Below are 72,089 nucleotides of genomic sequence, written 5' to 3'. Positions count from 1 at the left end.
GGGGGATCTACACAATATCAGGCAGGTGGTTTTAATGTTGTGGCTGATGGGTGTATATTCTCCTGAGAGCTGTTGAATACAGCAGTTTTCTCCTGACGAGCACAGATTCAAAAAACAAACATGGTTTTTGGCCTCAAACAACTCCCTCGCAGTCGCACGAATCAAATATAAAATAAAATATTTAAAAATAAATGTTTGACAAACTGGGTAATCCGACCTTACAAAAACAATCCTTTTTTTTGTTGTTGTAAATACAAAGTTACTTTTTGAAAGTCTCAAAGGGTATCACGGTTTCATTTTTTGGGAAATGAAAGCGGAAGCCCGCCAGCATTATCTGTGTGTGTGCATCCTCTTGACCTTCGACTGGGGATCTTCCTGGGTTATGAACATTCACGGCATGCGTGGCTGACTAGATTTGTGCTAAATTACTTGCCGAGAAGCAGTCAGACACCGAAAGGCACATTCACTCAGTGCACGGAGGTTTAATTTTCAGGTGAGTGTGCGTGGAGCTTAGACGGATCACTGCTGTATACATACATTATGAGAAGTCTGATGTCAGCAGCCACAACACTCTTTGCTGTTTTACAAGAAGTTTGCTGTTTTAGTGTTTGTTCAGGACGTGACATCTGCTTACTTATCCATCCTCTGTGTATAAAATGCAAGTGCTTACAGCAGGGAAGGGATAGATGTGTAGATACCTCGGGTAAGTCAAAGTCAGAAATATGAAAATTATGTGTATAACTCAAGTGATACTAGTTGTTTTTAAAAGGATATGATTAAAATATACAGCTCTCAATGTCTTAGTAATAATAATGATGCCGATTTAACATTCGCAAATGACGTGTTAAACCTGTCGCCACACAAAAACTGTATATGCGTATTTGTGCAAACACATTATTTCATGTATGAAGGTTGTGATCATCCCACTGATGCCTAAAATATGCCTCAATAATGTACATATTTTGAGGGGGGGGGGGGTCTGTCTGTCTGTCTATGAAATAACATGAAAGTATTTCACTTCCTGGTATGTTGTGTTTACAGTTGCAGAGTCCCCTACCATATGTGGCTACTGCTCCAGTATTTAAAGATCGGTGAGTCCGGCCCTCCTCTCCACCTCCTGGAACATCTGGCCAAAAAGCAGCTGTGTGTGGATCACCTGGAGGGGAAGGAAAGAGGACGAGAGATTAAGAAGGTCAAAGAAGGGATTCAGTTAAGACCATAAACAGTAACAGTTCTGCATGTGCAAACAAAGCATGTTCACAGTATTCGGATTTCATCAAGCTGTTATCTTTTGCATTAGAGTAAATATGAAGAAGCTACCAAGCCAATGAAAAGCGCATGCTTCACGACGAGCACCGCCTGGCTTCTTTTTTTTTTAGCAGCACACTGCTTTCATGTTGAAAGTGGTCAATTGTTTTATAAGGCCACACTCAAGCTTTGAATCGAAGCCAGCACCTGATTGGGTCTGACCCCATGCCAAAGCTACAGACCCGACTGGACTCCATCTTGTTTTAAATGCCTCAGGCTTTTAGTTAAGATTCATGTTATTCTCTTTTTTTCCTAAATGAGAACACATGACACCTTGCAAAAACATTACGTGGACTGGACTAACCAGTGCTATGGGCAACATCTACAAGACTGTCAGCTTGCAGTGACTTCACATGAGTGTAGCTAAAACAGCTAAATGTTTAGACATGCAGTGAATAGACCAGAAGAATTTCTGTTATCATAAAATAAGGACATTTCTGAATAATGGACCAATGTTTATATTAATCAATGACAAAATATGGTTGAGTTTTAATGTTGTTACTGGGAGGAAAACTGTACCCATCAAATTATTGATATTTTAGCAACATTATACAAGACTTGATGATGTTTTGGATTTTGAATATCGTCATATGGCATTCATGTTTTTCTTTGGTTTAAAGGCTCCATTAGTCAAGTGACCTAATTTTTTGAACTTAGTAAACGGCTCTATTATTAGCCTTTCCCCATTTAGTCATTTTCTCCACAATATTGATTATTTATGAAAACTCTAATTGTGTAAATATCATCTGAAAGCACCAACAGTCATCCCAATGATATTGTTTCAACATAGATGTCAAGTCATTTGGTCAAAAATATCGTGTTATTTGAGTTTGTCCTTATCGCCCAGCCTCTATACAGCCCTTTGACTACATTAATGCCAGCAGAACCAAGACAGCTAGAGTAAAAATAGTAATCAAAACACTGGAAAATAAAACAAAAAGAAGTGATGGGTGGCACCCATAGACATCCTTTTATGTTATGATGAGCAGCTCGTCTTTAACGGGCTTTAAAAAGAAACAAGAGACATGCTGTCTGTCAAAACGTGAGTTTCAGATCTTATGTAATTGTCTCGTCTGTTAAGGCATCAAGTCTGAACTGCGGGTTGAGTAATGCACCGAGATTCCTTCACAGCTTTCACCTCATTTGTCCCCCGAAGGGCTGCGCAATCAAGCTAACCAACCAGTTTACGCAATTATATTCCTTTAATCACACAATTGACTACTAACTGTAAAAGTGTTGTCAACTCGGTGCCTAAAATCCTACCTGGCATGCACGGTATCATGACCTTCAGAAAGACAATGCAGAGCTGTGAAGTATCATCTGAGAGAGGCTCAGCGCCTGGGGCCTTATTTCTTAGTCATGAGAGGGTCGTTTTTAAGTTATACCTTCAACAGCAGAGTGCAAAAAGTATATTCAAAATTCACAGTCCAGCACAGCAGCATACATATATTCTGGATTTTATGGTTCACAGGAGACTACTGTACGGTGCTCTCACCTCATATTTCAACTCTAATAGAAGAATCTTTTCTTCCAAAAGTACACGAGGAAAAGAAGAGCGACACATTCATGTCTGCGTACAATTAAAGCTCCCCGACTGCTGTTAATTTTTTATGTACATCCGGATGGAGATAATAATGTTTAACAGAGTATGAGATCTGACTGTTTTTGTACTTAACTACATTTGTGTGTGTGTGTGTGTGTGTGTGTGTGTGTGTGTATGTGTGTGTTACCGGAGGCAAGGCAGCAACAGCTGTGTTTGATGCTGACCGAGCTGCAGAGGCTGATCGGCTGGTGGGGGATCACAGGAAGGTTTGGTCTGGCCTGGGTTAGTCCACTTTAGTCTGGGCAGGCATGACGTTTAAGGCCAAAGCAGAACTGAAGTCTGACCCGAGTTTAACTTACTTGGCCTCCTTTGGCCTTTTGAACAGCAAACCGTCAACACATTCCTCTCTCTGAACGAGGCAGAAATCACACTCCCTTACTGTGAATATAAAGTGTGGTGATGCCACAATGTTCTTTTCAAGTTAACATGGAAGAGATTCATCATCTGCTGGTGTGAAAAGACTTCCTGACTGCATCATACTGACCTACCTCTCTGCTTATTCATAATTTTAACAGTTTACAAGAAACAGTCTCCGTGTGTAGTAGGCAGGCGAGACAGAGACAAGGAGAACAAAAGGAAGTAGATGGAAGGAAACAGAGTGCATGAACATCCAGTAGTTTTAAGTTAGCGCAAGTTCATCCTGATGTTGATCAGTTTTGGTTCAGGTGCAGGTTGCAGTGCCACAGTTTGGATGTTTTGGATTTATCTGGGTTTACAACAGGAGAAATATTCTGTTCAGTGAGATAAAAGTACAAAAGCTCAATGTTAAGATTGATAGGCACATTTTAAAGTTTGGTAGAAGCAGTGTTGGCAATGTCATTCCTTTACTTTTATCTTACTACTTTTATTTTATGATCTTCATTTCCTAGTTTTGAACCGGTTTTAAGTCTTTCATCACACAGAACAAAGTCCAAATATTAAACACTGGTTTATCCTGCGCTTTTTCTTGCGTCTTTGACTCATGACAGGCAGATACTTCGTCTAACCAACTTGTTAGAATTGAGAAGGCAACGTCTGACCTGTAGTTAGTGTTAAACGGCACCAAAACCAATCCGAGGAGAAACCTGTTAGGAGAAACCTGTTGATTTGAATGGATTTTCACCATAAAAACACCAATGAACTTATTCAAAGTAAGGAGAAAAAACAATATTTATATGCAGCGCATATTTCAGCCAATACTAAAAAAAAAAAAGGCTGTTAAAAAAGTAAAAACAGATGTACAACATGGCAGCTTTTTCAATGTATTTGTGACCATATTTTATTAGCTTTGCCTTTGGGCAGACTTGTAATGTTCCACACACACATAAAATATCGCCCATAATTAGCCATTCTTTGCGACATCGATATGCATATGACATGTTCTGGTCAAAAGTTCAGGATGCCATTCTGCCTGTGGCTACGGAATTGTTAATTTTCCAAAGAGCACAATAGTTCACATCTTGCCATAGCAAGTGGTCTTTGGATATATTTTACTTTATACTTTTAATCTTGTTCTAAACATCTGTGAATCATAATATATTAGAAATATGTATTTGTTGGATAGCTGCAGAATGGTGTTTTGTATTTGGAAACAACACTGTTTGTTAGTGAATTGTGGGGGTTTTGTAAAACCTGTTTGGTTTGTTACGTTTTGGCAGGAAAATGGTGCCACAGTTCTGGAGCCGAGTTTCTTTACCTGAATACAGAATAAAGCACAATTTAAGAGTTTTGCTGATTATACCCAATGAATGAAGAATGGGAAGGTTTATGAACAGATGACCAACACCTGCCCATTTACCAGATGGACCAATGTACATTTACTTCTGATGTAAGGCTAAAATAAATACACCTGCTGTTTAGTCTTGGCAGTTTAAATAAACATCTGGCCGTTCTGTCTAAATTTCTTTTATTAAGTTGGATGGATATTGTTGTTGGATGGATATTGTTGCTGATTTACAGTTTGCTTTATGTTTTCTGCTGTCTGACAAAAAAAATAAATACAAAATAAAATAAAAAATGAGTTATGGGTCTCAGAATGCTAAAAGTGAAAAGAAAGGGCAAAAGAATGCAGTCACCTCAGTTCATGCCACCAACAGTAGTGTTCCTACACTACTGTTGGTGGCATGAGGAACAGGTTGGGGGAGGCACTTTAAGAAGCATCTTAATGTCAATGGACCAGGAGCAGGTTTTGCCCTCAGGTGCAGCTTCACAGTGACTATACTGTGCTTTTCCTTAATATTACTGTAAACTCTCCACCTCCCCCTCTGTGGTGAAGGATTTTGAATGGACAAGCGTAAAAAGCTAAGTTGTGGTGTCGAGGTAATAAAGATGTAGGATGGAGCTAGAAAAACGTGCCGCTGCAAACAAAATAGCAAACGAAGAGAGTATGAGTGTTGAGGATGAAAATACAGAAAGTGAAGGAGCGAGACAATGGAAAAGAGTCTTTACTCAAGAGAGTGGTGTTTATATCTATGGGTGAATACATAAAGTTGGTTGAGCGTGAGAAAGAGGCTCGCACTGAACGCAGCGCACACTGGGAAGCTGAGACAGACCTCGGGGCTCTCAGAAAGCTCAGAAATCAACGGAGGGTGGATAATCTATACACCCAAACTATTGTGGGAAAAGTGCCTTCGCTCTCAGTGTATTAAAGTGATAGAATGGGCACTTCTCTATGGTCCATTTATGGGAGGAAAATGGACTGTGATGCAGGTGGGCTGTGGCGAACTACAGAGATAGTTGGCACTCTACAATTCATAGCCAAGGTAACAGTAAATACAATACAGGAAGGGACAGAGAGGGAGAGACAGAGAGAGAGGGCGTAAACAATACAAGTGTGAAGGCCTCTCTGCCCCTAACCCTAACCCTCTCTGGTCCCTATACACTGTACATGCACATGAAAAACGCAGATACACGATTAGCCGAAAAGTGGAAATGGTTAAATACATCAAAGTCACACACACACACACACATTTAAACACACAAATATGTAGAGAAGCGGAAAGGGTGTATTGATTTGACTAATTTCAGTGTGCTGACTGGCTATGAAACACCTGCCCCAGACACAAGCGCAGCTGTTTGTCTTGGCAACAACAGCACAACCCTGTAACCTCCGATGACCCCAATCCATCATCCACGTTGCACATAAAACACACACGCGCACACACACGCACGCACACGCACAGCCAGCCGACCCCTTTTCCAAAGACCTTTAATGAAGTGTCAGATGAGCAGGGATAGGACAGGGGTGAGCACGGGTCCTCGGAGTGTCAGGTCGTGGTGCAAGGCGACGCTCTGGAAAGGCACGGAGACACACACACACACACACACACACACACACACACACATACAAGCCTATGAATAAATACATGCATAGACACAAATCTACACATGCATGTCACTCAGGCAACTCATCCATCTTTGATCATGTTATTCGGATAGGAAGTCAAATGGCGTGCTGTCTGAATGACAATGAAGGGGCGTTCCAATGAGAGACCAAAGACCCCGACGCAGATAAATTACACGTGCACACAAACACATAAAAGGATGGCACGGCGAGCTCATTTATCTGGAGGACACATGCTAACTACGCATTTGATGTAAAATTTATGGACACGCGTGTCTTGTGGACAGGCAGTCTAGACGCAACACTAATTTGCTGCACTTTGGTTTTCAAGCAATGGACAGCAGCCATTAGTCCGTATGGCGGGTCTTTAGACGTAAACAGTTCAGTGCTGTTTGTTTCTGTGCTCCATGGGTATGTATGCGTGCGTGTGTGTCACTCAGTGCTGCTGGAATTTGTCTAATTTGTTATTTGACAGACATTGTTTACATTTTGAATCCTGGTATGTTTTCCTCCTTCTCGGTGCTTTTAACTCATAAAAAATACATATGCAGACTTGCCCGTTTTTGGCCTGCCAGATCTATATTTGCCGATTTAATCTTTATTATATTAAAACAAAAAATATGAAATAGTTTTTAAAACTGTGGCATAAAAAACAAACCCATAACTGTCTACGACAGCGGTTAGCTTAACGTGGATGGTCTCCACTCATGTTGTCGGATGTTTTCCCACACGTGACAAGGAAGAAAGACGATTCTTGTCCTGCCCGACTGTGCACGCCGACTCATTACGAACTGAAAAATGGCAAAAAAGATGACAAAACACCCTTGTCTGGATGCGTGCGCGTGAACTAGCATAACAGAGGAGATATTTTATCTTGGCTCATGGGGGCAAGGCACCGACTCTGAGGGAAGAAACAAGACAGATTCCCAGCCATGGCACATTTATCTCGATTACTTCCAGCAACACCAGGCATCTAAATTCTACTGATGACAGCGCAGGGATTTTATACCAGTTATCAGCATGATCCGCTCATATCGAATGTTTAATACTCTCCTTGCTCAAAGTTTGTTATTATTTTCCACAGAATAAACAGAAAGCAGGAGTTTGTCTTTCAACCGGCTCTTTAGAAATTGCAGACTAGACAGCCTTATTTACTCCTCAATTTGGGAGTGATGTGTGTTCAGGTCTCTTGGCATCACTCCTGCTTGTGTTTGGCATTCTCAGTGTCTCAACACCTCAAAGGCAACAACTCAAAACCAAGTGCATGACAAGACAGAGGTTTTCAACTTGGCGTCGCTAAATCCCGCTGAAGCTTCCGTTTAGTCTACGAGTGTGACCTTTTGAAGGACAGATATACCTCTGGCTTTGTTACATTACAGAAATTACTCTTAAATTTGTATTTAAACAAATCTCGACACACATTCAGTCACTTCCGCCCAACCTTAACTTTGACATTGATACCATCAGTGTTGTCGTTGATATCGTTTCTAGTTTCAGTAAGTTTTTCCCAAGTTTCTAAGATTTGAAAAATATCATGACTAAAGTGTGATTGGTAAAATGTACATATGACTTCATACCCATGAGTTCATATTCTGGACCTTAGAAGAAACTGTGTTGTAGTTCTGGTTATTCCAGTATATATCAAAACTGAACAAGAATATAGTGCATGACTGTAATTAGCTGTTTTCTTTATGCCTTTACCATCAACTGTGGATTGTTTATATATATATATATTAGTGTTAAATAACAGTACATGCTAGTGTGGTTTTCAATGGTCCAAAATAGGGACATTGTTTGCTGTAATTGCATCACATCTTTTGATTCTTGAGAGTTTTTAATGCAGATTTAGTTATTAATGGTACATGCAGCTGTTTAAGCTTCTGTTCAAGCATGTGTTTTAAAATGGGATTTATAAATATGTGAAGACAATGCCGTTTAACAGCCAACTTTGTGAAGGCGATATAAGTCAGTTCAGTGCAGGTTTTTTTTTTCTTTTTATCTTAAATTATTCCTGTTCTATTCCCCAGCATTACAAGAGAAAATCTCAGAGGAGCAGAGTGAAGTATTCTCGAGCAGTGAGGTTGCATATTGCAACCAAGTGAACACCTCTCCCTTCACCTTCTTCTATGGTGGCTGTGAAAAAAGTAAAAATTCCTATTTAGAGCCAGTTTTTGGTTTGTCCCTTCTGAGCTGCTGTAGAAACATGGCACACTTCATGGAAGGGGATCTGCTCAGTATGTCGATGTGAAGACCTCATTTTAACAAAACACGCACAACAATTCTTAGTTTGAGGCAATTATACATTAATGAAAACATAATTAGGAAGATTTCAGTCTTTTTCGGCCAGAAGATGCTCCGATATCACACTGAGCGCCTTTAATACAGAAAAGTAGTGGTGTCCCGTGCTAGTCTAAAGCCTGGAGTATGTACACTGTTTTAAAGATCTTTGTTTAAATTTAATAACACCTAACTACACTGCATTCATTTTCCATACTATACGAGCTCTGACATACCAGCCTAATATTCCTACTGAAACTCACAAGGCCAAGACGGTTACTGGAGCCCATATGTGAGAAAACAAAAAACAGGAAAATGGTGTCATTGGGCCTCATTCACTAATATCTTACGATTTTTCTTAAATTTGTTCTTAAGAAATATGTTGAGAAAAGTCTCTGTCAGATTCGTGACATGTTCTTAAACCCCGGATTTGTTGGCACCTTTGTTCTTATCTCGATGAATACCACGGTCCTCGTAAGTTGAAAGGGCGTGCCAGTCATCTCTAATTAGCATAAGTAAACGCCCTGCCAATGCCCATAAAAGGGCATGACACTGCAGTACCGTGTGCACACGGAGTCACAGCAAGTGAAGGAGAGAGAAGATGAGAGAAACGTAGATGCTAACAGACGTTGGAGCAGCAGAGTCCAAGAGGAAGAACAACTTCAGCAGTTCTGAAGAAGAAGTGCTGCTGTAGGAAGTGAACAGAAAAAGCGCCGTCATATTTAATAGCGCAGCCGAAGTACTGGATGTATAATAACAAAAACAAAAAAAGATGCATGTGATTATTGCTCGTTCAGTGAACGCTGTATCAGGAGAACGATGCAAAACCGATTAATGTTAAAAGAACAGACTGCTCGACTGTACCCTCCTGCAGCGGCACCTCCAGACCTGCATCCAGATCCTGTATAGTGATTATTCAAAACAATGATGCTTTGTAAAGAAAAAAAATAAAATATATATATCACTGTAGATTAAATGCTATAATATGATAAAATGCAAATACCAATTATTTGGCACGAACATGTCAACACTTAGAGGTGCGTAAGTGTGCTCTTGAGTGTGCATAGATTTTGTTCTTACCCAAGAAAAATTCCCAAATAAGAAAACAATGGTGAACGTCAGAATCTTTGTAAAATCTGTGTAAATGTGTTTCAAGAAGAAACCTCTTCTTAAGAACGGTCGATGAACGAGGCCCGATGTCCTTTAAAAGATAACTAGCGCTACCTGTTGTAGTCATTGTACCAGGTGGTGTTTTGACGTCCAGGTTGCCTGTGCCAACAAAGTGCAGAATCTGTGGACAGTGGTGGAAGTTGCTACATACCTCCAAGCAGGTAAAGCGTGACCTTCGACCCCTGGCTCCCACCGAAGAGCAACAGGGCCCTCGGCTGACCCTCATCGCCACGGCCAAGCTGCTACCAGCAGTCGCGTGGCGGAGAAAAATGATATCCCACATGACAAAGCTGTTAGAGAAACGGGTTAAGATAAGGACAAGAATGACAAAGATGTTGAGTAGCAACACTGCTCTGCATGACATAATGTCGGATAATCTATGTAAAATAGCTGCAGGTGGATCAAAGAAATGAAGCAGGAGGAAGAATATATATTAAAAAAAAGAAAGGCAGAGGAGAATAGATGTGGAGGGGGGGAAAAAAACAGTGTGTGTGTGTGTGTGTGTGTGTGTGTGTGTGTGTGTGTGTGTGTGTGTGTGTGTGTGTGTGTGTGTGTGTTATGCATGCATGTTCTAAGAACTGCGAAGGTCTGAAGACTAAATATATTCAAGGTCACATCCCTAGATTTGTAAAGGACGAGATCAGCATTCGAGGATATCTTCAGCCAAAGTCCACAGACATGCTCGGTCAACAACAGCAGTGACGGAGAGGAGAGATGTGAAACGTACGAGTGGAATGGGAAAACAAAACGTAAAAAAAAAAGCACGCAAAGGTGAGGCTAATTTGTGAGGGCAGAGCTGAATGACAAGCCTGCAATTAATTTAATCATTTCTCTGAGGGTAATGGCTGCAAACCAACGTACAGTACTCTGACATCTCATTCATATCATGAGTAGGTTTTTACTCGTGAGAAATGCCGTCGCTGATGTAGCGCATTCACGGGGTGGTGTCCGAATTAGGAAGGAAAAAGTTAACGTCGTTTCTAGTTTACGCAGCGGCGAGAGCCGAAGAAGAAGACGGCAGGGCGGCAATGTCATGAATACAAAGGGACAGGAGGAGGACAAACAAAAACAGACAATGCATTCCCACAGGAGAGATGACAGATATCTACGGTCTATGTGACAAAAAGGTACGGGCACGGGTAAACTGTGGAGGAGACAAGAGGGAAGCAGCGAGGAATTCAGACGCCGTTTCAGATCCATTCAAGAATATGACACGACTGCCAGAAGCCGTGTGAAAACACGAGATGAAGTGGATGGCACTGAATACATCCGACATCCATTTCAACAGCACGAGCCTGCAGAGTTGAGAGAGTGGACGACAACGCTGTGTGCACACGTGTTATGTATCTATATATATATATATATATGTGTGCGTGTTCTTGTGTGAGAGAGCAATTCACCTCAAGCAGGACTGAGAAGCTTTGAATGAAAGCATCAACCAGAACAAAAACGCTGGTTCGGTTCAGGGAACCAGACTTTTGGAAAATACCTGATAGAAACACGGATGATAGAGAGGCAGAGGCAAAGATACAGAGTAAGAAATAACGAGACTGTTACACTGACAGGGACATAGACAACACAAATGAATAGAGAGTGAAGGGAAAAGAGCACCAAACATCACGCTGTCTTTCAAACAGATGAGCACCTCAGCATTTTAGAGCCAGGTCTCCCAGCCGTCACAAAATGCATGACAAACAAAACGCAGTCTGTCACAGTGGCAAACCGCCACCCATACAGGCGGAGGGATAAAGGTCAGAAAATGATCCGTCATTGTCATAATTGCATCCGCTGGTTGTGTATCAGTGGCCTAGCGATTCTCAGATTGCTTTTCACACTTCATTCATCCGTTGATGGAAAGGTAATCCTGAAGACACGAAAGTTTATAGTCGCTGCTCACGGTGGAAATGGGAAGCCGAGCGAGAGGGAGGGATGGACTTCAGGTGAACCCAGGGTGACATCAACAAGGTGGCTTTACGAAAAGGGAAACCGGAGGCAGAATTAACCAAATAAAAATAATAGAAATATTCCTTTATACCCGTCATGCAACAGCAATTTTCCACGACAAAACACAAAACAAAATAACCCTTCTCAGATCAAGAAGGAAGAAACAAAAGAATAAAAACAGCACTGACAGTAGTGCTGTGTTCCAAATGGCGTACTTGCGCACTAACACTCACAGTACAGAAACACGCAGTGCACTAAGAGTACCAGGATGATGCACTCCCAACGGTCCAAAAAGAAGTGTGAAACGCCAGACACTTTCCTGCCTAAACGGTGGCCATTTTGGTAACGGAAGAAGGAGCGGGACCACTGATGTGAAGAATTTCCAAATTAAGGCATCTGAGGAAGCTGCTGCTGTTCCTGAACACCTCACAAAACCGTTTCTTTTTCACGACTGCTGCTGCTGCTGCTGCTGCAGTGTATGATTTGAAACAACAAAATTCCTGCGCTACACAAGTAAGAGTCCTAACACGCAAGAGCACTGTTTGTTCGGGTACTTAGGGAAGCATGTCATTTGGAACGCGGCATAAGACCAGTACAAGCAAAGTGGTCTCTGGATGTGGAAAAAGTAAGACTTATTAAGCTCTTTCAACGTTAAACATCCTGGTACAACTTAAGCCTGGTGCTACTTCTCTATGGAAAATAATTAGGAACCTTGAATCCAGAGCTTTGTTAAAATTCCTTCACATATCTCCGAGACCAAAATGTATCCCATCAGTCTCCTCGGGGTCCCTTTTAGCTGCCCAGTATTGTCCTGACACGCCGCTATTCTGCTCGTCCGTCCATATCGCACTTCCACCTCTCTTCCCACCTCCTGACCTGCTGCGGCCGTGTGACTAAGGTTCACCTCTTTGCGCCTCGTCTGCGGTGCTGACATTCCCCTCTTGTCATCCTCCATTTACTCTATTGAGACCACGATTGTTGCCATGGTCACCGTCCTCATCGTTATTGTTGTGATCTTTTCCACTACCCTCCTCCATTGTGGGGAGGGACCACAGTCCTGCAGCTGCTGCTCCGTCTGTTTTCTCACTGCTCTGCTCTCTGTCACCCCTGATTTGGCTTTCTTTCATGTGATTGCACAGGTAAGTCTAATGATTTCAAAGACAAGAAAAGAAACGAGGAAAACTGGCGTGCATGCACAAAGGAAATCAAGTAAAGAGTGATTGGCTACAAAATCTGACCCTGCATGTTCCTTAATACATGATTGTTTAATACAAAATTACCACAACCTGGCGCGCAGCAAATTCAGTTTAGGAGTTTAGGAAATAAAGTTTAGGAGCACGGGTTTGTTTCCGAGTCTATAGATGACATGTATATTGTGTAATAAAAAGGTTTACAGACTGTTCATGTTGCACAAGAACGAAGCCCAGATGCAAATGGAGATGAGTAAATTTGCCAAATTAAGTTGCTTTATCGTCAACAATTTTTTTTTGTCAAACTCAGGAAATGGGCAACAGTGACCCTTAAAATGCTTCAAAAAGCCTGCAGCACTGAAGCAGTGAACCAGGCGAAGGTGTTCAAAGTGGCATTCGCGTTTCAAGAGGAGCAGAACGTCTCTGTCCGAGATCAAAGAGGGAACGTCGGGTCAGAAGCAACCAGGTGGGTTTCCTTTGACATTTGAGGGGTCGTGCTCTGTGAATTTGTCACTCAGTCTCAAATCCGAGTTCTACTGCGATGTTCTGAGGCAAAACATTGAACATAAACCACCTGCGCTGCGGCGCAATGGCAATTAGGTTCTCCTACACGAGCTTAACTCAGTCAAAGATTGTGACTTCCTGGGAGCGTTCCAAACGAGGCAGGATTGCTGCGAGCAGTGTATCTGCACTTTGAAGGGAATGGTGGCCAGATTTAAATCAGGTATGATTTGTAGTTGCTACAGGTGCAATCCCCAAACTTTTTGATCACTCGTACTGTAATATATGCAGTGCATACACGAGAGAAAATACACACAAAAGGAGCGCTGCGCACACATTTAAGGTCAGTCTATGAGGGATGGGGTCTTACATTCATTTAAGTCACATGAAAGAATACATGTGATGTTTGGAAAATGTGCAGGAGAGAAGAAAAGACGGGGAGAGGGTCCACATCTGCGACTCTCCGTCTCCTGCTGCAGATGAAAGGAAGTCGTTTGAAGTTGAGGTGGTGCTGTTTCTCCAATGACTCAGATTAAACACTGATGCCCGCTCCGAGCAGCACATTCATCACTTCAATGATACTTTTAGTGGCCGTTCCCCTGCTCAGGCGGAAATTAACAGCACTCTGGTGCCCTGTGTGCATAAAACGTGCTCACACACACACACACACACACACACACACACACACACACACGCATGCACGCACACACACGCACGCACGCACACACACACTACTGCCCAGTTCACAGTTCACCTCACATACAGAGACATGTGCAGGTGTGTTGAATATGTAAAGGCTGTTTTTTTTTTGGTGTTTTTTTTTGTTCCTTCAACAGCTATTTTCCATTCACGGAACATAAGATGATGTTGTTGTTTTTTTAACTGCAGTCACGCCTCAGGTTCATCAAACTCATTTACCGGAGGAGTTCGAGACTCTTAAATTATGCCATTAAAATATGATGATGACTCATTTATTTACCAGGTTGATTTTCATTTAAATGACAGATGATGCCTGCGATAAATGTTAATGTTGACATAATGAGAGAAAATGATAGTATGTATGCAAGAGGAAGACTGTCTCATAATATCATCACTAAACTGCAAAAGAAAAAAAGAAAAAAAGAACCACAGTTTATGGAAAAATGGAGTGTTTTAAAATGTGCGTAGATTCAATGACTGTAACCCATTTTACAACAGTGCAATGCTCTGATTACAGCAACATACAGCAGGTCAGTTTTAGTGTGGCGTGTTTGGGTGCAGAAAGAAGCCTGGCCTCTCGGGGTCTCTGGTGGGGTTTTAATGCCTTTACTGTTGTTTAGGAATCCAAAACACATATTTCCATTTCTACCAAATGATAGGTTGGTGTGGGGTTTTGGGTTTCAGCATTCATGTAGTGCATGTGTGTGCACTATAAATTTGCCCATGAATACAGAACATTCAGTACTTAGCAGAGCAGTTTGCTGTGCAGCTAAGTCTGAATCAGTGTAATTTGATCAGTGTGGTCCGAACCTCACGGGATAAATACCCAATAAAAGACGTTTTGGCATCTGGATAAGCATAAATCCATCCAATTTGAGGCCTAATTAAGTAGGACTTACATAGCACCCTGGGACGGTCTGTTATAAGGGACATAAAAATGACCGGAGGCATCAACGTCTGCGCCGTCTCAGGAGAGCAGTAGATCCAATAAGGATGGAAATAAGAGAGGGGTCACTGTGGCTTACTTTAGTTTGGAAGCACATCGTCAGAACAGACTGACACGTGAACACACACAGAGAGAGAGAGAGAGAGAGAGAGAGAGACAGAGAGAGAGCCTCTATCACAAAGACGGACATTGTGCAGATATTCCAGTGAATCAAAGATGCAGGATCAAAACTGCACCAAGTACACACAGTTTGTCCGTCTGGGCAGTGTGCTGTCTGATACGGTGGTCAGTGGTACTGGAGTTCCACAGGGAACTGTTCTGTCTCCCTTCCTGTTCACCTTATACACCACTGACTTCCAGTACAACTCAGAGTCCTGCCATCTGCAGAAGTTCTCTGATGACTCTGCAGTGGTCGGGTGTATAAGGGATGGATGGGAGGACGAGTACAGGGCAGTAGTGGAGGACTTTGTGGGCGGGAAGAAATCACCTGCTCCTGAACGTGGCCAAGACCAGAGCGATGGTGGTCGACTTCAGGAGGAAGACGACGGCTCCACAACCGCTGAGAGTTCTGGGAGAGGAGGTGGACATGGTGGAGGAGTACAAGTACCTGGGTGTGTCCATCGACAACAGACTGAACTGGAAGACCAACATCAACGCTGTCTACAAAAAGGGGATGAGTCGACTCTTTTTCTTGAGGAAACTTCGATCCTTCAATGTGTGCAGCAAGATGTTGGAGATGTTCTACCAGTCTGCTGTGGCCAGTGCTTTGTACTTCGCTGTAGTCTGCTGGGGGAGCAGCATTGGAGCCGGCGACACCAACAGACTTAACAAACTGGTTAAGAAGGCCGGCTCCATCATTGGCTACAATCTGGATAGTCTAGAAAAGGTGGTGGAGAGGAGGACGCTGAACAAACTATTATCCATATTGGATAATCCTGACCACCCTCTCCACCACCTGCTGCAGGGACAGCGGAGCACTTTGTCCAAAAGACTCCTCCAGCTCCGCTGTCACAAGGACAGATACAGGAGATCATTCCTGCTGACCGCAATTAGACTATACAATAACTCACCTCTGGCAAAATAATACTGTTGACTGTGTTTTTTGGTTGTTTGTATATAATATATATCGATATATACTGTACTGTATACACTGTATATACTGTGCATTTTATATTTTATATTTATATTTTATAATTTTACTGCTATTTTATTGTTCTATTATTATCTTGTTGCTTCTGTATGCTGCTGTAGCGAAAAAAATTTCCCCTCGGGGATTAATAAAGTAACTACCTAACCTAATGTTTTTTGTTTTTACCACTACGAGGCTGTCCACATGTGGCTTTAACATACGTCCTGGGTGATCAAAAGTGGACAGCTCAAAGTACAGATCAGTGAACGCACTCGGGACACATTGAGATCAGATCTACTAAGACCACATCGGGAGGTGGTCTGGGACGGATATGACCACATTCACACAGATTAAGGGTCTAAAAGTCTTTACGCAGCGTAGGCGCGACAAATAAACAACACAAAAAAGCAAAACACTTGCCTGCGAATATTAAAACTCTTCACACCAGCAGTGACGCAACAGTTTTTCCCCAAAAAAGTTCAAATAGATTTGCATCAGCTCATTTATTTTTTTTTATTTTTTTTAAGTTTTTTTTTATAGAGGGTTCAGGGTGTAAATTACAAACTTAAGTGTTCAGACATTTTCAGATGTAATATTCATTATGAATTTATAATTGATGACATGTTAAAATGAGGCCCGAGTGTCTAAGGATGTTATTTTGTTAACAGCCTGTGGATTTGTGTTTCTATCCACGTTCACGTGTTTATTTACTTGATGTAGGCGTTCATTCGCATTTCGAGCGGGAAGGTGAGAGATCCCATCACTGGTGGACGGCAGGGACACACGTGGAGATGCATGATAATGGCAGGTGCGAACAGCCGTACTTACGTCTGTGATCCAATCACACAGGACGCGTGTTAATGTCAGTTATGAACAGGACCTACGTGACCTTGCCCACAGGCATCACAATGACTGGGTGACTGTTAACCCTGAGCAGAGGGTGAAATAATAATGTACGGGACATGATTCAGAAACTATATATATTCCTTTATATTGAGGAACAAACGATTGTTTTATTTTATATCCTTCCATGAAAAGCTGCAGTGGCTATTAAACTGACTTTAATACAACATTTGTCATGAGCACAGTGTGTTGCTTCCACTATAAACAACTGAGGTTCCACACGACCATAAAATACCACGATAAGCGCTATCTTGTAATGATAAAAGGGTTGCGGCGAAAAACATGGCTGCCTCTGTGCAGACAAAGATATACACGAGTCGCGTCATGCCACAAAACAAATTAGTCTCTGTCAAAATCCCTTCAGATGCCTTCCTGTGCATATCCAGATTTCATAGGCAGTGCAACAGAAAAAATAAAGGCCTTCTGTGATAGATAGACACAGAGCCATATCAGGAGGTCATCTGTGCTTCAAAAGGGAGATATATTAAATTCATTCATCTCAGTCAGTGGGAGTGCCAGCACTGTGGCTTCCGTGTGATGAGGGATAGAGAGATCTACCCCTCTCATTCGGCCTGCCTGGCTCGCTACCTCAGGAGACATTGTCCGGGAAAAATAACTGAGCCAATGATTAAATAAAGGCGGAGAGGTGTGTGTGCGCACGGCCGTATTTTCTTACGCGTCTTGCACGGATGCACAATGCACAGTGAATGGCCAGCGTTTAAAAGGGAAAAGAGAGGAAGAGGGTGATGAGGAAGGTTGAAAATGAGGGAGTCTGTCGTGGGTGTGTGGGGGGGGGGGGGGGGAGGGGGCAGGAGGGGCAGAGAGGAGGGAGGGCAGAGTGTGGCCAACCTCACATTTATCATGTGTCACCACGCCATGCTCATACAACACTTCCATTCACACAGCAGCTAACATCTAGTATCTCGCACACACACGTACAGTGTGTGCAGTGAAGGACCGCGTCAACATGCGCCCTCGACTTATTTCAACTAAGCAAACTGTTGAGTGTGCGGTTGGACGCACACATACTGCGCGGTTAAAAATGGAACGATCCACTGTATGTTCTCGCAATAAAAAGGAGACGTCGGGAGAGAGCAGCGAGGATAAGTGTGATTCGTGGCTGTTTTCGCGGTGACGTCTCAACTTTGATCGATCGATCCGCGAGTGTGTTTTTGCGCTGCCGTGTCTCCTCGAGTCGTTAAATTGGCTGATGAGTGAGAGGCAGAGAGCGGGGAGGTGCGAAGGTGCAGGAGACGAGGGAGGGGAGAGGGGAGGAGGCGAAGGGGAAGGCAAAAAAGAAAAGGAGAGTGAGGCCCAGTGGCGATTGGAGAGGAGAAATAGTTGGAGCCAGATGGAGGGCTCAACACCTGGTTTTATTACCTTATGAAGGCGAGGCGCTGTGTGATGAGGCTGAGAGCTGTTGTCACTGCAGCTCCGACGGCAGGCACCGGGTTGAAAGTAGAAATCATCTGTGCGGCTCTCGGTGGTCCTAATGGTTCAAAGAAATAACAAAGATGCATATATTAAGAGTCCATTTGGTCAAAGTTATTTCAAATTGTATCTGTGATTACGCAGCAGGATTTCTTAACTGCTTTGTTAAGCTCGGAGACAAGTGACTAAAGTGAGTTAAAAATGTCAGTTCCTTAGAAATGGGCATTCATACATCAAAAAAGATTTACTTAACTGCAATTACAGCCTGTTTCTGCTGTGTTAATGTGTCCCAGAATCCACTTTATTGCACTTAATACTGCGTGGGAGTGACCAATTTATCACCGCGGAAACATGCTTCAAGAGCAAGGAAGGTGAGAGGGACGCAAAATGCGACAGTCTGGCTACTTGTGGCGCTGGTGACAAGCTGCCAGTCCACTTTCTTTCAATTCATGACTTTATTCTGCGGCTCGTTCCATTTGCCACAGAGGAGGCTGCAGTCGCTGGCTTACACCCAATCCTGTGACAAATTCAGAAACGCCGCAATCCTTTTTTGGGGGGAAGGGGGGGGGGGGTGGCTAATAAATGGGTTTCCAAGCTGCCAGTATGGTTGTGTTGACATCGCATCACACAGCACTTCACCAATTTCCCCGGATCGTGCTTTTTTCCACGGCTAGCGAGTATCGTACAGGTTTGCCGGTGTCAGAAGCGAGTGAGCCGTCTTCGAGTAAAAGTCCTCTTCGGCTGACTCACACTGCCTCCCTTTGATGCCCATCTCCTAAAGGCTATCCAGCTCTGCTCCGCTCGTCCTCATCTCTTCAACACAATTTTCTCCTCATGCTCTTCTGTTTTCAAGGCATTATTACTTGCTCCCCCCCTCACTTGGCAGCTCAGTGGCGTCGTCTCGATTTATCTATTCTTGCGTGTATCTACAAGACAACATTAAAGGCCAGCGAAGGGAAAGCTGCGAGAAGGGGGCTGAAACACACACGACACTGTAATGCACACATCGGGCGCCCTGTTGCTCGGAGCCACTGGGACACACCAGAGTCGCCCATTTTTACCCTCGTTTACTTCTGCCTTCTCCCTCGTTTCTCTTCCTCCCTCCCTTCTGTTTTCCTCTCCCTGCCCTGTGACTGAACCCAGTGTGTGGACTGACTGTGATATTGGCTGTGTGGGTGACAGGCTCGCTGGTGTGATATCTGAAGGGGAGAAAAACAGATCGGCGTCTCTTCACTTAACACCATCCCTCCTTCACCAGCCGCTGATGAGGGAAGGACTTGACTGGAGATAGCAAGGAATGTTATTCATTTATTTTTCAAAAGGCTGGCTATCTTTCCTGAAGAGCGTTTTTGAGTTCAAGGTCTCTTCAAAATTCCATAAATAAAGAAAACTGACGCAAAAAGGACATTTTTAATGTTTTGGAAGTTGTGATTCTTTCAGACTTATGCATCCCTAATGCAGAGTGTCTGTAAACTGTGAACCAGTACGATCATGTGCTCTCTGCATTCCTCTGAAAGTGAGCACAATATAAAATTAACCTTTGGGTCAATCTTCCTGAGTAATGTTGCATGACTCGGACACCTTGTGATAATATTGCCTAGACATCATTAAGGCCTGTTGCATTGCATGTTGATTCACTAAGTATTGCAGTAAGAGAATTCATTATTAAGAGGATTCCTTGCAACAAAGTGACGCTGAAATCCTTCTGATTTTAAGCGAATCCCACAAGAAAGAGCACTCGATGCATTTGGCGCATTACGCGCGATCTTATGGGGAGGAGCTTTACGTAGTGGCACCAAATAAAAGCTGTTTATCAGGTCATGGAGTGGATCTCCCCAAACAGTCCCCCCCCCCCTCTCCCTCTAACCGCTGTCCTCATCCAGCCCCACCCCAACCTCAGCCATCAATCAGGAACTAAGCGCCGTCTTTAATTGGTTGGATGAGGTCGATTGCCCGTGCAGACAGTGAGAGGCCCGAAGGGGTATTGGAGAGTGAGGAGAGTGTGTGTGTGTGTGTGTGTGTGTGTGTGTGTGGGTGTGTGTGTCAGTGTGTGTGTGTGTGTGTGTGTGTGTGTGTGTGTGTGTGTGTGTGTGTGTGTGTGAGCCAGTGAAAACAAGGGGAGCCCTTCAGACTCTCTCTTACGGCAATCATAGTAATGAAGTGAAAATCTGCAGTTCAGAAAACCACTGACCCTCTGATTAACTGACAAGTGAAGGAAACTAATAACTGGAGGCACGCTTTCTTGGTCGTCCTCTCCCACTGATCTGGTAAAAGAACACTCTATATATTTTTTTTTATTATTTTTTTTTTTGAGTTTTTCTGTTGGGAGTATCAGAAGTTTGATATACAATTGTGCACTTCATTACTGGAAAAGACTGAGACCACGTAAATTCATGCAAAGACAGTGAGGAAAGTTACTAGCTGAAAAGAAAAGCAGATGTTTGCAGTAACCTGTAGTCACTTGCAATGGATTTGATATTATTTAGAAGTATATTGACATATTTTCACTGTACACTTTCACTGTAAGTGAAAAGATTGGGTCATTATTATTAACAGCATCAGAGGCAGAGGTAGTATAACTTGATGATTACATGATTGATGTATTTAACGGTTTCACAACAAAACAAGTAATTACAGACTTGTGCATGTTTAGAACTAGATAAATTAAATTAAAACAATAAAGTTATTGTAGCGCTGCAATATTCCTCATAATTTTAAAAAGGTCAATGAAATTATTAAAAGGTGTCTGACACCACACGGGCCACCGCTCAAAACAATGTACATGTGGGCGAGCTTGTTCTACAGCTGTAACCTCAAGCTTTTCTTTCCCTTTTCATCTTTTATCTGCTGTAACCCGGGTTCCTAATCTTAACTTCCACTTAACACTTTGCCTTGCATTTTCTACAGCGTAGGAAAAGTTCTGCATGTGGTCTGAGCTGATCTGACTTGTGGATGAGATGTACGTGTTAAGCTCAGCATGATCATCTGAAAATGAAGTGCAGCTGGGAACAAGCTAAACTATTTAAAATCCCACTGGAACCCAAATTTGGCTATTATGATTTTCTAGATTATAGCGTCTGTCCTGATCTGCACTAAATAGGGCCAAGGACAGTCAGCACATATTAACTCTGACTGGAGATTCAAATACAAATCTCTTACCTCCTGAATGAGGCTCAGGGCCAAACACCTCCCCAAGCGCCCCCTTCCCACACAGTTTAGTAAAAGGTTTTTGAAGCACTGTAGAGGTCTGTGTTATCAACAGAAATACTGACTTCCAGTTGTATAAATGTTATAAATCCACACCTTGTGTTTTAAAATCTCAATGACGTCACCATGGCGTCAAAGAGGCTTCTCTGCCTAAACTATATTTAATTTTGAAGTTGTGTACAATTTTAGTTCAATTAAAAGATAAATTAGAGCAACATGGTCAAAAATTATAGTAAAAAAAAAAACAACAACTTTGAATTCCTCCATTTAATACTACTGATCTGTATGGCTTTAAATTGATGTAATTTAATTTACAGCCTTTAAAACTACCCTGTGTGTCTTGCATGCCATTATGATATGTTTCTTACCTGTGCTAAAACTGTGAAGCAGCGCAAGTCAATTCTGGAATGGCAACACTGGATGGCATCACTGCGGTTTTGCCTGCTGGAGATCACACAGCCCTTAAAGATCTTGTCCAGGGAGATGCTTTGAAGCACAGGCGAATGATCTCATTACTCATCTGCAACACAGCAGAAAACAAACACTGTCTCACACACTTGTCACAAATAATGAGCTTCGGGGGACCAAGTTACAGACACCGAGATTTACATTTATTACACGCTCAAGTGCTGAGCTATAATAACAAGTCACTGTAATACAAAACCCCGGATACGCGGAAGTCTTACAGTACAAAGTCATTAGCTGTAAAAAGGGGACAAACAGCAAGCAAAACCAAGGTATTAGCTTCTTCATTACTCGCTCCAGAGCACACATTTTGGGTTTTATAAAGCTCAGCTGAAGAGAAAGTAGCATTTTACAGGTCGGACTGGACCGGCTCAGGGTGAATTCTAGGTCTGGGTCGAGTAGGGTTCACTGTTAGTTAGTGAGTAGGGTTCCTACCGCTTTGCTAAAATGACTAAAGCTAACACAAAGTCCACATAAAAATTACGTGGCGTACCAGAACCTTTACAGTTTAATTGTTTTTGATCGTTTCCGGTGATGCTGGTATCCAGGAAAGGTTAGAGGAGAATTGTCACAAAGTCACATCAACCAAAACAAACAAATATTATAATGGTCAAAGGGAGGTTATTGTCTATTACCATGAGCCACAAAATGACACTAGAGCTCCAGACAGGCTACACTGATGACAAAAACATTACAAATAAATTCTACTCCCTTTACCAAATTTACAAAATAGACTTAAACAAGGAAAACTAACATGCAAAGCTGAAATGGAAAACCCACATTAAACCAAAGTAAAATAAATGTGGAACACTGTGATAGGCTCCATTAAAGGTCCCATCCAATATAAATTCAGATTTTTACAATGAGAGAAAATATAAATACTCTCAAAACACTTGAAATGCACGCAGCTGTTTGAACCAACTGTTTGGACTTCTGCGAGTTTGTGATGACACAAACTCACGCTCACGCCCGCCCTCATCACGGAAGAAAACGGAGTCGGCCAATCAGAGGAGAGGGTCAACAATGTAAGAGTAGTTTAAAGACACAGGCACAAAATAGCCAGTTCTTGGTAGAGCTCCAGAGAAATAAAATATCTTGTTATTGATATTAAGACTGCAAATTAAACATTGAAAAAGTATCAAATAATTTAGTACCGCAGCCACCCTCATCATGCGTGTTTGAGAAGTGTCATAATGTCGGTTGAATCCAGCCTCTGGCCCCTCTTTATTCCAGTGGAAATAGAAATTCCACAATATAAGTCATAAAAAAATGAAAGGGATCACACTATGACAGCTTGGATCTGGTACCTCTTGACTCTCACAGCAAAGGTCACATATGGCACTGGCTTAAATTGACAGACCTTAAACTTACTTTACACTTGAGGCCTTGCTGTGTAACACTTTGCCTGAACTGAATATTTGATCGCATTCATAAGCTTAAAGGCCCAGATTGAAGTAGTTAGCTGCACATATCCCCTGCAGGTTCAGTCTAACCGCCAGATGTGGCTGAGCCGGGCTCGCCACATCTGTATCGATTCAAATGGGGACGCTCGCAAATGCGTGCTAATGTTGGTACACGCGCGCACACACACATCATACAAATACACACATCTCAGACACACACATATACAGGTGTGGCTTTTTACCACAGAGGGAAAAAGGGTAAGGCTTAAAGTGAGTGTAATTCAAGCAGGCGCACATTTCATAAAAGCCCCTATTTGATGTGCTGGGTGTCAGTCAAGCATAGTGCCCGTGAGACGCACACACACACACGCACACACACGCGCGCACACACACGCGCGCACACACACGCGCGCGCACACACACACACACACACACACACACAGGTAGGAGGTTATAAGAGAGGAGGAAGCCAGGCGAAGGAGGCTGAAGGTGTAATTATTGAGGATGATGTGTATAGAGGCCTATGTGGAATGACAGCTTCCCTTTCATTTTCTGATCACTGGTTTAATCCTGACTGAGCTACAGCGGGCCACGGAGCTGCTCTGTCTGCCTGCCTGCCTGGGCTCCAACACACTGCCTCTATGTGTGTGTGTGTGTGTGTGTGTGTGTGTGTGTGTGTGTGTGTGTGTGTGTGTGTGTGTCCGTGCACACATCTGTTGAGTGTGCCTGTGACAGAGTGACACAAAGTATATATAGGTGTTGCACATCTCTGCATTTAACTTGTGTCAAAACATCACAGTTTCCATTTTTGGTGTGTACTTTGTGTGTGGTTTCTTTCCGTTTATGTGTGTTTACGTGCATAAATAGTGTGCGCGAATGCTCGCCGCCCAGGAAAATGTGTTGTACAGGAGCAAGCAAATGCTGCTTTTAATGAAGGAGGGGGAGACAGAAGAGGGAAACACAGGAAATTAATTTGATATGTAAATGACGGAAATTCTCATTTGAGCTGAAGGTTGAGAGTGCTACAGCATTAACCAGCTTATGAGTTAATAATGATTTTTTTTTTTTTTTTTTGCCCTCCTTCCTTCTTTTCTTTCTCTCTTTCTCAGTCTCTCCCTCTTTCTGTCTCTTTTTCAGTCTCTCTCTCTATTTCTCTCTGAAGCAAAAGGGATGGGTAGGAGAGAGAGAGGGTAGAAGATGAAGACAGCATACGTCCCTGAATCTTAACTCTCCAGAGATTTTCCCCTCTAAGCTCTTGTATAATCAGTTTCCTCAGAATCTGACCCTCTTCAACAAGACGTGCATTACAACGGGCCAGTCTTGACTTTAAAAGGTACATATCCACTGGAACATTCCCCCCCCCCCCTCTTTTAACTACACATCTCTCTGTTTTTTTGTTCCTCAGTAAAAAGAACCAGATGGCGCTGAATATATCTCAGATGGACATGGAGGAGACGGAGGGTGTCGGACAGCTTGTAATAGTGATGTAGCTCCGTGTAGCAGAGAGTACGAAAACAAAGACAACATCAGCTGCAGCTACAGAGCGCACCAGAGGCAAATGACTGCAGAATGATCACTGCAGCTATTATCAACCACTAGGGTTATTATTTTCTCTCCCCTCTCTTTGGTATTAGCTGGAACGAAACAGCCCAGTCAAAAGTCCTTGCCCTGCAGCTTTCAGTGATTGGAAAATGATATTAAACCAGACATTGTGTTCCCCAGTGCAAAAAGAGAAGAGGAGAGAAAGAAAAAGAGAAGAAACACAAAGCTGCAACAAATGAAGAAAATGGTTGAGGCCCTGGAGGGGAGAGAAGGGGCAGTGGCAAGTCTCTCTCACACACACAGACACACACACACACACACGCACACGCACACACACACACACATGGGATACAACGCAGACGTGCAAAAATTTAAAAAAAATCTAAGAAATTACTCACAGAACACACAATGGGACACGGTCAGAGAATGCATTAGTCATCACATACGTATAAAAAGAGGCAGACAACCACACATGCTATCATGACATAAATGGACTCTGATTAGAAGGTATTAGCCAAAAAACATCACACACGAATGGAAACCACATCAGTGATCTGGTTCTGCTCCGAAAAAGAAGGAGAGAGCCGGCTGCCTGATGGAATCCTTTCTTTCTGCTCAAAATAAACAAGACACGTTCCATCTCAGGTATTTCACACGACTGGAGGGGGAAGAAAAGCCTCCCATCCATGAGAAGACGTGAAAAAACATACACGTTTTGGGTGCTACAGGAGAGGCCACAGCAATCCGAGCTGTGTAGAGCACAGCGAGCCCACAGGTTGCCAAGTTCCTCCGACGCTCCAATGCTAATGACCGCATGCGTCAGTGCAGCGGAAGCAGGTTGGTGAAAATACAAGGTGCAAACAAAGTGTTCAGAGTTCATGTTTGTGCATGACTGGAACGCAGCCCTGTAATGCGTATGGAGCAGGTGGAAGCAGTAACTTCTGTGAGTAAGTATTCGACGTTACGTTGCATGAAGTTCAAGCCGAAGGGTCGCAGTTTGACACTGTGGAGGAGATCCAGCACCGAACGCAGATGGCGTTTGATGCGCTAACAGAACAGGACTTCCAAGTAGCGTTCTGAGTGCAGCAGGTGGGCTGGGAGCGGCGTATCGCTGCACAAGGGCCAGATTTAAATCAGGTACAGTTTTTGGTCGTTATACGCGCAGTCTTCAGAGCTTTTGTTGACTGCACCTTGTACATACATGCACACGAGGTCCGTGGTCTTTTCACATACACGCTTTGATATGCAAATGTGCACCCGTAGATTCGGGTCAGTGGTCAGGAGTGAAGCCTGCAGACTGTTTGCCCACTCGGCACCAACAGGGCACCTTAACCCAGCAGCACAGTCACTGCAAAGCACCTAAATGGCTGTAAAATGGCTTTTTTTTTTCTTCTCCACTTCAGGTATGAGAAATAATAAATAAGAGAGTAAAAGGACTCAGAGGGAACAGAAAAGCCTTTCATGATGTGACTAAATGTCAAAACATCAAGTTAGATGGATGATGGAGTTGTAACTGGAAGTGAATTTTACTCCACAAACCAACCGACGAGCCCAGTTAGTCCAAGGTGGCAGAATTGGTGGAAGAGTGTTCTGCATTGGCGTACTTTAAAGATGCAAATTTGGTGGTCTAAAAGGCTGAAAGGCACTTTGGCCATTCTGCAAAAAACTATGCTCTCTTAACAGTACTTATGCTGTCAGATCATTGCAGCCACATCCACACTCAGAAAATAATTACGCTAAATGTTTTGTTAGAGCCGGAGCGCCTTGATGTATTATCAAAAGAATAAGCGAGGGAGACGGGGCAGAGAGGAAGAAGATGAGGATGATGCCAAAATGAAGGCACACATAAAAGACTGAAAGAAAACGAAAAAGTAATGCAACGGGGCAGCAAATGATTCTAACAACGAGGGTTCAGAACATAATTATTTGAGGTTAAACAGTTTTACCTTGGTCTGTGGAGCTGTCAATTGAAATGAAAAGAGCTGGGGTAATGAAAACAGTGATGGGGCCTTTTATTCGGTGCACTCAGTCTCAGGCTGTTGCAAGTCTGATGTCTGAACAACCGGGATGAGGCGGGAGGAGGCATCAGTGGTGATGATGCCTTTATCAGAACAAGACAAAAACCTCATCCAACTGGAGAGCTGATCAACCAGTGAAAGAACAGTCCGACAGCAGAAGGTTATCTCTTACTATTGCACCACTGACACATCTACGGAATACAGGATTGCTTGAGTAAAGCATCTTGAAGTAGAGCATCTCTTAATTGTCTAAATATTATAGATGGATTGTTGGACCTGACTGTGGACGGTGTACTGAAGGTACAGAAAGGCAGAAAGGGCAAAAGAAGATCAAGCTAAAAAAAAAGAAAGAAAAAAAAAAAAAGTGTGAAATGCAGGTACCTTGCAGAGGAGACCGTTGATCCTCTCACTGGTGCTGTAGTGGACAGACTTCTCCCTGATGATGCAGATGAGACCGATGATGCGTTTGCAGCTCCGTCTCGTGCTGGGAAAGTGCCGACGGATAGGACACACGCGAGTGCAGCAGCAGCAGCAGGCAGTCGTCGGGATAACATACTGTATGTACACAAAGAAAAGTATCAAGAGCTGAGTACACAGAGTGTTGACCTACCCATGAGCTGTGAGCTGGTAAAAGTCAACAGTAATGAGTAACATTTATCCATCTCAAACATCGCTCTTCTCTATGCACTTCTCTATACAGTACACAGTTGCAGGCTATACAGTAATGTATCGCTGTTCTGTGCTGTACCTCCAGTGATAAATGGCAAATGTCAAGCTCTGCTTCACAGTTCACAAAAAAAAAAAAAACATTTTATTAAAACATTGATAGAGTGTGTGCTGCTGCCTCACAGCTTCGACCTGCTTTGGCTCCCGTATGTGCACATAAAGAGACTTTATCCAGCACCCTTCATTAATACTCATCGAAATACAAAATAACTCCAAACACTGGCTTCGTTCCCCAGTATACACCAAGGTAACTGTGTGCGACATGAGCATTAGCCAGTGTCATCAGTCATAGAATGCCTAAAATCCACATCCACGCAGGTGCTGTTGAGCAGAGTTGGCCCTACACAGCTAAATGGATTGTTTAGCTGGCTAAGCCAACTCGGCGCTGCAAAGCACGGTGGACGAAGCTTCAATATTCTCAGTTTGCCCATAAATCATCATACTGTGCTTCCACGGTGGCCAGCCAATATGTGCGGCATCACACACCGCAAGCCATACTTGGTGTGCACTTTGAACGCCGTCTTTAAAAAATAAAAAATAAAAAAAAAAGGCAACCCGATGCAGCTCTGCGATGGCTTACCTGAAACAACAGCAGTTAAAGTGACACTTTAATGAGTCAAACAATAGAGCACAACATTACCAATACCAAGAATGATGGGAGACTTTTTTTTTTTTTTGCACAAAATTCAACAGACATAAAATACAACTGGCTCCAACTCTGACTTTGCTGATGCGGCATATTTGCATTTGCATTTTTCAGCATGTTGCATTCAAGACATTGAATACGGGCTCTGTGAGTGTTTTGACCCCTTCACAATATCTATAACAGATCTGCTTTATAATCCAAAAAGAAACAGAAATCTTAATTTATATAATATGGGACCTTTAATGAATAGAATATTTGCAATCAGGAATATTTAGAATTTTTGAAATCAAGATGTGTATCATTAAACATGACATGTTTTAACTTCTGCAATGGTAACTATGACTCTCGACTAATTGGGCCATCAATTCTTTAAAGACAGTTTTTCACCGTTTATGGATCCGCAGACTTTCTGTACCCGTGTCTCCTAAAAGTAGTTGGACATCTGCACGCATCTCCTTGAACTGTGGCTCCACTTGACCTCCAGCTTCTCCAGAAGACCACCTCTTGCACGAAGCGGATTTAGTCTTCATCCCCGTGATTTGCTTGGCATTCAGTAGCTCTTTGGTCTGAAGTCAAGGAGGAAAGACAAGATAAAAAGTAAGAAATCCAGACGGGAGAGAGGCAGTTAAGGCTGAAGGGATGCTGGAAGCAGGACACGATGAGAGGTTAAGATACAAGCACGGCTGGGATGAGATGCTTTAGAAATGGAAGGGGCGAGATGGAGGTACAAAGAGTCCATGGGAAGAAAAAAAAAAATGGTGACGACTGCGGATAGTTGAAGGTGAGAAGTGGCGAGCCCAGCGCCTCATTAAATAAAAACTAGAAAGAGTCAGAGTCAGGAAAGCAGATGCTGGAGCTTCAATGGTGTTTGGAACAGAGAAGCACAGATCAAAAGATAAAGTCTGTGTGACCTTTTAGACAGCATCCCCAGAGAGACGAATGAAAAGACGAAGGCACCGATCCACACACAAACACCGACACACACTGTACCGGCTTCTTATCCTCGCTGGCCTCCTCAGGGCTGTGCTGTAGGCCTTCCATTGGGATGTGCAGCACCACGCTGACCACCTTCTTACACAGATTATCTGCTCAAAAACAACATGCAAGACGTTCACACATCACACAGCCACACGAAGGTTTGCACAGGATCCCACTTAGGTGTGAGATAAAGCAGATCATGCAGAAAAAAGGACCGTATTTGTTTCAAAATACAGGAGATGCTGTAAAGTCATACGTATCATCTCAGGAGAGCGCCGCTCTCGCAAAGTGCCAGAATAGAAACTGCATTAAAAAAAATGGGGAGTATCGAGAGTGGCACTCTTCTGTGTCTACAAAGCTCAAAGTAAACAGCTGTTAAGATACATGGAATAAAATATATTACTTGCTCTTTGCACTGAGATCAAATGGATTTCAATCTGCAACCCTCAGAGGGAGAACTCCAAAATGTTTACAAATTCACCAGCGACGGACAGGAGAATACCAAGAGGAAAGTTCCCTCTGAAGCAACGTTGCTTATGCAGCATGCACCACTTTGAAAAGAAGGTGCAAAAGGTGAAAAACAACATTATGTCAGAACAGCAATAAAACAACTGGCCACGGCTGAAAACAGCACATAACAGATAATGAAGATCTTTAAAGTCCGGGTGAAACCCCAGCTTCACATTTCTCTCCAGACTTATCCGTTTTAACTGAGGAAACAGTCAGGATCAGCATAAAGACATAAAGGCAGGACATCATCACAACCATCTTCCATAGCCAATGGCAGCAACGTGCAGCCCGCCATTAGCCTTTAAACAGAGGAGACAAACAAGACAAGGACAGGAAGCGACGGAGTAAAACAAGAGAAATAATGAGCCGACCTCGAGCACGGAAGTAATAGAAACTGCGTACAAGGGTAGATGTGAACATATTTCAGTGTGCATACTTTAACGTGCGTGTCTATGTGCATGCTTTTGTGGGTCAGATGCCCTTTGGGGGCCTGGAATGAACGGATGAAGACGGAGTGATTGAGGTGCAGCCCTGCTCAGAGCCAAATAAGCGCTTTGCATGATTGCTAACACTCAATCTGACAAGGAAGTGAAATCTGTTTACCCAGGAGCTACAATGTAACTGGTGTTCCCCATTTACATACATATTTTTGCTGTAACCCTCCCATCCGTAGTCAGTGGGGTAAGATCAACGTGTCTGCATTGTTAGTGAAGTTCAGAATAAAGTTTTTAAAACGGAAAAAAAATAAAATGTTTACCCCCACGGGCCTGATTTGACAGTCGAGGAACTTTAAATCCTTGAAATGCATTTGATTGTTGCTGTATTGACTGAAAATGATATTGCAAAATGAGAATTTGCAGGGGGCTGAGGGAATGAAAAGGATTTCTGTCAGGATTATCCAATCTTTGTCTGATTATCCAGGAAACATGGAGCCGTGTCAGGTGGAGGAGCTTGTAATAGTGGGTGTGCGGTTTCTGTTTACTACCAGCGTGGGTGTATGCATGCTTACGTGTGCGTGCCTCTTTGAAAAGCAGTGGCGTTTTGTGCACTGATTGATACAATTAGCATGACAATTGAACCATCACAACGCACTGGCATGCTGTATGATTACTCCTGTGTGTCTTTCGATTCAAGCGGTACTTCATGGAGTTTACCTGTCTGGCTTTGCAAACAACATGGAGCATTCTTTTGGCTGCAGCATGAAAGAACAAGTCCCAAATTGCGGAGGCTTTTGTCATTCCCCGTGAAGCAGATCAACAATTGGCTAACAAAATGACATTTTGTCAGAGGATAGAACCATAACCTTTAGTGTGATGCACTGTCTCCTTCCAGAGGAAATGTTTTGCACAAATGACGGGGTCATTTTTAGGCGGCTTTAGTGAGACTGATTAAAAGGGCTGCTGTTAAGGAAGATTGTGGCTAAGACGTGACGTCTGCTGAAGGACTGAAAGAAAAAGAAGCAACCCACAATAGCATAATAGTCACACAGTTGCGGGTGAAATGCAGCTCAAATTAGAATTTGTATAATTCAATTTTCAAGTGCCTTTTTTTAAATGTATGACTTAAAGCTGTTTTTGAACTTGGAATGAAGAAAACACTGATCATAGAAGTCTGGTAATTAAGCCGTCTAGTAAAGTGTATTTGTGTAGCCCAATATCTGAGGCTGCCTCCAAACAGTCGACTGAGTTGTTTCATCACTGGAAGAAAAAAGAAAATAAAACTCAAATCGCACCTTCTCAGAGACGTTATAAACAACTTCCAGAAACATTTGTTACTGTTCAAGCCTTCTCCCTTGTGAAAGGTGGCCTTGCAGGTAACGGGTGACGTATGTCCAGTGGTTCCTTGTTGTGGGAAGTGACTGATTCTCACGTTTGAGAATTAACATTAACAGTACATACTGTAGCTGCAGCCACTGTAAAGTGCATGCTGATGGCAGTGATTAAATAATTGTAGTCAGCCATACAGCATCTAGGTAAGCCCAAGTTTCAGGACAAGAGCTTTGCAAACGTTGGTGTGGTCTGTGTTTGTAACCCCAGAAAATAAAGGTGACATCGGTGTGTGTCTCTGCCTCTCCTCACAGGGTTCCCACTCCAAGTAAATTGTCAAACTCCCCGACTAAAAATATACATGACCTAAATTGAACCGAAAAACAGCCACATTATTTTATTCCCATCAATTTGCAAGCTGAAAGGTGTTTTCGGTACAAAACTATTCACTCCTTAAACCTACTGCACAATTCCAATCGCGCGCACACACACACACACACAACGAGAGCAGGGCACCCTTATTAACACACTAGACCCTTGTGCAAAAAAAAAAAAACCTTCTCATTTGAAATTTTTGTTTTCAAATGGGGACAGTAAGAAACCAGCAAACACAGCTAGAAAAGGCATGTCTTACCTGAAGTGCTTGTCACTTGGTGATGAACAGAAAAACAACATGACAAACTAAAAAGGCTACATGGAAAATATGATATTTTAATAAATGGCGACTAAAATCTAAACATGCAAACAAAACGATCTGATGTTCCACGACTTTCCTAGTCTGGAAAAGACTTCTTAAAATTCCCTGATTTTTCCCCTGGGCAGTGGGAACCCTTTCCTCATCACCTGGTCCAGACAGTAAAGGCTAGTTAACAGCTACGAGCCAAGCTAGAGTAAAGACACCACTATGGATACGAGCTGCCGATCTGGAAGGATAACCCATTATGTGCAACAGGCTTTGTGTCATAGGCTTTCTGGATCGCATGAGGCTGCAGGTGCTCTTATTCCCTTGCTGTCAATAATCTGTTAGTAGCTGCGACACAGACGATATTAACCCAAGACACAAAATGCCGTGTTGAAATAAATCAACTAAATGTTCAGTGTCCTTGCCAGTTGTTTCCGGCACAGAGAATCATTACCGATTTTGCCGTTAGCGTCGTCATTAACAGGCAGCTCGCTTTGTGTGAATTTTAAAGGCTCATCATTACGTTTTTAATATTTCTCCTTAATGTAGCACAGTGTTAACAATGTTACTTATTCAATTCTTTGTCAGGCCTGGAACTTAAACCATTTTCTGATGCTCCAAACATATATATATATTTTTTTTAATTCAAACGAAATCATAAACGTGTGACGACTAGTCAACTATTGGCTTGAACTGACGACTATTAGTCGACGAGGAGAATCTTGGTCACGGGACGCCCTACCAATCAATACACACAGCTTCTCCAGAAATGTTGGCAGCCAAACAAATCCAGCCGACAGTAGAAACCAGCACAGCAGCAAATAACAATTATGTTAAAAAATCTGTGGCTTGCTGATATTGTAAAAATCATCTTCATAGGCATCAAAAAGTTGTTTTTTTCCCCAGAACTACTGCCTTGTTTGAACTTTCTCTTTGTCTTCCACAGAGACACCCACCTGTGAGGCTGCGGAGATATTAGTACATGTTGGTGGTGTTGCTGTCCTCGGTGCTCTTTTCCCAGTAGGTGCTCGGGGCAACCAAGGGGGCATGCAAACAGGTCATCTTGCTCAGCTCTGGGTGGGGCCGCCCAGCAACTGTGCCAAACTGCCGAGTCGCATCAAACATCTCCTCTGTGATTACCATCTCTGACACACGGACATAGTAGGCCAGCTGCTCTGCCACCTGTCCATGTAAAAAGAAAAAAGAAAAAAAAGAAACAGAGAAGCAGAGGAGAAATGAATTAGAGTGGTGGTGAAGAGAGGCAGGGATATAAAAGAGAACACAAGGATAGAAGGGGGGGGATTACAGACAAGACAGAAAAGACAGGGGATGAGAAAACTGGAAACGAGGCACAGGAAAGAAATGGAAATGAGTGTTGAGAGAAAGAGAAATGAAAGAGTGACGTAGAAAGGGGGAGACGGGGGGGGGGGGGGGGGGGGGGGGCGGCGAGAGACAAAGAGCAGGGCCGTAATGGGGACGCACAATTTCCAAAAGGAGCAATACATGCAGACATCCTGAAATACATAATTAAATTGTGGCATTCAGCGAGCCTCTTTTGTGATCTCTCAAAAGCAGGAAACTACTGCGGCCATGAAATGGGAGACATTTTTATTAATTCCTGTGGGTCTCTTTAGATGCAGCTCACTTGGTATTCAGGGACATCATTACCAAAATCTACAAAAGCTCTTATCAGTTATAATACTGCATAGCCCTGTGCCTGTGTGTGTTACGTGTGCGTGTGCGTGTCTTTGACGAGGCTTGGCAGCAATCTCTGCTTCACATCTTTTGGCTTCTGAGGAGAATGGGCAGTCCAGCTTTTCTGCCGTGTTTTTGACATTTCCATTAGTTAGGATGAAAGCTAAACAGGTATCAGACAAGCCGGACAAGGCTGCATAAAGAGGCTGAACAAAGGCATTCGAACACCTTTCTCTGACGGGGTCATGTAGATGCGTGCTTACAAAAGTGACGACACAGGGCCAATTTAAATAATAATAATAATAGAAAAACTTTTTTTTTTTTGTAAATGACAGTTCAACAGCGTCTCATCCATCACCACATTCAGCCGCTATTTTCTCTATCAAAATGTGTTAGCAGCTTGAAGCTACTTGCAGGAATTAAGCAGCCCCTCCTGGGATTTTCAATGTCAGAACATTCATTATAGGGCTCAATGGGGCACAACTCTTTCATTAAGGGCTCCATAACACATCTCACTGGGGTTCGGTCGTTATCTGTTGGTGCCGCACTCCACTGCGGCTACATTTGGGCGGGGATGGATGTGGGTGGGTGGGTGGGTCGGGGGGTCGGGGGGCTGGAGGGGGGGGGGGGGTCGGCTGTACCTGCGAGGGCATGGAGGGTTCCGCCCGTTGCCATGGTTATGATGGAGGTGACCTCCGTGAAGTTATGCAGCTGCCTCTTTTTGTCCTCTACGCACAAGTCCTTAGTTTTACACCCGGAAGGATCCGCGGAACGATTAACCTCGGCTGGATGTTGGGTCCAATGACGAGGAGGAGAACGAGGGGCTTATTCAGTGTGATGGTGTCACAATGCAACGGTACACACAGTTGTGAAGTGTCAGGAAAAGTTTGTGCAATTACATGCATCCCCCCCACCCCCCACATAACACACACACACACACACACACTGACTATAACAATGTATATCATAATGGGAGAAGGCTGTGCTCTAACTCAGTGAAGTCTCCCCCGTCTCCCCCCTCCCCCCCCCACCTGGCTCCATTCCTCAGCAGCAATTTAAACACAGAAGCAGGTGGCACCTAAGCTTCCTCCAATATTATCCAAATGATATCACTATGTAGATTATACAGGTGGCTGTCTTGTCGAGTAATGCTAACAGGCAGGTACAGCAAATATGCATGTGCCAGTGTGTGATTGGAGGTGTGTGTGATCTCTGCCCATGCTCAGCAGCTGTTCTTTTGAAGGGCAAGGTGCACACACACGCGCACACACACACACAGACACACACACACACACACACACACACACACACACACACACACACACACACACACACACACACACACGCACACACTGCGGAGCAGAGATAATGGGTCACCGCATGTAGATGCCAGCAGCGTGTTCCCAGGTAAGGAGTGGTAATTAATTCTAGTAATTCAATTGATGAGAGGACAGTGACTGTGCAGGTTCACTGAGCACACGCCAGCAATCTCAACCTGGTCTCCATATTCTCCAAATCTGCCATTTTTCAGCATCTTACTGTGTTGATATTTGTTTGCACAATTGACGGTATGTCTAATAAAAGGGGAAAAAAAGAAAAAAAAAAAAAAAACAACAACACACCACTAAGAGCTAAATACCACTCGGGTAAAGTACGCGAGATGACATGAGAGGAAAATGACATTACTCCACCAACCCCCCCTCCCACCCCAACCCCCCCACGCTCTCCTTCCAAACGTATACGGCTAATTTCAGATGTCAACCCTCTGGACAAACTGAGCACTCGTCGACTTCAGTCGTCGGTACTGTGACATATTCAAGTCATCATGTTACGCCTGAGACGCTGATAGACGGACCTAAAGAGGACAATGATAAAAGGCATTTTGAACAGCGTTATCGCCCAACCTTCTACATATTTCTCCAACATGATGTGGTTGAATTATTATTTCTGTCCTACTTGATTCAAGTAACGTTTTAATAAAGTTGTTGTTTCACACGTAATAAATCCTTTATGGTTGCTAAATGGAAAAACTGCAATATCTCATCTTTATTGCAATAAATTGTGGGTAATCAAATCAGTAAAGCCTGGTGAAGTCTGCTTCCCAAAGGGACTCTGGAGAAAGTCCTTTTGAGGCCCTTAGGGGACTGCCTGAATTGGACATTTTTAACAGCCCTCAGCTCTCGCAGACTTCCCGGGAACATGAAGTCTGAGAGCCTGGAAGAGTGGTGAAATCTGAAATCAGTGGCTGTGAAACTTGTCGAAACGAGGTGCGCTCTGTAGAAGAGAAGTCGCTCCTGCTGTAAAAATCAATTACTTCTTCTAACGTAAAGAAACACACGGATTCTTTGTTTCAGGTGATTACACGAATAAAAATAGAATTTCTGCCGAAATGGAAGAGTATACAGATCCCCCTAAATGCTTCCCACTGAACCTTTAAGAGATCGCCGTAAACCCGGTTAGCCTAGTTATTATATATCTCGTATACTTAACCAAAAACCTTAAAGATGTTCTACTTGACTACATTTGCTGTACATGACAGATGCAGAAGAGGGACACTACGAATCTAACAGCAACGTCGCGTGAGGACAGAAAGATGGCTTGCAGCTGCGAGCACAATATTGTACATCATTGAGGTTTTCATATTTATTTAAAATGTGCAGAGTGTACCTGTCAGGGTCTCCGCCCGCCTCTGTCTGTCATTCCCTCCGTTTCCCGTCTTCTCCCCCCCCGTTTGTATTTTTTGTCTGTCGTGTGCTTTATGTTTTGGTCCTCGTCTGGAGGGTGTGGCTTCATCCCACTACCACGCCTCTTTCAGCTGGTTCTCACCGCAGTAATCACCACCCGGCAGTATATGAACCCCGGTCCTGCACTCCACCTGCGTCAGTCAGTCCGTCCGATCATCTGACCCGGTACCACGCTGCAATTCCAGTTCTGACCCCGTCCGTCCGTCCGTCTCTGTGTGCCAGTCTACCTGCCACCCTGGTGGTACGTACCCGCCGTCCAGTGTCGTTCCTCGGAGATCACCGGTTGACTTCTCCCGGCGATCCTGCGTCGGTCCACGAGGAAACCACGCAGTCGAGCCGGCCCGCTGTCCTGCGTCGGCCCGGTTACCAACACCACCTCATAACGGTAACTGTCGAAGTTTGGGAAGCCATCCATCAATTCTTTACTGCTGACAAGGTTTCAATTCATAAGTTGATGGAAGTTAGCGGTGGACTTTTTTGCTTCAGTTTCAGGACACCAATTTCCATGATCGCATACGATCAAAATAATCGAATCCCTCGAGGCTTTATTTTTCTAAACACCATCATTACTTCGAGAGTTCCTTTGATTGTGCTGCGATTTACTACTCCTGAGGAAAACTCGCACAATTTAATTTTATAGGTAATCACAAAATTACATAATTAGTTATTGTGGTGGCGAGTGAGACAGGATAAATATGTGATGCCTTGTCATTATAAAGATAGAATGGACACCACATAAAAAAAATATATATATATTCATGTTTGGCACCAAGCTGTGAAAAGGAAAGGCATGCATTTCACCTTGAGTGAAAGTTCACAGAGTAATTACCTAAAGCAAACTATTACAGGATGAATTTAAAAATTTCAAAACAACACTTACATGGTTCACTTCATCATTCAGCAATATTCTCAAAGTGTTTGGGAGCGTAATGTTTGTATACACAACTAATCCCATCGTGATCTACAAGATAAATGCTGTGTTTGCACATATAGAGTGAACAGCCCCGTGTCTAGCCGTCATTGTTATTTACCTGCAGGTTGAACTTCCCTCAGTTAACAACAGAGGCTTCGGGCCACCGAGCTTCAAAATAGAAAACAGACAAAAAGTAAATGCTCTGCACTTACATGGCACCTTTTCACCCGAGCAGTCTCAAAGCGCTTTACAATTTGCCTCCCATTCACACACCCATTTTCACACCAGTGGCAGCAGAGCTGCCATGCAAGGTGCTCGCCTCCCACCGTGTCAAGGTCAAGAGACTAAAAGTTAAAAAAAAAAAAAAAAGTTTAAGAAAAATTGATTTCAGAGTCTTCACTGCCACTATATATTATTTAAATAAAGATGAAATAATGATACGGTGTTATGGTAACTTTTATAATTTTAACCAGCGCTTGCAAAGTATGCGTGCACCTGAGCACACGACAAAGTCACTACTCCTATCTTCTCCACCAACTCGTAACCCTGGGATTGACAGCTGGGCCCTGTGGGGAGTACGATGAATAATTTGTGCGCGGAAAGAGCTGCAGGCGGGCGGAAAATTCTTAGACAAAAGTAATAAAATGGTGGAGTCAACAGCTTCATGAACTATTTATCTTTCGGGAACCGATATGTCCTCCCTCAGTCTCTGTCTGTACCGCTCCACTCCAGCCACCTTGGTTGTCAAAGCCTGCGGCCGTCCAGGCTTTATTGAAACTTTGATTCAGTTTCCCAAGTTGTCACTTTCTAAGGACTGTGTGCAATAAAGGAGACAGGTTATTGGTGAGAAGAACAGAGAAAGGGACTAATGAAAAAAAACAGAAAGCTTTACTGGAAAGGAAAAGCAAAGAAACAGCACTCTAACAGTGTGATGTGAGCTGGGAAGAAACACAAAAGTTGACAATGATCAATAACATTAATATGGGCTGCTGGAGACGGTCTGCTTCAGGCAGATTAACTATCTGCTGGTGAAAAAGACAATAGACAGCAGTGACAGAGTAAAAGCTATTGTGTGATACTTAGCCTTCAAAAAGGGTTTGTGGGCCTGCAAGGGTGATTTATCAAATACAGGTTTAAAGTTCCATGTGTATAAAACCACGTAGTTGAAATAATCCACATTTTGGCACTTAAAAAGCCTTAATTTACAGGAGTAAACTTCTCTTGGAAGGCTTCAGGAGAGTGTATTGACTGTTCCAGCTGGGTTCACTCAGCCTGTCACTGATGTTGCATAACCTCGTGAAAACCCAGAGTTTTAATATACTCCCCTCCTATTATATCAGAGAGCATTGAACATTGAGTGAAAGTTATAGTCTTATTACTGAGGGCAATACAAGAACTGAATGCAGTGCAAACTGACGGCAGATATGAAAGCATACTGAGGCGTTGCTCAGCACAGGCTATAGGCATATTGTTTGCCCCCCCCCTCCAATCCCCCATCCCTTGTTATTTAACTCTCACCTGGTGGATATTCAGACTTGATGGATATCTGACAGTTAACTAATCTCATCCACCTAACTGTTACATCAGGATAATTGTTTGGAAAACTACTGAGCTCCGTTTATCGCCCATTAAATCCGTATTAATGAGTGTCGGCATTCATAACGTGCAAATACACGTGACCTTACGTGCTTTTTTTTTTTTTACTAGCAAACGTATGTCTGCGTGAAACTAATGTTTCCTGTAACCAAATTATCGCAATTGTGGTCAAAGAGGTGTTTAAGGTTCATAGGACAATCGGGCTGAACATTGAAATGGCACAATGGGTTGTATATGAAATCAATAAACGATCTTGTTTACAATCACCCTTCATCATTTCTCCAGCTCTGTGCATTAGATTATGACCAACCCTGTCCTTCTAATCACTAGGTTAATATCTTCAACACTGCAATTGGCCTACAACCTAAAAAAAAAAATGCAGTTTTACACTCGAAAGATTGTAGCTCACTCAGTCCCATTTGAAATACCTTTTTAAAAGGGCTCATTCAATAAGAAGAGACCATTAGAAGAGTGGACAACGATGTATTAAAGTAATGACAGTTTGACTTGTAGGTTTTGGCGGTTAGACTCCAACGATGAGAGGTCACTTTGTAGAGTGATGTACCAAATGGATGTAGGAGAGATAGGACGGCCCCCCTCCCCACCCCACCCCCACGGAGCCTAGACGCTGAAGGTGATGGAGCGAAGTATGCAGAGTTTGAAATTTGTGTTAATGTAACGCCAAATGATAACGGAAGACATCCGAGGGCACTTAAGGAACCCAACAAATCCCCCATGAGCAGCAGCTGGGAGGGAAAAAAACCCTCCCTTTTTAAAGAAAGAAAAACCTCCTACAGCATGAAGGAAAAAAAACTCCCCACATACATACAATACAATACACCACAAAACTGCTTTTTTTTTTTTTTTTTTTTAGGTTTGTCAGGAGATCAGGGCTGACTGATGTGAACTTCTGTGGAGATTCTCAGGAAAACCAGATGGATCTGGGGGTGATGGGGCGGAGGAGGGTTGCGCATCAGGAGGTCTGAAAGGCAGAATTATGATGATATTTGAAGAACAGGGACGACAACTGATTGGCTCGAAAGCGTGGGCAGAGAGATCATTGGCCAGATAAGGCAAGAATATGAATGACTGATATGACGGCGTGGGAAAGCGGAAGTGACGCGGAATATCGCGCAGCAGGATTAATTCACAGAGGTGGAATCAATACCATGACGCGAGGTTAAAGATCTTTCTTAATGAATTTACGAAAAAAAATGTCATCACACTCCATAAAATGCACTTTCCAAAAAGTGATTGCAGCTCCTTAACGCTGAAAAGCTGTTTTCACAAAGCCATACCTTTTGCTTTTACCTCAGACATAAAGTTATGTGTAACCGATTTGCATCAGATCCAGATTAGAGCAGCTGAAGTGGGCGACTGGGTGATACAGTTTAAACAGGCAATCGGTTTTTGACACATCACAGACAGTCGAGTTTGTTAATGCGTATAAGGACGATGACAAACACACTGGGGAGAAATCAAACTCCTCACTGACTGATATGGAGAAAACAAATCTATTTATTGAATTTTAAAGAGATACAGGAAATAAGAGCATTTGACCGACCAATGGAGTAATCTGACCCAGTTAGTGACAAACATCCACGTTCATAAGGCTCGTCCCACTGTTACATCCAGCCCAAAAAAAATACACTATCCAAACTCACTGACTGAATTTAAGTCTTCAAGATCAATACGAGGTAATGTGCAGACATAGTGGGTCTTTATCACATGGTGGTTGGCGCGATTCTCTGTGGCCTTGTCCTTGCATTGTCCATTTATTATATGCATTTTTCACCCAAAAATTGCTATTAAAATATAGCCAGTCGACACTCCAGTATCATCTGGCGTGAGTAATGCTCCCCACGCTATTACCCTTTGCAACAAAGGGTTGCATATCAACCTTTATAGTACCCTGCATGGCATATTTTCATTTCTGTCATTAATCTGTTTTCCTAGACATAGTTTTTGCATTTCTGCCTCTGTATTGGATTTCATTTGTTTTCAGGGATATTATGTTTTGCCTCTCTGAAGGCTCTTAATTAGGGTCCGACCGATGGTGCTGACCCAAAAAAATGACTTTTAGGTCACTTTTTGCTATAGTATGACTTTTTTTCTAAATTTAGACAACATTCTGTAGCATGACTTTAAAAAAAAAATCATAACAAAGTGGGGGATCAAACCCTAAACCTCCTTAATGAGAGGCAACAACACTAACCACTGCACCAGCAATCTTTACAGGAATTAATTTTACATTGTGACAAATATTTATCTGACTGCAACCTATAACTCCACTGTCCACAAATATTCATTCAAATGCAACCAAAATTGCCACAGAACTTCTTTAGATAGTAGATATATGTGTTTTCAAGGGGGTCTGCAGTGATATTAAATATCTTCCTGTAATGTGCAGTGTATGCAAAACTTTTTCAATTTCTCCAAATGTTTCAACTTCACTAAAAGTTGAATCAGCATCAACAGACCAAGGTGGAATCTGAACCATTAATAGCAACCTGGGTGAAGGAGAATCTTTTACCTGTTGAGTTAACCAGACTGTCGGTTGAGTCACTGGAAGCTCTGAGTGAACTCCGTGAAACTCTTTCTCCGTCGCGACTCTTTCTTCAGCGCTGAAGACAGTGCAGCGATCTACGATGCTGCTTCAGAGCTGGAAACGACCTCTTGAGGAAGTGGGTTCGAGTCCCCCTAAGGGTAAGCCACACAGTTTTGGATTTGCGGTTTCAATGCAGTCATACTAATACTTAACCAAAAGTCAACAATACTAAAAAAAAACTAATATCATTCAAAAACTCAAAACAAAAATTAAAATCAACAACAACAAAAAAAAGGGTGTGTCTACATCTATGATTTCTGTTCGAATTACCACAAACTTTATCCCCCAAAATCCCATTAATACATTTTAATGACTTTTCTTTTATCATATTTCGGACGACATGCTATAGATGACACACGAGTGCAGTGGTTAGAGCAGTTGCCCCACAGTGAGAAGTAACTGGGTTCCATCCCCACTTGAGGTATGCATGTTAGTTCAGAGAAAGGTAAAACTCTAAAAAGTCATACAATAGCATGTTGTCCAAAAAGTGACACAAGAATAATTTTTGTATATAGTATACAGGACGATGCGGCTAAGTTTGATGTTTCGCCGTGACACAGGAAGTTGATGTTTAAGATCAAACGATGCTCCAAACCTCACGAAGCTTTGCACATGCGTCAGGCACCAACTTTCATGAGTTTATGAAGATGTTTAAGCCGCCAAAAAAAGGCAATTTTTTTTTTTTAAAGAATAAGTAACGAGGTCGAGAAAAAAAATTTAAACTGCAAGCGGGAATATGCGGACCTTTGCGTGCTGCAGCGTGCGAGGGTCCGCGTATCACTGCTTGCAGTTTAAATTCATCAATGTCTTTGTTCATCATACATCAAAATAAGTGCAATTTCATTGAATTCAAATCAAATGCAATCAAATACGCAATCACCAATTCTCTTAGTCCCTCTCCAAGTTCAAATACCAATGTGAAGATAAATAAAGTAAAGAAATAAGTGATCTGATGCAGCTGGTGTTTTTTTCAGAATGCCAGTAAGGCATCGTCAAACACATGAACATCTCTGTTTCCATGTATCACATGCCTGCCTCCTATGATCCATCTCAAGCTTTTAACAACAGCGAGGTCAAAATAGAGGAGTCCCTGTAGCATCCCCGTCAGTAAGCTGACCCGCAGTTAAGCAGAGTCACTTAAGGGTGAGTCCTGTACTGTAACTGGGATGACTCTGCTCTGAGTGCTCTTTCGCTGCCTCACTCGCTTCTCCACCGCTTGCATTGTCCATGAGTTGAACCCATCACACGAGCCGGTAGAGAAGACGGGAAGTTCACAGTCCTACTTTTACGTCATGTTTTATTTAAAAGAATTGTGATGAAACATTAAATTCCCTTAAAACCCTTTTCTCATGCAAGAGGCTGAGGGGGGAACTTTACTGATGGTTAAAGCGTGGACTCATCGCAGGGCGCTCCTAATGCAGTCAATCATTACCTATCCAAAATATACTGCTGCTTTCTGTTTGCAAAGGAGTGCAAACGCTGAAATAAGAAAAAACAAACGGCCAACAAATACAAAAAGCTCATGAATGCGACTGCTGTTGCTGTTGGAATACACTGTATTAAGCATAGGTTTAATGTCAACTTAAAAAAGGGTTGCTTAGTTTGAAAACAAATTTCCATTCCCATTTGTCGATTAATCTATTCTTAAAAACCTACACAGTCTGAAACAAACCTCTTTGGTTAATCAGCAAAAACCTTTTTCCTGTCATACACAGTGACATGGTTTATATGATAAAAAGCTTCTTAAAGGTTACCCCACAGAATTAAAGCACTCAAGCTGTGACTATGTTGGCTCTATAGATAAAGACAAAGAAAAACAGCCACCGTCGCCTCCACCTCATACAGTTGATTTATTGCCCTTTCACTGCAGGGAACTGAACACTGGGTTTTGGTCACTTTCCATATTACTACGCCTTGAACACCAGCTGCTCTGTCAAATGATTGTAGATATTTAGTGTATTCTGCAAAACGCTTTTATGAAATTAAATGAAACGCACGTCGCAACCCAAAAAACATGGCAAAACGTAAACATTTGTAGCGATGCAGGATAAAAAGAAACTAATAACATGTATTAGTGCGATGCCACTTTAAAACACGGAAAACGATTACATTGACATAGGATATGGTGCAAATAGCTGCTCCACACTTGAGAAGCAGGTTTCTCACCTTTTTCTTTGGAAGCGGGGTTATGTCAGTCGACCTGTGAGCCGATAACAGACCTGAATGTGTTTGTCATTGTTCTGGGCTGAATAAAATGTGAAGGTGAGCCAGCGGGTAGCTGCTGTTAAAACAGGCAGGATTGATGTGCTCACAGCAGACGACCTCGCCGTCATCGGCTCGTCCAACTTGAGTGCACGGTTTCGTTCAGAGTGAAGCGTACCTGCAGTATAGTGCCCTTTACAGGTCTATGGTGCACAGGAGGCCACTGCAGAAAGGCCACCGCAGTAGTCTGTGAACACACACAAACACACACACACACACACACACACTGTACAGTGGGTTAATTCAGGAACAAAGCTGGAATACAGGAGCGGGTTTTGTTGAATGTTGTGAATCAGACATGTCAAGCACACGTTTACATTTTTTCCTTCAAGAAAATACACCCCAAAACTGCTTTTTCTAGGTTTGTTACTGGGCTTCTCGACGCACCTCGAATAAAACCGTGAAACACCAGAAGTGTGTGTGTCAACAGATGGACATTCAGTCACAACACAAAAACATTCTTTATAATGTTTTCTGAATAAAACATTTAAAACACTGAAGATACAAAAACAAGAACACTGTTTTAAGAGGAAAGGCATGGAGGAACAACTTTTCTTTCATTCGTGCATATATATTTTTTTTTCCTCAATTATTCATTGGTGGAAATGGAAGAAACTCCTTTTTACCGGTTGCTGTTGAGAAGCATTTTGGTGAGTGTGTTGACAAAGTTGCTGCAACACTTTTCAGGCACTGCAAGTCTATCATGTGGTGTCACTGAAAATCTATAACTGATGCTCATTCAAGGCTTGAAATCTACTGCCGTACACCCTCGAGGCTCCGTGTCGGCCAGTTCAGTTCAGGGTAGAAGAAAAAAAAAATAAAACGTAAAAATAGCCTCCTGTCTTAGCCTCTATCAGCGCTGTCAAGAAAGATGGAGCAGTGGCAATCCACATCTACTAAATATTGATACTATCATGTTTGATTGATTGTTTTGTATCAAGGATCAGGTTATTGATATGTTTCAAGTGAAAACGAGTAAAATCAATCAAGACAGGATTGTGTATTTCCTTTTTTTTTTTTTTAAATGTACCATTCTTCCACTATCATTGCTAATTTTTAAAAAAAGAAAAAAAAACAGCATAAATGAAAATCAACAACTCCTCGATTAGCTGTAATCATTCTAAATATTAAGCTATTACATTTAAGTCAAGCAATGTCATTCATGCTTGCTACCAACGGCGCGATGGTGTCATTGATCCCTGATGGCATTAAGAGATTAAAAAGGTTCCCCGTCCTCACCGTATTGTTGACAAGCGCTGTAACGCATTACAGTCATTAGCATTAAGCTGGCTCATCAATAAGCACTTGGCCGATCCATCAGTCTTCCTCAGATGGAGCCCAGGGGACTCCGCCGTGGACCCCTGCCAGCTCAGAAAGTGGCTGCACGGGCACACTTGATCCGTCGGTCACCACAGACAGAGACAGACAGACAGACAGACACACACACACACACACACACACACACACACACACACACACACACACACACGCCTGCCCTGGTGTTTGCCTGACAGGGAGGTTTCAAGTGTCACTGCGAGCTTGTTTGTTAAAGTTCTTTGTTGATGCTGCTGTAAGTGTTGTCAGAGTATCCACTTCTTCTCGTCAGCATGTTGGTGTTTGTCAGTGCACTCGTTTGTCATTTTGTTTTGTGATCATTGAGTGCTTGAATGTGTGTGTGTGTGTGGATATGAGTGTGTGAAAAGCGAGAGACTCTCAAAGTTAGTGTTTTTGCTGCATCCCTCAGCCGCAGTAATGTATTGTACAGTATTTTCATTTAAACATGCTGTGTAGGTGTTACCGTGTGTCTGTGACTGTGTAAGTGTCAGGTATGGCAGTGTCAGTGTCAGTCAGCAGAAGACTATGCAGTGTCAATGAATGACAGCCAGACAGTCTGATGTGATAGCGTGCCACAGCGAATGACAATGTCTCCACTCAGACACCAGTGTGTAGTCTTTGAGAGGGAATGTAAAAGGGAACGAGACAAGACAGGAAAAAAAAAAGGGCCGGTAGGTGCTGGAGGATGTTACAGTTCATCATGCAAGGCCTTTCCCTCGGCGTGGTCCAGGGCTCCGATCAGCAGCAGGGCTCCCGTGGCGTTGTCTCGGACAAAGATGATGAAGGGGTGATCGGCGTAGAACATCTTGGGCTTTTCTATGTTCTCGTCTTCCAGATCTGTTTCCCCGTTCCCGGCCTGAGCGGCCAGCTCCAGGGAGGCCCAGTGCAGGACACCACCGAGGTGGAGCTTCCCTTTGCTCTTGTCCGACACCCCGGAGAAATCCGCCACCTTCTGGTCCCAGGCGTCGGTTAAGCCCAGAGCAGATAGCGGTTTCTGGAATAGAAAGACAGAGTGATGGAATTTAAGGGCCGCTGATAAGTCTGTTCTCTGAAAGCTTGAGGCCATCCTACACACAAAGGTGGATCAAAAATTTTAGAGGCAGTGGCGTACACTAGGGGTGTGCCATAAGAAAGTGTTCACGATAATACCGGCATGATTGTTCATATAATAGAAAAAATTCACATCGTCGTGATAAAGGAAATATTCAGACCTGTTGACGTAATGACATCATAACCTAATAATAATAATCATCATAGCTTATCCAGCAATACGCATGGCTGAAAGCTGCTGTATTCTACAGGTTTTCAGCTCAGAATAAGACACATGTAGCACACATTTACATTTTTACCTTCAAGAAAATACACCCCAAAACTGCTTTTTCTAGGTTTGTTACTGGGCTTCTCGACGCACCTCGAATAGAACCGTGAAACACCAGAAGTGTGTGTGTCAACAGATGGACATTCAGTCACAACACAAAAACAGCCTTTATAATGTTCTCTGAATAAAACATTTAAAACACTGAAGATACAAAAACAAGAACACTGTTTTAAGAGGAAAGGCATGGAGGAACAACTTTTCTTTCATTCGTGCGCATATTTTTTTTTTCTCCCTCAATTATTCATTGGTGGAAATAGAAGAAACTCATTTTTAACGGTTGCTGTTGGGATTCATTTAGGTGAGTGTGTTGACAAAGTTGCTGCAACACTTTTCAGGCACTGCAAGTCTGTCGTGTGGTGTCACTGAAAATCTATAACTGATGCTCATTCAAGGCTTGAAATCTACTGCCGTACACCCTCCAGCCTATCCAGCAATAAGCATGGCTGAAAGCTGCTGTATTCTACAGGTTTTCAGCTCAGTGTGAGTTTAATTGACGGTCGCGGTCATCTTCCTCCGTTCCTCCTCCTCTCTGGGTGCTTTACACCGGGTGGCTGCGACCCGCTCCACACACACACACACACACACGCACACACAAGCTCAGGTGAATAACTCGACTCGTTGCAAAATGTGCAACAAAGCCCAAAAGCACTTTATGAATGGAAAAACGTCGACCCAAACCTTCAGAAAATCATGTCTAAACCTCCCTGAATCTGCGGACAGTGGCAAGGAAGTAATTCTAAGCTCTGCAGCTGATCACCCTGCACCGCTGCACCTCCAAATCCTCGCTCGGCGCCGTTTCCATGATCTGAATCTCACGTTGACTTACTGCTGTTTACAAACTAAAGAACTTGAGAGGTCATTCTTGTTTTATTTTTTCTGAATATTTGAAGGTATATCGTTATATTTATGCAGACATAGAAGTCTATTAGACTTGTTTTGTTAATATTGTATGTTATCAAAATCAATAATCAAATACTTTTCTATATTTTGTCATATCGTCAAGAATATCGTTATCGCAAAAATAGATATATCTTAATATTATTTTAGGGCCTTATCGCCCACCCCTTATTGCCCACTCCTAACTTACACGCTTGATCAACCTCCATACCCGAGTTTCAAGCGATTTTATGATCACTGGAAATGGGCGCATTTGCAATTTCATCATGGACTTTAGAAACCAGCCCCTTGAAATCCATAAAAAGTCTACGGCAAAGAAGCAATGAGCGGGGCGAGGTGTTATGAGTGGCACTACAATTTCAAGAGGGCCAGAAAATCCCTGTCCAAGAAAAAAAGAGCATCAGGTCGGCAGAGCGACCTGGTGGGTTTTCTTCTAATTCAACTCAGAGGATCGGACCGTCAATGTCGAGTTATACTGAGCAGTTTTGAGGATTTTGAGGGAACATTCGATACCATCGACCTGAGCTGTGGCATGATGACACTTGGGTTCTCCAACATGACGAGACACCTGCTCACACTGCTGGATTTGAGGCCCTTGCAACTTTTTTTCTGTTTCTCAAAACACCAAATTTGATGCCAGCTCTCTGCTCGAGTTTCAGGTCCAAATGCACGAATCACAAAAATGCTTGTGACTCCGGAGCTGATGTTGACCAAGCGATGTAACTTGGAACACCTACTGACGATGCTTATAAGTGCCCGCGCTCCCTTCGTACGCACCAGGGGAAGTCTCCCAACTCTTTGATGGCCACCTCATAGAGACATCACGCAAGTGTATGCGGCCGAGCAGCTGCCAGGACGCTGATCAATTATGCACGCGAGGAGACCAAACAACAAGCGGGAGGGAAAGCAGATTTTAAAATTTCATGAAGCTGTGACATTCAGAAGGGAGAGACGTGCGCTGCCCTTCCCGAAACCTCGCCACATGATTAACGGAAACATAAACATACCCTCCAAAACAGTCGATCAGTAACTTCATTTAAGGGAGGCTTCTTTTTTTTTTAAAACCATGATGTTTATTTACTTTGTATCCCCCCAAAAAATTGGGAGATTGGAAGGAGGCTGACAGTTGCCCTTGTTGTGAGCTGGCAGAACAAAGTGGGCGACAGGCAGGGAGGAGACGGAAAGGAGGAAGCAGAAGATGAATAATTTAAGAGTGATGCCCCGTGACCTCGGCACCTCCTTTGTTTTGCCTCTGATATGAATTCCACAGAAAGTCGTCGTCATGACAGGTAGTTTATCCTGCCATGGCAGAGGGCCACTCACAGTGACAGGCTTCTCCAGGGGCCAGAGGAGAGCACGTGTGGGTGGGAGTGTGGGAGTGTGTGTGTGCGCGTGCGTGCGTGTGTGTGTGTGTGTGTGTGTGTGTGTGTGTGTGTGTGGGTGGATGTGTGGAAGAGAGTCGCCGGGAAGACGAGTGGGTGACAATATTGTTTTTTAGCATTGTTTGAACTTTAGCTGACTAAACTCTTTCGTGAAAATATCTGTTACTGACAGACAACAACAGTAAATCATTTGGTCGTGCTGTCTGGATAAATGTAAATGTTCCGCGAGCGCTGCCTCACTGACTTCGACTTCTGTTTCTAAACCACACTTTTGCAGCTCAGAGTAATCCAGTTTAGATCTTAAAAGCGCATGCTAATGGGCGATTGTAATAATCCATGGGGAATGCATTGCAAGAGGAAATTGCACTGGATCATCTCAGTTTATGGCTAAACATGAAAGAAGCAGTGGACATACAGTTGTAGGCATCTATCACTCCCGCTCGTTCCATGCAATGCCCCCTCCGCCCCCCCCCCCCTCCACACCGCTCCAGAGACACCCACACACATCACCTCCAACTCTAATGCACTTCTATTGTCCTCATCCATTATTCCTCCACTCGTCCTCTTCTCTTGCACACCCCCCCCCCCCCTCCTCCACTACATCACTGTCTTCCTCCACTACTCTGCCACTTGCCTGGCATCCCCATCCCTCATGTTCCCCACGTGCCTCTATTTTATCCCGTTTCTGTTCCAAACTCAGTCTTTTCGCCTCCCCACCTCATCCTTCTCTCCTCCTCTGACAGGGCCCCACACCCCGGTACACAGCGCTCCCACCACTTTTCGACCTCCATCGGCGATCGTATGAAGGTTTATCTGACGAGAAAACACGCTTAAATTGGTGCATTCCTCGAGCTGTTTTAGACAAATGTGCGTGTGTGTGTGTGTGTGTGTGTGTGTGGAAAAGCTGATTCTGTCTCTCTTTGTGCCACTCATGTCCTTCCTTCTTAATTTCCTGTTCACCCATATAGCCTGCAGTGTAGTTTGGAGCCATCGTGAAGGGTTGATGCGAGATTCAAGCTTCCCACTCCGAGTCAAATGTCAAAATCCACAGACTTTTTTTCTTTCTAAAAAGCTCAGATTAAATGTCCTATAATGAACAGAAAACCAGGCTGCCGTCGTGCTTAGCAGACAAGAAACGGCAACATTTCTATTAAAAACAAGCTGGTACATAAATGAAATCAAATAAATGTCTAAATACTGGTTGCAGAGGCAAAGAATTTATCTAACAATAACGGTATTTAGCTCGCAACGTAATAAGCTACATTTTCATTATCTGTTAGTGATCACTAATGCCACCAAACATAAACGTTGTCAAGAACTAGCCAACTAACGTTACATGGAAAATATAACATTTTGATAAATGGCAACTAAAGTTTAAACATGCAAACAAAACTCCCTGATGTCCCACGACTCGGCCCAAAACAGTATTACATTTCTCCCTGACTTTACCTGTCTGGAAAAGAGTTTTTAATATTCGATGATATTCCCTGAAATTCCCTGAACACTAGGAACCCTGTAGATTGAATCAGCTGGAGAGACGCACACTCCAACCTCTTACCCAGCTGTGATTGGTAGTTTATGCTAACCCCCCCCCCCTCCCCCACAACACAACAACCAATCGCAGGCAAAGCAACCCTCCCGCTGATCCAATCTAGCAGCGGCCAATATGAAGCAAAAAAAAAAAAAAACAGAATACAAACTAAACGCCACATGACCGAGCCTTCCTCTCCGACTCCCGCTCGTCAAGGCAAAAGACGTGGCGGGTTTTTCTGAAGCTATAAAAGAGTAGAAACAAAGGGACCCGGTTGCAACACCACGGGAAACGGGCAAACGATGTCGGAAGAGCCCGTGGAGGCTCGTGTGCGCCACAGAGGTGTGGCACTGCATTATATGTGGGAGAAACCTCTGGGAGGTGCTCTTTGGCTGCCCTTTCTCTCCGACGCACCACATGAATCTTAGATGGAACAGCACTGGGTGGACTGCTGATGCCGGCGCACAGCATCAACGAGCTATTTGTCTGCGAGTAGGAGCCACGGGTATTGTCAGTTGGTGGTTTCTTCTACGTGTGTGTGTGGGAGGGGGTGGGGGTGGGGGTTTCTTGGCCTACAGCGGTGCAGTCTAACCAGGCCTGAGGTAGTGTGGCATCTACCCTCGGCGTGCAGCACTCAGCATCACATTACTTCCCCTCAATGGTTGAGCCCGCTAAGTAGCTTGTTGGGTGTGCTTGTGAGTTTTTTTTTAAAAGGGACGGGCCGTGGCAGCTGGAACGTGCTACGGCTCTATCTGCAGATGATTTAAAAAAAGACACAGCAGCTTTAATAATGACAAGGGTAAAAAAAAAAAGAAAGAAAGAAAGATGGGAGGAAAAGGAAAGATCAAACGGGGACACTACTGCTCGTCATTCCAGCTGCCGCATGCAAACTATGGGATGGGAACTGAGGGAAGACCTTAAGATTAAAATGCTAGAAGGACTTCACATCATTTCCACCAACAACCAGAGATGTTTTGTATCTTGACAGTCAAACTGCAGGCAAAAACAAGTAGCCTGAATCTTTGAAATATCCTGAAATGCCTTGTTTGTTTGTTTGTTTGTTTGTTTGTGTGGAGCACTGAATGTACTTTGGGGTAACTAAATTTATTTCTTCTTATTGTTCTTTTATTGTCTTGTGTGATGTTTTATGTCTGTGAACTGCATATTGCATTTATTGTTTGTTTTTTTCCATCTACACTTGAGCCAACACAAACTTCCCAAGGGTACAATAAAGTCTATTTGTTTCTTATTTAAATCCTGCAAGAACTCATTTTTTTACAGTTCCTGTACAAAACAGAAATCAGCATCCACTAAAAGCAGCATCATTTGCTAATTATTCTTACAATAAAGAAGAAAAGACATTTAGATGAGGTAGCGGATGAGGGGGAAATGACAACAAGAAATGTAAAGTTCAGAGAGAGCTACAAGAGAGTGAATTTTTTTTAGAGTGAAGGTGAACTTTAGCAAAGCTGCGCATTAAAATAAAACATGATACACCGGATAATAAATAATCCTCATGGCATAATTGAATAATCTATTTACAGCTTAAACTAGTGGCTTTTTTTTACTATAGGGTGATTGAGTATTAACTCTATGAAATGTCAGAAAATAGTGAAGTCATGAAGGGCACATATATTTACATATTCATATTTTCTGTTTTTTTCCAGTGTTGTCCAACAACCGAGAAAACTGATGAGAAGCTCTGCAATCACAGAGTTTAACATTTTACCTGTTAAATCACTGAAATGATGAACCATTTATCAAAACACTTGCATTTATATTCTGTCTTTCAATTTATTGACCTCTAATTTTATTGGCCGCCCCTAATTTTTCCCCAACTATATGATATCAATGTCCCCAGTTTCAGCTGCAAATGTCAAATATGTTAGCGCCCTGGTGGTAAAATGGTTAAAGCACATAACGTAACCACAACGTCCCTGGTTTAGTTCTGGCTGAGGTGCTTTGTTGCAAGTCATCCCCTTCTCTCTACCCTGGTTTCCTGTTTGCCTCCTCACCATCATCAAATGTCTGTAATAAAGGTGACTGTGCCCAAAAAGAAATAATCTAATAAAATCTTATGAGAACATTGGGAATTGATTGGACTGGAAGACAAATGAGTTTAATTCCATAAAACGCCTCACACCACATATTGTATGATTATATCTCCGTACTGTGAACACCCAACTGACCCTGACTGAAACGAATCAGGTCCCACTTGGTCCAATCGATCGTGGCGCTAACATGACAATAACCAGCCAATAATCACACACCTGTCAGAGTTGTGCTGCAGTAACTGAGTGACGACTAGCATGAACCCACAGCTTACATCAACCTCTGGGGCTAAAAAAATTAATAAAACAAGACCCCAAAACATGCAGTTCGTCGAATGGCCACTTGAGGCTGGATGCAAAAGCAGTTGAATCCCCACCGATCCGCATGTTAAAATGCCCAACCGGTAGAGCTGCTTTGAGGTCCCATCACAGCGGGTTTGCTGCCTTCATGTCTCTGAAACTGACCATCAGCCAGCGCCACACAGACAGAGAGAATCTCCTCTGTGTCGTTTCAGTCATCCGGCTTCATTCGGCTCCACCTATGCACCGCCTCTTTGCCCAATTCTGGATTAGCACGGAGTCAGGCACTGCCAATAGGGCAACTGTCAGAGCCCCCAACAATGAGCTTCAAAACCGCCGTTCAGGAAACTTATGGATGATGTCACGGAGGCTACGCACACTTTTTTTTTTTACACCTGCATTAGGTGTAACATTAGGGCCTACATTACATCGGTATATCGTAGCATCTACCGATAGCCTGCAGGCGAGGCATTCATGGACACTTGGTAAATTGTAGCGTCTAACAATAGCCTGTATGTGAGGTGTTTAGAGGACGTATGGAAATTGTAGTGAGAGAAATGAACCTAAGTCACATCGTGTCCATCTATACTGTATGAAAACTGTATCGAAAATTTGGAGTATTGTTTAAAAACTGGTATTGACGTCAGGTTATCGGTACTGGTATCAAAATATTTTGAACAATACCCAGACCTTGTAAAACTTGCCTTACCTCCACTGTTCCTGCATAGATTAAAGCTCATGTTCCTTCTGGTTTACCAATAACACTTAACAAATGAATCTTTTAAGCTGCTGCTCCCTTAAACAACCACAGACATGCTCTGCCTAATTCACGACTGCCCTTAACATCCTGTGTGGGTGGCTTCAAGCATGCAATATGTGGCAGTGGCGTCAACACGGCTCCATTTGATGGTTACATATGATGAAGGCTAAAAATAAAAAAAAATAAAAAAAATAAAACTTTCTCTTTCTCTCACATCATCAGCCCTCTGGAGGCTTCAAAGCCTCTCCATCTCTTTATTGAGTCTCATCAGCATTACACTTACTGGTATCTTATTTACATGAGGCTTTTACCTCTGTTGCACTGTCACCGTGTCTCATTCACTCTTTCACACATGAACAGCCTTTCTATTCTACAAGGCCATTTTAACCACAAATAAATAACAAGAGTAAAAGAAGCCTTAGATTTTAGTGAGATGTTTAACTAATGGCCATGAAACACATCTGATTAATTCATATGATGCGGGGCGATGCTAGCTGCCCCTCGACACGGTGTACTGCGGAGTGCGCTCTTGTAAATATTTGATGGCCTTTTGACCTCATTAGCGATGACTGAGTGAGCTCTCTGGTGCACACTCATATGTCTTAGTCACCAATTGGAGATATAGCTGGAATGGAGCCCAAGCTTGGCCATTTGTGTGCGTGTGCGTGTGCGTGTGTGTGTGTGTGTGTCCTAGTCTGCAGTGGATCATAGAGAGAGAGTGAAAGAACGATGAGGGTGGTTTATTCAGTGACCTCTGGGCCAAGCTTGTTAAGAGGGTTCTCCGTCTCTGGCTACAGACCCCGACACAGTCTGCCCTTCACCCGAGGAAAACACCATGAGCAGTGGGACGACGAGAGAGAAAGGGGGGGGAAAAAAAAAAAAAAAAAAAAAAAAAAAAGCCCAAAACTCTATTTGTAGTCTTTCGTTATGCTTTTCACCTTGTCCCTGAGTAATCATTGACCCCCCCCCTCCCCCCCTCGTCCTCCTCCACCTCTCCCGCTCGCTTGCCTGGGGAATGTCACTCCTATTTAGGTCAGCAGAGCCAAGGCACAGTCGCGCGGTGATCGCGAATTAGAGGCGCACGTGAGACCTACAGAAAAAAAAAAAAAAAAAAAAGGCTTTAGATCTGTGGGACTGATATGACACAGAGGACAGAGGTGAAGGAGGGAAATCGGCTCAACATGACCCCGAGTTGCGTGATTTGGTTTGCTCTCATTTGCCTCGCGCACAAGACACACTCACGACTATGATCTTCTGCTGGTCCAGATGCTGCCCTCTAGTCTGAAGAGTCCGTCCGAGGCACTGACAGTCAGAGTGGTAAACAGTATTAATACACTGTGATGAGCAATTATTGGCCTGATCCAATTAGAGACATGATGGCCAGCGAAGGCATGGCAGGCAGAGAGGCAGGCAGTCACTGGCCACGGGGGTTAGACAGACATGCAATGAGATGAGCCCTTTCGTAACGATTCTTCAAATGCACTTCTTTATCCTGAGAGAGCAAATGGAGGGAGACAACTCGTGAGGAGTCAGACAAACGGGGGCCAAAAACAGTGATGTGCTTTTCCATAATTAGGTTACATAATGAAAGCACTGTACGGCTACTTTTGCTTATTTACACAAGTGAGTTTCCTTTCTTCTGTCTGGCACACAGTGTTGTAGAGGCAGAGGATTTGTGCTACAGTATGTTTTGTGCTCTTTCCCTGGCAAAGTCTTAGCCGTGTCAAAAGGAGTTGTTTCAGGCTTTAGTTGCAGATTACAGCCTCCTCCCCAGAGTGTCCTGACAATGTTAATGTCAAAAGCTTGTTCTTCGGGGCATGGCTAGCAGAGTAACATGGCAGTACAGCTCTACAGAGATGTTTGTTAAATCAGGAAGAGGGCAAAGTGGATTTCATCAGTCCATGATAAGGTTACACGTACATATAAAGAGGACGTAGTAATAGGTTGCAGCCTGTGTACCCTGCCCTGGGGAAATGGGTTTTACTGGCATGCCCTCTGAGTCTGTCAGGTTCAACTAACCTCTCCCTCTCGGTTTTCGCTTAGTAAGTCTTTCTCATTCATCCACAACTGCTGTACCAGCTACTACTGGATCTGTCTGGGTGTATTCAGACTGGACATGATGCAAATTTTAGCAGCAGAGCAAGCGTATAAAGCCAATACAAATATGGAAGAGGCTCTGAGAAAATGGGAATTGTGGAAACTTAGGTGGAATTAGCATAAATAAACTGATTCTAATTCCAAGTATGTATGACTCTACTTCATTAATAGCAAAGAGAAAAAAATCCAGGTCCGATTAAATTTACAGAAGTAGTGTTGATGTGGAATCGTATATTAGACAGTTAAACTTAAGAAATGATTTTTTTTTTTTTTTTCTTTTCATAGATTCTGGAATTTTAATGAGTGAAAAGGAGTAGATGTGACTTTAAGAATTTTTAGAAGATAATACTTTCTTCTTTTTTTTTTAAAAGAAAAATCGAAGCAGACACAAATTATTATTCGAAGTAGACAGTTTTACACCCATGTTAAAACATGTCTGAAAGGGATCTTTAATATCTTACTGCTGGGTAACATTGAGTACTACAGATGTCTCAAGTTATACTGTATCTTATCCCAGAATATTTGAATGGATAGTTCTTAAATGACAGTCTCTATTTTGTTCACCTTTTCCTGCTTTACTTTATGACAGCCAACTTGCCTGAAAGAACGACCAAATCCTCCCTCCTCTCTTTCTTATGAGCTAAGAACGAGGTACAAAACATTCATGTTGCAGCTCCTCACTTTAAGCCAGCGCTGACTTCAGCTTCTGCCAGTTTAAATGGCAAACATCTCCCTCCAAAGGTCAAATCAGCTGTCACTAATTTACATGAATTCTGCGGGTAACTTGACGGCAGACCAAAATTAAACTTGGCTGCTGCCAGGTTTCTGTGCTAGTGTCTGTACTTTGTGAAGGAAGAACCTCCACTCTGTAACTGCTTCCTTAGTTTTAACGCCAATACTGTGGAAAGTCCTGCCTTTCAAACCCCTTAAATCACTATTTGGATCATGTAAAAAAAAAAAAAAAAACAGGGTGTGTCAAATTTCAAAACCTACAACAGTTACAAGATGTCAAGTACAAAATACTGTGTAATTCTAGAAACCTGCGTGCTGCCTTGCTTCTGCTTCAGACCATGTGGCCTCGTCAAATACTTGTGCTCTTCCACCGGCCCGACAACTCTTAAACCTCCCGGTTAGCAGCCTCCGCTTTGACCTGTGTGCACCTTAACAACCCCAATGCACTCACATTAGCATCAGCTGCCACTAAGCTTCTGCCTGTCGGCCTGGCGCTGCTTCCAGTCTCTTCTCTCCCGACAGTATTGGCTACCTGCTGGCTGCGGGGGCACCAAGGGCACAGATTTGGACTGCCAGCTGGGCTGTGGTATAACCTTTGTACTCCTGCAAAAGGAGGTCTGTGGGAAGCTTTGGGACCCCACAGAGGAAGTGCAGGTCATGGTCATCCTCAGGTCCCTTTTTTGCCTCCTGTAGCAGCCAGGATTTGATTCACTTCTTAAGGCTCTTCCAGCCTGATGCTATGCGTACAGCTAGGTGTCCATCAGCTTAGGGGAGAAAGGAGAAGAGGGGGAGGGAGTGACATTTGAACTTACCGGAGTCTCCATTGAGCTGAAAAGGTCAGGCCGGGCTACTGCTTCACTTACTAAGAGCACTAAAAGAAGCAACGGAAGAGGAAGACAGAAAACTAGACAGGGAACAGAGGTCACAGGTGGAGAACGCATGAAGAAAAAAAACAAGAGCGGAAGACATGACAAGCGAGAAACGCAGCACAACATGGATGCAGAGCAGCGAGGGCGAAGGACAGAGAGAGGAGGCGGCCAAGCCAAGTGAGGAGGAGGAGGAGAGACAGACGTGAATAGAGAAGAATTCCTCTTGAATGGGAAGAGAAAGAAAACCAAGATAAGCAGAGTGAAATTCAGGAAGAGGAGCCGGCCAACACAGAGGCAGAGAAAAAAAGAAGAGACACGGCAAAACCAAAGAACAGGATGAAGAAGGCGAAGAAACAATGAGAGTGATGACTGCTCTGCTGGCTGATATGAGAAAGCGTATCAGTTGAAGTGAAAGAGGAAAAAGTACAATTGAGGCTGCATGTAGGGATCCACTCTGTCAAATTCCTCTACAGGTTTTTTTTTTTTAAAAGCTGAGCAACCACCTCTCCTCTACACATTTAATGTACTGCAAAGCCAACTCAGTCCGCTGATCTGAGTACAAATGCAAGGAACATGGATCAAAAGGACAAACTAAAAAGCATTATTCCCATAGAAACACCTGGAGAGCCACTAGACTGAGAACATATGTGTAGGGTGGCTGAGGGATGAGGTTTATTCAAGATGGACTCCTTCTGGAGAGGATGAGGCACCTGGTAGTCCACACTCACTGCAAGGATTCGCCAGAGACAGCAAAAGGGGACATACAGCTGATGTTGCTGTGCTGCATTAGCAAGAATACCAGCGGAAAAGGAAGGGACGGGACGAACGAAAGACCAAATCTCAAAGTTTTCTTTGACATGATTCTGAAATGGGACATCAGTGACTGTGATTATCCTCACTGGGCTTCAAGATATAAGATGAACCCAATCTTCTACTAGCACTTATAAGCATTTAAGAGCAGCCAGAACCAGAGTGCCCTGTGCCTAGTTTAAGACAAAGCCAAAAGGCTTTGGAGTTGCACCACACTGCATTTCTTATGTGTGTGGAGTTCAGCTCTGTGATTGTACCCGATTGGACGGTCAGTCAGCAACGTGCTGATTGGCAACGTGCTGAATTCGTACTCGTGTTTTGTAGCTCGTGTCTGTAACTTCACTGTCACACTTGAAGGTGGGAAATTTGTGTTTCTGGAACTTCGGGGTCACACACAAAAGTATGGAAATGTGTGTGTCCCTCTTAAAGACTTTGTCTTTGCACAAACAGTTTTTGCACGTGTAAATGACATCTGTGTGCACAAAATAATGTTTCCACATACACAAAATAATGTTTCCAGCTGCAAAACAGTTTCACACATTCACAGATTTAAATTTGTGAGAAAAAAAATTATTTTACAAGCTTACGCATTCAGATACGAGCATGCGCATTTTTTTTTACATGCACACAAAACGTGAAATACAAGTGCAGACTGTGAAATTATTTGCGAACATCATTTCACAAGCACAAAATCAACCCTGATTTGATCCCATAGACCCTTCATCAATGATGGATGACACGGAACTCATTCTGGATATAAAAATCTCAGAGCTTCATGACCCACACAACATGTTTTAAAAAAAATAACTGGAAAAGGGAAAAAGCATGGGATGCAGTTGCCTTGGCTGTTTGATCAGATGGTGAGTTTATATATATCTATATACCTATAGCCTGTATAGGCTTATATACATCTTGTAAAGCATGACAAGTTGTTTTTCACCCCGAAACAAAAAGCTGCTTTTCACTGTCTTCATTTATATTTAATCTAATCACAACACTAAACTCAATGTAAATTGAATTCATCATGAAATGTAATAAAACGTTTGATAATTGACAGCCATTATCACTGGGACACAAAGCAGAAGGATAGACACACAAACGCAAACACACAGAGCCACAGCAGTGCAGCCAGGTAGCTGCCACACACACACACACACACACACACACACACACACACGTGCGCACACACACACACACAGGCAGTGTGTGCCAGGCTTTAGTATGAACCATATGAGTCTTAACAATGTACAATATGTCTGTGCATCATAGAGAAAGTTACGTCTATTTATGTCTACATCACCAGTACAATTAAAATCAATCAGGAATCTCACAATAGAGCATGTTTGTTGTACCAACCTGCAGACTGAGCGTGCTGCTGATGTTTGCTTTGGGCAGCGAGATGGCCACACTGCTGACGCCGGTCTTCTCCAGCCACTTGGACAGCAGCTCCAGGGTCAGCAGCTTGTCCAGCCTCGCCAGGTTTTCGACGTGAAAGGGCAGCAGGAGCACGAGGCCGGCCCTGCCTCCCCACAGCGGCGCCTCCAGAACTTGCACCATGTTGTTGGTGTCTTCGTGATGACGGTACAAACCTGGAAGAGAGGACGACGGGAGATCACAGAGTCAAGGGGAGAAGCAGTAATGCCACATTTTTTTTTTTTTTTTCAGCAGGATTTCAATGCAGCAGTTCCGACTGCAGATTTTCAGCTGTGTCACTGCAGCCACCCGAGTTCCCTCCTTTATAAATGAACTGAAGGAGCAAACAGTAGAGTTGCTTTGGCATCAGACAGAAAGCGAATGCACCCGATGAAAGGATGACAACGGATCAATGCCGTAATCCGTTTCATGAATTGAAAATAACACTATAAGTAACATTTAAAAAAAATACAATGTATTTCGCAAACATCTTCCACTGCTCTCACAGCAGATTCCCTCTGCCTTGTTGTGACTTTAAGACAATGCATAAAATATGAAAAGAATGCTAAATAAATCATAAGGTACACAGTGATAAATAATAGGGAAGCAGATTGGACCATACAGATGTTCAGGCCCTTTTAGAGCTTGATTCCTTTTTGGCTGTGTTTATTTGCTGGCAATCAGAACAGCAGACAGTGACAGACTGTGTTTTTTTTGTTGTTGTTTTTTTACCTGCTGTGTGCATCATCTTCACTTTGGTGTATTTTTTCCCCAAGAAGATGCGACCATCAATGCTCTCGTCGCTGAACTGTCTCTGCCACAGCCCTGAACAAAGAAAGCCTGGTTAAATATGGAGTTCCTAGTATGAACATGAAGGAAGAAACTAATCAATGATTCAAAGAGGTGAAAGAGTTTAACAATGCCATGTACATAAAACACATATAGCCCTCATGCACTGACACTGTTCATGAATCAATGATATGTCACGCCCATTAAACAAATGTACAAGGCTGCTGAGTTGGAGCGCCGTGCTGAGGCAGTTATAAAGTCCTGAAGGCCACAGTGTCCTGTTCACTGTTCAACACACTCCCACTAGGCCCTGCTAACCCCCCTGACAGCCGTCACTTTAAGAGGGGCTAAGAGTGGTGGAATTACTGTTGTAATAACCTAACAACACATTCTCAAAGCCGCTGGCTCATTCAACAGAGCAGGGGACATCAGAGGTCGACAGATTATTACTTGAACCCATTTGGCTCTTTGTGAATGACACCCGAGGCCAGCTGTGGCTAGAAATAATGGTTATTCTCTTTATTGATTGATTATTTGAAAGGGCTGCCACACAAAGCTGAGGTGGAAGGGAAGGAGGACAAAAGAATTGAATCAAGTTGCCAATATTAAAAGTCTGGAGACTGTTTTTTTTTTTCTTCTATTATATAGTACTTAATCGAAAAAAGCGCACCTCACTATTTTTTTAAGTCTGTATTGTTCAAAAAAAAAAGTATATAATTGCTGATTCCCAGAGCACAGGGTGACATCCACAAGTTGGGGCACTTCAAAGAAACAGAAGGGAACAAGACAAAGTGTCTCACAAATTACCGCTTACATTTGTCTCTCGATGGAAAGTCAAAAGGAAATGCCTCACGCATCATCATGGAGACAGATGTGATGGGGAATTATGATCAGACTGGTAAAGAAAGTGGGAAAAACTCCCCTACACTGCAGGTGAGAATTTAAAGGATAAACCAACATAAAGTATCTCAGTAAGACGTTGGGCCGCCACGTGTTGCCAGGACGGCCTCAACGCTCCTTGACTTTGGTTCTACAAGTCTCTGGAAATCAATGGAAAATCATCCTTCCAGAAAATATTCCCTCATTTGATGTTTTGATGATATTGGTCGAGAGCATGCCAGTCCAAGGTGTTCAAATGAGTTGGGATCTGCTGACTGTGAAGGCTACAGCACATGATTCACATCATTTTCATACTTTAAGCCCTGAGGACGGAGGCACTGTCATCCCAGATAAAAGGTCATCGCTCAGAACCGCTTCGTATTGATTTGCAGTGACTCCTCCCTCTGCAGGACATGTGGACTCAAACCATGCCAGAAAAATGCTCCTCAGCTTCCACCAGGACCGTCTGCGTCAAGTTCCAGCTTTGACACGAACACTGGAGCTGATCGTGGCCATTATAGACCGCGCGTATGATTTCAACAGAGAAATTTACAAAACCCTGTAAAACTTTGCCACGGTAGAAGCACAAGAATCCAGGAAAAATAACAGGAAGTCAACAAAATCAGGCAGATACAGCATTTCTAAAACACTCCCAGTGGAGAATGAAGCTGTACAGAGAACTAAACAAAACAGCATGACACACGTGACATGGCAGACACGCGCCTGGTGGAATCCACAGGTAACAGAACCGCCTTATCCCCTCAGCGAGCGGATCGAGCGTTCAGGATTTTCCTTTTACTTGTCATCAGTCTGTATGTTGTAGATCCGCTGGGTTTCAGTCAGGACATGACCAAAATACAAATGCGTCTCGAATGAAATTTGGGGCAGTTTTGTTTTCTTCTCATCTTTGCCAGAAATATTGTAGATACATCAATAAAAACATAACTGAACAACACAAAAGTATACAGGCATGCCAGCAACTCTACAAGTCGGGCACACGGAGCTAAAACAGCGGCACGCTAAACGGGGCGATGCTGTGCAGGTGTACTGTTTGTCAGGTTTAATCTCAGATTAGCCTTCCAGTGTTTCTGCTAACATTTACTAATTAATACTAAATAGTAAAGTCATGGTGACCTGTCGGTGACGCTAAAGGCCAGAAGCTCATTAAGATTCATGTTATGGGGCACGTGGACGCCTGTACAAAACTTCATGGCGATCCATCCAGTAGTTCGATATTTCAGTCTGGACAAAAGTGGCGGAGTCGCATAATGCCGTCAACACAATAGCTCATAAAAGAACGGGCCAAACTATTTTGTTTATCTTTAAATACAGATTGTAATTGATAAGCTGAAAAGTTGAGGAAAAGAAGGGCAACAGATGCTGAAATACTGTTTATTATTTCGTCTTTGCTATGACTTCCATCCAGCTCCCCAGATAATATCGTCTCTGTTATTATTTTCAGACTGTGGAAAGCTCCACAGCCAGAGAAGACACGTCGCCTTTGTCACTCCTCAGCTGAAAGTATAAAACTGTTGTTTCTTTAAACAGCTTCAATGATGATCAAATCTGATGCTGACCCATTTTCTGTCGATCAATTAAGTGACTAATTGTTTCAGCGCTGAGCCAAGTGGTGTCTTTCCCAAACACCGCGCCGGCTCCGTTGGACCCCGGCCAGTAACAAATCACAGCTGAGCGACATGTGATTCTTTTCCTCCCGGGGCACGCTCGCACACGTCACACACATTCACTCCGCTTCCTGTAACACACACACACACACACACACACACACACACACACACACACACACACACAGAGAGAGAGAAACAGGATCGCAGTGGAATTCAAAAACAACAGTCTGATGGTTACCTGAAGTGGCACCCGTGTTGTTGGAATGATGTCATGATGATGAACAATCTCCTCGGCGGAGCGAGTGCATGTGTGAAAGCCGGGGAGGGATTTAATGACATCAACAAGCCTGCACAGCAGAATGTGTTGATCTGTGTGTGTGTGTGTGTGTGTGTGTGTGTGTGTGTGCGTGTGTGCGGCTGTGTCGGCTAGTTTCTTTCTGTCTCCTCGCATACGACATCGCCGCTGCAGAGAAATCACTTGAAACCTGAAGCCATTAATATCCATCAGCAATAAACAATGAGAGAATAGAACAGCTCAGAAATCCAATGCTCACACTCGTCCCAATTCATACAGTAAACTTGAGAGGCAGAATCCAGCGGAGGATCGATGAGCCCGGCTCCACTCCTCGCTCATCAACCTCTGATTGTGGTCGTTTCAGAGGCTGTTATTAGAGGTTAAATATGCAAGACTTGTTGCTCTGACTTTCCTTTTCTGGCCCTCCTCCCCACCCCCCAGCCCCCTCAAGTTTCATTACCCCGTGTAAGTTTCTCTTCACTGTATTATTTCAATAATAATATTTTCTGTCTTCTGTTGCCAGTGTTTGTTGAAGACCAAAATAAAGCCTGAATTAATTAACCGGTGTGGATTGGAACTCCCAAGGCAGGCCTTTTACATCCCTCCACTACGTCTGTCAATCTCTCAGCCCCCTCCCCCTCTTTCCTTTTCTCAGTTCACACCCTTTACTTTCTCCCGTCTCTTTTGCCCCCCCCCCCCCCCCCCGCTTTTCTTCGTCCCCTTCCCGTCCACACATCGCTCCTTTTTTACTCCTCTCCCTCTCCAGTCCTCTCTGCTTTTATCACCGCTCTACTATAAACATGTTCCACTACTAATTGGTCCTGACCTTCCCTTTCTTTGAATGCTCTGTGTGCATCCCAGGAAGGGAGGGACAGCAAAGAGCTTTTTATTTTTTTATTTTTTTTTATTGTATTCTCTCCCCTTCAATAATTAACTAAAGGGAACTAAAGTGAAACAAACAAAAATGGGCAAGGAAGTAGATGCCGGTTCAGTGCCAAAAAAGAAAAGAAATCGGCTCCATCTCCGAGACCATTACATTGTCACATACCATAAACTGCTTTAGGAACCTGGAATCAAACTAAAAAAAAGAAAAAGTTAGGACAGAACCCGACACAGCTCAGAGCAGAAAACTATCGACCACTTTTAAATTCTAAATCAAAATAAAGGAATCCAATTTTCTGTAATCTAATTTGTGTGCTGCAATCTGCTGTTCAATCTAATTTGTATATTTCCTCCACAAAATTAATGAACCAACCACTGACAGTCGGTTCACAGAAAAACTAATTTCGTAATGAAGTCAAAACATCAAACAAAGAAAATTAATTAAATTGCTTATCAATGTATAGTCTGTCAGGGAATGTTATTTTTGGAGGGCTGTCTATCTGTTGGCAACCTGTTTTCACTTGCCTTTTTTGCACCTAATAAAAAGGAGTACTTGCAGGAGGAAACGGAAAGAAGAGAGGCAGATAGGCACAGATAAGGACGTGAACAGGAGACATGTGGGAAAGAAGAGGGAGAGGAGACAGGGGTAGATCAGAGGCGCGATAAACAATGACAAAAGCACAAAAAACAGAGACAAAAAAAAACGCCAGAAAAAGAACGAGGGAAACAGAAGGATTTATTTAACACGTCATCATCTTTTGTCGGGACCGCAAAACAAAAATGAGATTCAACGTCAGCAGGCGTACAAATGTTGAGGCAGAGGGAGATGGAAAATTATATTCCTAAAAGGTTCTCATGAAAATGGAAGATAAGCTGTTTCTTTGACTCGTGATAAACTAAAATACACTGACGGGCCCTGAAAAAGTTAACCTTTCCTGGCACGCTCAGGGCGCTCCAACGACCTCCAGATAAGGATTAGATGGACATGTTTTTGGGATGCAACTGTTGAATCACAGATGGAGCTTCTAACCGACTGCATTTGTACAGAAACATTGACTACTTTCCACCACTGCGGCCTGTCACAAAGAGCCGAGCCGAGCCAAGCCGAGCCAAGCTGTGCCACCGCAGACTTGGAGCGCTCCGAGCACAGATGTTAGGCACGACACCGAGGGAGAGAGAGTCTGGACACTTGTTACTCAATTATTTAAGATGACACATCGCCCCCCAACGGAAGATGAATAAGCTCTCAGTGATGGACCCCAGAATCATCCTTTATCTGCTGCGTCCACCAGCTGGAGCGCGACGTGTGTGTGTGTGTGTGTGTGTGTGTGTGTGTGCACGCACACTCACACACACAAACACACAAACACGTGAGGGCTGCACACAGGTGGGCCTGGCACACACCACCGAGTGGGCACAGTGGCGTACCGGATCTGTGTGCTGTCAGAACACTAGAAGGAAATACTGCACAACATATTACAATTGTCACCCAAAGCAGCAAACATCTCCAATACACACCGACTGTACAACTCCAAAGGACTCCCCCGTTAAAGTGCGGGGATTTATGGCAGCGTCACTGCACAGCCTATTGCTGTTACCCATCTCCATCCAAGTCGAGTGGAGTCAATTTGGTTTACAAAGCGCCACATCACAACACACGTTATTTCAGGGTACTTAAAGTAAACACAACTTTACAACGACATTAAGATGAACCCAACAAATCAGCAATTCCCATGTTAGCGAGGAGGGATGAACTCCCCTTTAAAAAAAAAAAAAGGGAGAAAAAACCTCCAACGGGGAGAAGGAAAAACTCCCATTTAACAGGAAGTTATACCACACCCAGTTATACCATTGGACGCTGGCCATAATTAAGTATTTCAAGAATAGGTTTTCGTAATTGAGGGTGACAGTCAGGATTGTTTCAGACACGCTGACAAATGGCCCAGCATGATTACGTACAATAGATTTTGTTTCTACATACCTTTAAAGCGCAGAGCATTTGCCACGATCAGGGCTCCAGCCTGCGCCTTGATTTCCGCCTCCACGGGAGCTCCCTCCAGCCCACCGCGGCCGGCCTTCGCCCAGGCGCGGAGCTGCTTCAGGTCGGCCTCGGCGTCTCCCTTCCCGAGCGTCTGGTGCCGCAGCCTGAACCTGTTCCGGCTCCCCGTCACGAAGGCCTGGCTGACCGCTGGAGCCTGCTTCGAAAACACGGCCGAGGACGCGTGCAAGTGGAAGCTCGTTCCGTTCGCTTCAGCGAAGCTTTTCAACGCCTCGGACAGAAGCTCCCCCGACGGAGGTGCGAGGAGGTCCCGCACCTGGCCGGCAGTGTCACCCGCGGACCCTTCGTGCAGCGCTTCGAGAGAGCAGGCCAGGAGCAGAGGGGAGAAGAGTGTGTTTACCGAGCTCGGGTCAGAGCGGAGGGCCCGGTAGAGGCGCAGGCCCAGGGTCCAGCTCGGGCCACCCGGGGGAGGAGGTCTGGCTGGGGCCTCGGGGGTCTTCTTGGATGAATTAGTGGCGCTGCTTTGGACCAGCAGAACTGGCAAGGAAACTAGGAGGCAGAAAGGGAGCGTGGCCGGCATGGTGGACCTGGAGGAGAGCACAGGAAGCGGAGTCAGCGTAAAGATTTGGCGCTTGACAATAAGAGGAATGAAAAGAATGTAGCTACCTCTCTAATTCATAATACAAATAATAATTTAAAAAAAAAAAACTACAGCTTTATTCTTTACACGTGTTTTGACTTCATTTTTTGTTTGTTTTTTTACAGTGCAACATCCACTCACAGCCTTACCGGTAGTACACTGTTCATGTTTTGAGATGTACAGACACAGCCTCGGGGCTCTTCGCTGTTAAAACTCCCGGTTTGTGTGAACTGCTCCAACAGCGCCGCAGCAGTAAACCTGATTTTGTAAATTCCTCCTAACCGCGGCAGCGCGAGAATCATCTCACCCGCTGCGGCAAAAAACGAGCGCGTCACAATTAATTGGGAACGTGACGGAAGTTTCGAGAAAGCGTTTCAGATCCAGGACCTCGCGACCACAGTGAAGGAAGAGGCTCGTTCATTTGGACGAAGCGGCGACGCACGGACGCGCGCGCGCGCGCGGCTGAGCTCGGACCTCGCGACGACAAAAGACACAAGGAGGGGAGGAGAGGAGAGGAGAGGAGAGGAGAGAGGGGGGGGGAAGCAGCAAAAGCGTGTGTTTATTAAATTTACCGTTAAATAATTAACGTCGTCCCTCTCTTTTCCTCACCGCTGTCCTTCCAGCTCAGCTCCAGAGGAAGTGCTGTCGGGCTCGGACGTGGCAGCTCACAAGAGGAAGTTCAGTCTCCTCAACTTCTCCCGGACAGACTCCTGCTTCCCCCCCTAACTTCTTCCCTGCTTCCTTTTAAAGCAGCTACGGCGAGCTGCTGAAGTGGCAGGCTAAAAACCAAAGCTGGATGATAGAAAAATAATATAATAATATATATATGTAGTTGTGTGCGGTTTATAATCCTGTTTTAATACACATTACATTTAAATACGCAGCTACATGTAAAAAAAAAAAAAAAAACGTTTAAACCCATTAAGGAAAGCGTACCACTGGAGAAAAAAAATGTACGGGTCGCTTTTAAGTCTGTCCTAGTATCTGTATCCAACTGGTTTATGCAGACATAATACATTTATGCTTTACAAAACCATAATTAAATATCACTAAATCCCTGTGGGGATATAATGTAGTCGTTCCCGGGGAGTTTGGCAGGGATTATGTGGATGTAATGTTGGTCTTGGTACAGGTTTTTGAAACGAACAAAAAAAAAAAAAAAATCCACCAGTTGCTTTAAATGAGGCGTTTCTCCATACATTCAAAAGAAAAAAGCTTTGTGGGTTGGCCGGGATAATAAAGCCTCTTGTTCCTGGCTCAGTTGGGGGGGAGGGGGGGAGGGGGGAGGGGAGGGGGTGCAGTTCCCGGAGTCACTCGAGCGGGGTCGCTAATGCTCTTTCTCACCGCCGCAGCTCAGTGACCCCGGTGAGAGGCTGCAGCGTGAGAGGCAGGCAGGGGCCTCCCAGACATGACACCCTGCCCTCCCATTGGGTGGGATAGAGAGCAGTCGTTTCACTGCTTTGGTCCATCCGAGGATGGGTTTTTTTTTCTATTCACTGAGGATTTAGTGATAAATGTGACTGCATTTTGGAATGTTAATTACAACGAACAGATATGTTCAAAATAGCTTTTTTAAGACTCTTTATGTTAATGAAATGAAATTTGCAGGGGGCCCCTCACACACTCCCCACCCTTACCACGCACCGCACCTCACCTCACCTCACCTCACTCGCTGTAGTAATGTAGTCTACTGTCAAGGAAAACTAGGGCAGACCGTCAGAGCCTGTGTTACGTCCAAATGTCCTCATTCTGTATTCTCCTCATTTTGCCTCCCTAAATTGTACCTGCCCCTCTCCCTGCAACGGAACAACGAGTGGAGAGCAGATAACTTGTAACACAGTGCTTTGGGACAGGGATTAAAAGGGGACTAAATTTAAGGATGGAGAATGGTCATATAGGGTCCTAATCAATAAATGCAGAGATAGACTAAGGAGGCTAGAGAAGGATCAGAGAGGGATACGGAGGAAGATAACTGCTCGAGACCACCAATGCTCGGCAATCAGGCCGAACATGACAGCTTGTAGACCCAACCAATTATTTACCCCAGCCAAATCAATAGAGCTCTCTCCGAAAGATAGCCATCAGCAGCACTATCTGGAACACATTCACAGCAGAAAGCACAAGCACACAGCGAGCACTCCGCTCGCTGCCACTCTCGCTCACGGTCTCTTTTTATGCACACACACTTCCCTCGAACACACTCAAGTTATCAGACTTCCTTAGAAATAAGACACAAATTATCTAATTATTGAACGTCTGCACTGGAAAAAGAAACACAAACTACATCTACAGCGAAATGCATCGCAGTTAGGGGGGGCGCGCGCGCACATCGGCCTGTGACGCCGAAGCCTCCCCCGACAGGCTGCGGATACACGTGTTCAACCGCAAGAGGTTGTAACCCCCCCCCCACCGGAGGAGTCAGCCCCTCCCCAGGACCGCATCGCAGCCAGTCTGTAATGAGCAGCCGCACACGTCTAAGTGCAGGCGATTCATAAAAAGTCGGGCCTGTGCCGCAGTTAAACGAGTCCCCGGGGGAACTGGTTGGGAACAGGACAAGCTCCTCCGTCAGCGGGTTTGTGCATCCGGGGGGTTAACAAAGGGATGCACTTTAACCACAATGCAGACCGCGCATCTCACCTTTTACCAACCCCGCCTCCCCCCACACCCCCACACCTCCCTGCACTCTGCCCTCATCTCCTCCTCCAGGTCTCGTCCAAGCCCTGATTCAGTTTCCTCGCTCCTGTTGTCGCTCTCGTAGGCCGCCACTGTTGTAATTCACCTCGCATGTTGTGCGTTTACGCGGCTGTTAGTCACTGTTCTTGCCTGTTGTCGAGGTTAAACGCCTCTGGCTCAAGGGCTCGGCAGCAGAATCAGCACCTTGCAATGAGAGCCGTTACGGTCACTGCCAAATGGCCTGGAGCTATCCACTCGTCCCAAGCCCTTTTCTTGCTCTCTTTTCTTTCTGTTTCTCTTCAACCCACACTCACCTTTCCACACCGGCTGCAGTGTTTATTTATTTTTCTACAATTCTCCTTTCCTGTTTGCTCTTTCCAGAATTACTTATTTCACTTCACACTACATTAGCTCAGCGTCCGTAGACTACCTTTCCCTCCATGATGTTCATTTCCTGTTTCTCTTCCTTTTCCTTTTCATCCATCCCTCCATCCCTCCATGTGACTGAGGTTGCAGTAGTCTCTCCTCCTACCTCTGGGGGCTCCACACACACATATTTCTTCCTCTTTGCTTTCCTGGAAGAGAGGTGATATTGTCAGTCGGGACATAAAGCAGAAAGAGACCCTTTACCATGAAACAAAAACTCAAACTTTCCTTATGAATATGTTAAACATGTCCTCCCACCTCCTCTTCCTCAGTGTCAGCCCCCTCTCCTCTCTGCTTCGCACCTCCTCTCAGTCCTTCACCCCTACTCCTACTCATTTCCCATCTCTCCTCTCCTCTTTCCTCTTCGTTTTACAGCATCGTCTATATCTCACCCCCGTGCCTCTACGTCTCACATATTTTGGAGACTGTACAGAACAAACAGCGAGTAACACGTGAGGCCCGGGTTCTCGTCAGTTCTGTTCTGCCTGTCTGTCATCAGTTCGGGCCTGTTGTAGCCAATAGAGAGGTGGTTCAGGCCCCCGTCTGGACAGACCCACGGGATTCTGTTGGTTTCCATCAAGTTGTATTGTGGTCCTTTAAAAATAGGGCTCTTATTAAATGTCTGGCGGAGCTGCTAAGCTGCAACGATGACTTCTACTGGAGCGTTACCCTTCAGCCCAACTTCATCCTGCATCTTGTGCCAAACCTTTACTGTGAATAGAAGGAAAACACATGAGAGGATTATTTAAAGATCACCAGAACCTTGATCTTTGTTGTTTTTATGAGCAGCCGTTTCTCATCTTTAAAATATACAAATACAATTTTACTTCATGTTATGTGTTAGAAACAAGAAGAACAAAGTGATGGAAAAAAAATATAACAAAAGTACAAATATAAAGCAACGGTTTCTAAAGACAACAGCTATAAGGAGATGTTCAGGTTTGCTTTGCTGAAGATCTAAAAATAGACATTCTGGATGGGATTTGGGGAGTGGGAGATGAGTGCGAGTCCCCCGACTGGGACTTTTCTTTTCCCCGTATTAGAATCTAGGGCAAAACTTTGCGAGGCAACAGGAAGTAGATGGTGGACAGATGGAAAGAGGGAACTATGTGCAGTTGATCGATGGAGGGGCAGAGGGAGGGAGCAGCTGAGGAAAGGTGAGCAGGGGCAGCAGCATTTGGGGTCGGGGTGACTGTGTCGAACAGTGCCAAAATCACAGACACATCTGCTGTTCGTCTCGAATGTTTCCAATAAATGTTTCCTGCGAATGTGTGCTGAGCTGCCAAGGCAGAAAGGGGGGTGGGGGGGTTGTTTGATTTTCTTTGCATGTTTGGAAGAAAATGGTGGCCTCTCACCTCTTTTTCCCCCTCTATAAATTACCCAAACTTCAGTGAAATTCACAGAAGTACAAAAGGAAGCTCTACAAGGCTCACAATCGAAAGGCAAATAAGTGGCTTTTAATGTGCTCAGTGAGTCAGACGGGGAAGCAAATGCCAAGCACCCACAAGAGCACACAGCTGCTTCAAGCAAGTGTTGACAACTATCTTTATAGGAATTAAATATTGCTCTAAACCCTACCTCCGAGTAACCGCCACACACCTGTGACTCACATCATTCAGGCTCAGACTGCATGACACTAAATCAACATGTCCGCTCTTCTGACGAATCAGCGAACACACACAAACCTGCGCATAATGTGCCCCACATGCAACCACACACACATACACGCGCGCGCACACGCACACACACACACCTATGTCTGTCAGAAATATGGACACACACCTTCCAAAGACAGACATGTTGACATCCTCACCCACGCCCACACACACACACACACACACACACACACACACACACACTCACACACACACACTCACCCACAAACACACACAGCTTATATCCTCTGGCTGTGAGTTTGCCAGCAGCCAGCTGGTACTGTCATGTCTGATAGGCTGGAACAGAGACAGAGACGGAGATGAGGCCGGGAGAGGGGAGAAAGAAGGAGGGAGAGGCAAGCTGGGAAAATGTCTACAGCAGAATGCATTAGTGAGACCCTGTCTGTCTGGATGAGTGCGTTACTGATTTGGGAAAACTGTATCAAAGCCTGGCAACTCATTACACTGTCTCATTTGGATCCAC

The 72,089-nt window shown here is 43.7% G+C and overlaps 1 protein-coding gene across 1 annotated transcript; it reads right to left on the bottom strand.

Annotated features, from left to right (window-relative positions):
• Positions 1 to 44,626: 44,626 nt before the first annotated feature.
• serpinh2 (serine (or cysteine) peptidase inhibitor, clade H, member 2) lies at positions 44,627 to 67,559 on the bottom strand. The gene is made up of 5 exons (XM_069159214.1): positions 67,424 to 67,559; positions 66,194 to 66,798; positions 60,472 to 60,564; positions 59,683 to 59,915; positions 44,627 to 46,513 (listed from the first exon to the last, which is right to left on the bottom strand). The coding sequence occupies exons 2-5, from the start codon at positions 66,789 to 66,791 to the stop codon at positions 46,208 to 46,210; spliced, it is 1,230 nt and encodes a 409-aa protein (XP_069015315.1). The 5' UTR covers positions 66,792 to 66,798; positions 67,424 to 67,559; the 3' UTR covers positions 44,627 to 46,207.
• Between the last annotated feature and the right edge of the window lie 4,530 nt (positions 67,560 to 72,089).

Source organism: Embiotoca jacksoni, unplaced genomic scaffold (assembly GCF_022577435.1).
Source record: "Embiotoca jacksoni isolate LCO1_2020_lvr unplaced genomic scaffold, fEmbJac1.0.p SCAF_24, whole genome shotgun sequence".
NCBI classification, from domain to species: Eukaryota; Metazoa; Chordata; class Actinopteri; family Embiotocidae; genus Embiotoca; species Embiotoca jacksoni.
This window is presented reverse-complemented; position numbering and strand designations above follow the sequence as displayed.

Bases quoted from the DNA above. Each gene is read 5' to 3' on its own strand.
- serpinh2 (XM_069159214.1), bottom strand. From the start codon at position 66,791: ATGCCGGCCACGCTCCCTTTCTGCCTCCTAGTTTCCTTGCCAGTTCTG. The intron at 60,565-66,193 runs GTATGTAGAAAC...TTCTTTGTTCAG, and splicing joins AAATGCTCTGCGCTTTAAAG to GGCTGTGGCAGAGACAGTTC. The intron at 46,514-59,682 runs GTTGGTACAACA...TTTCTATTCCAG, and splicing joins GCAGCACGCTCAGTCTGCAG to AAACCGCTATCTGCTCTGGG.